We start from the raw sequence: 72,089 nt of genomic DNA, 5'->3' as shown, positions 1-72,089 counted from the left end.
TCATTGGGCCCACTGCTTAGCGGCTCTTGGCCCAACTCCAGGGAGTTGGTTGGTTTTGGGGGGATGCGCCACCCGAGCACCCATTGATCGGGAGGTCGGGCTGCTCCATCTAGGGAGCCAGCATAGCCCCCATGGCCATTGTGGGGCCTCCTTGCCAGCGAAGGGGGTGGCTTCTGGGTGTGTCCCATCCACTGATGCCTTATGCAGATAGTTCATGGCATTTGGGCTGTCGTGCCTACTAGAGGAGTTATGACACGCACACGTGCCCCCATGCCATCTTGTCTCATCTGGGAGACAGTACATCGGGGCTACATGGAGCAGATCTGGTGGAGGAGCCATGGCACTTGGTGTGCATGGATCTGAGCCAACGATGATAGCCGGTGGGCCCAAGGGGGCGGATCCGCCCAAGTCCCACGAGGAGGCATGTGCGGAGTGGGCGGCTCGCATGGGAGAAAGTGGAGTAAGGACTTGACTCATTGCCAGCAGTTCCCAGACTCTTCCTTTACTACATGGTCGTCATCACGCAACTGCTCAGGGCATGTTGCAGGGAATGAAGGGATGCCTAGTTGGTTCCCTAGGGTCCTTTGTAGCTGCTGATAGCTGATCAAAGGGCCCAGAGCCACTCATAGCGCATCGCCTTTGGATATAAAGGGACGCCCCCAAGGGACGTGGAGTCTTCAATCCCTTCCTCTAGCCCCCTCTCTTCTTCTTTCTTAGATCCATCTTCTTTGACGGTGATGGTGGTGGTGATTAAGTACGACGCTTCCCTCCGAGTGAGCTTGGTGTTGTCCACCGAGTGACTACTTCTTCAAGGGTGGAAGGCCATGGTGGTGCATAGAGGGGGCGAGGGTCGATGCCAAGGGATGTTGTCCTTTCCTCATTTGCTGCATCCCTCAACACTTCCCTATCCACGCATGTCACCGCGCCTCTTCCCTACCGTCTTCTTCTGAAGGGTCAAAGAACCCCAGCGATGTAGATTGCCAGGGCCCTCCTCTTATTAGCGAACGAGTAGCTTGTCTACCATGGGGTTTGCCACCCTATGTAGAGATGGGGGTCAAAGATGGAGAGGACAAGGCCATGGCCTAGCTCTCCTCTTCTAACCCTTTCTTCATCGTCGCTGCTACTATGGAGGTGTTCTTGACTTTTGGGTCGAGAGAGTGGTGCCTGGGCCTCCCTAAGCTTGTCTTCAAACTGCATGGCCCCGATTAAGACCTAAAAGGTTGGGGCAATGGTGCAGGTAGCTTTGGAGTAGTGGTTCTTACCACCATATATTGTAATCGGGTCATTCCCAATCAATGAAATGGAATTACTTTCATGTGTAATCCCATTTTGCTCTTGAGTCATGCTCAAATACTTGATCCCTCATAGGGCTAGGCTATTACAATGATGGCCTCATTGGCCAAGATCACTGTGCCCATGCTGCTAGCAGGTAAGTCTATGAGAACCCTAGGTTTACGGTCATTCCGTGCCTCAATCATGTCCCCCAAGGGGAGATCCTCGGCTTTCCAACCGAGCCACTCATATAGTTCTCGAGCCTATTTGTTGGTACTCAGGGGCTCGCTGCCTCCCTTGTTGGGTCACCATGAGTAGCTCAAGCCAGTACTCGAACATTATTCATCAAAACAGGTAGGGCGCTCCTGGGCGCCCCGGCTACAGCCATGTGGGCTCACCTCCCAAACGTCCCTCACACTTTCAGTTGCTTTGGGTGACCTTGAAGCCTGGTGGGCCAGCCTTGAACCCTTGGTGATGCCCCTTCTAGGGGCCCCCCTGGACCGACATGCGGTGGGGTGGAACGATCAGATGAAGGATTAGGAGATAGGTAGAAATCTGCAAAGAAAATAGAATGGACACAAGAGAGGGAAAAGAGGACATAGCTAGAAATGCGATGGCCGGGGCCGCTCTATTAGCACCTTGCCGATCTTTCGCTTGCTCCTCTTGCTCTATCCATCCCATCCTTGCCACGCTCAGGGGCCTTCTACAATGGTCCTCCTTTAGAAAAGGTGAGCAAGTGGTTATCTTAGTCGATCTTGTGATGCCACCGAGCCATCGTTGGGATTGCTCAGGTCAAGGAAGACAATAAATAGAGTAGACAGAGGTAAGCGAAGCAAGAGGGTCAACAAGTCAGGACTTATCTTGGTTTTTGTTATTGGAGATGTAGGCAAGTGAAGGAGGTTGGTAGCCGGGCAGTGGCTTAGGAGGCGTCACTTCTGGGCGGATGTCTCATCGATGGCCATCCCTCATGGGGAAAGGTCAGAACACACCTCAATCAGGTCAGCCCCTTCTAGGGAGTTGAGCACCTAAATGGAGGGGCTAGCCAAGCCACCGCTACCACCAGAGATCTTGACCGCTTTGCCGATGTTTGGTCGGTTGAGCACCGCCGTTGTCTTGGTTGCCTACTTCACCAACGCCCTCCTTGCATCGTGGCCAGGGCCATTGGGAGCATAGGGGGCAACAAGCATGGCCTCTTGGGCAACATAGTCTTGCTCATAGTACTAGGCTTGCTCGAAGCTACCCTCGAATGATGATGACCCCCTTCGGGATGGGCATCTTGAACTTGAGGTAGGTGTAGTTAGGGATGGCCATGAACTTGGCAAAGCACGATCGATCGAGGAGGGCGTGGTAGACACCAGGGAAGTCAATGCCCTCGAAGGTGAGTGGCTCCTTATGGAAATTGTCTAGCTGGCCAAAGGTGATGTTGAGCTAGATATGCCCAAGGGGTACAACTTCCTTCCTCAGCATAATCCCATAGAATGGTGCCTTGCTAGGGTGTAGCCTACTCCAAGGGATGCCCATCTTGTCGAGGGTGCTGGCATAGAGTATGTTGAGGCTGTTGCCTCATCCATCAACACCTTGGTGAGGCGTGTGGTGCCCACGATTAGGCCGACCATGACCGGGTAGCACCCTGGATGGGGGACGCGATCAGGATGGTCTTCTTGGTTGAAGGTGGTGGTCATTTAGGACCACCAGAGCTATGTCAAGGTGGCAAGGGTGTGGACGATGTTCACCTCCTACTCAATGATGCAGCACTACCAGCGAGATTCAGACGCCTAGGAGCCCCTAAAGATCATGAGGTAGCGCTTGGCCTCGGGGAACTCATTGTCTTCCTCCTATTCACCATCCGTTGAGTCGCCAGCCTTCAAGGTAGGCTTCTAGGCCTTGCCCTATTGGCCAAGGGTGCTATAGATGTAGCCCTTCATGATAGCATAGTCCTTGAGAAGATGCTTCGCCTGCCCCCATGGAACGGGTAGGGGACTCGAGCGATGTTGGCATTCCTTAGTGCAATCACCAAGTGTGGAGGTTTTAAGTCCTTCACCGGCAACAATGCCAGAAATGCCTGTTGGTATTTCTTAACACCATTACTTAATCTTAGCAATGTCGCCAAGAAACACCAACTATGATAGTTCTTAACGATTACAAAGAATATCCACAAGTGCATAGATCCATCGTTGTTGCATTTCACCCAGAAGTATTCAGTGTATTGTTATTTATATTTTCCCAAATGAGGGCAAGGTATGAAGAATCTAGCATGAGCATAAACATGATTACATACTTGCATAGTGGACCATAAAGCATGACAGGGGTAAAAAACGGTATTTCATGGATAGTGGACACACATCTAGGCCAACCTCAAGGATAAAATAAAAAACAAAGAATAAAAGAATGTTCCTACGTGGAGCCGACATGTTCTAATATAGCCGTGCAAAGAACAGTTAATGACCATACAAGTTATATGACTAGAGTTAGAACTAAGTGTGAAATGGATGGGGAGATCTCCGAGAACTGGTCTGCTAGCAAGTGCGAGAGACTTTAAAACTCCTACACAATACCCAGACATGGGGGACTACAAGGGATAGACAGGGCTATCATCGCCTGCTGTCTACCCCTCAACTGTGGGATACCGTCATATCCAAAGGTTCTTGTGTACCCGAGCACCACGCCCATGTACAAGGAAACTACCCATATCCCCCTAGGACTCTGACCCTACGGATCGACAAGCAAGAATATGGGCAAACCCAAAGGAACGATGAACTGTCACCCCAATCCTAGCTCTACTTCTACTCATACAAATCATATGAATGATTAAGCAAGAAGTTGAACATGTTAAGATCAGGACACACCAACTATATGCTAGTTCATATATCACGATTATAACAAGACAACTATACTCTAGTTCTATAGCACAACTATATAAATGATATGAGAGCATGACTATGGAAGAAATCCTCTTTGTATTCATACCAAGTGTTGCTTTTCTTCCAAGGAAACAAGCTCTCCAAGTAGCTCTTGCCTTGCTCACAATACTACTACTAAAACTAAAAGAGTACAAGAGATGAGTAGTGAGGTAGAGGCTCCAAATGTTGGTGTGTGTGTTTTGAGAATGAGCTCTAGACCTCTTCTTATACTAGTGGCTTGGTTGGTTCAGCACTAAAAAAATAGGAAACACCCGAGAACCACCGTAGCATGGCGGCATGCAACCACCGTAAAGGTGGGGGCAAGAGGAGGCGGCGGGGGTGCACCCACACCCTGGTGGGCCTTCCTCATGACTGCCTTTGTGTGGTTGATTCTTGGGTGGGCCTAGACCACTACCACGTCGGTGCTCGGCCCAAATTCTTTGTTGGTGTGGGCCTTTGCTTGGTACTTTGGTATAGAATTTGCAATACGCTTTCTCTTTTGCGCATTTTGATCATTTTCCACTTGTATTCAAATATTTGTCCTACAAAACATGTTTTCTCCAATACAAGTGGAACTATGTCAATAGTAAAGGCATATGTGTCAAAAGGTTGTTTATTTCTCCTGTTTTGGATAATATTTGACGGACAAATGTTGTCGTTAGTGACCGCCAACAAGCGCCTTCTCAAAGTGTTTCAGTCGTGCAGCACGCCCGTAGGGAAGAGGTCTGGCGGCATGGTCGACCATGGCGACCATCTCCTCCCCATGGCGCTTTTGGTCCTTGTTCTGTTGTTGTAGCATTGTTGGGATGAGGCAAGATCATTAGTGCTGTCACCACCACTGAGGTGGTCGGTGGCCTTGGCTTTCCTGCTAAAGTTAGCCTGGATGGCCTCCTCACTGGTGGCATACTAGGTGGCAACATCCAGGAGCTCCCTCGTCGTGCATGGGGTCTCATGGCCGAGCACGTGGACGAGCGCCTCATAGGTCATGCCACAGATGAAGGCGTTGATCACGTCGATGTCGATGATGTTCGAGAGCTCATTATGCTTCTTGGAGAAGCACTAAATGTACTCCCAGAGGGTCCATTGGTCCTCTGCTTGTAGTTGCAAAGATCCTAGGAGTTGCCCGAGTGGGTGTAGCCACCCTAGAAGTGGCCGATGAAAACCGCACAGAGATCGCCCTAGCAGCAGATGCTGCTGGGCTTGAGCTACTCGAGCAAAGCTCTAGTTGAGCTTGAAAGAAGCAGAGGAAGGAACTGGATGGTGAAGTCATCATCTGACCCCCCTAGCCTTCATGGCAAGGCGATAGTCCTCTAGCCAATGGTCCGGGTTGGTCTCTTCGTCATACTTAGAGTTGTGCGTCGGTGGCCAAAAACACCTAGGGTAGGGGCCACTCAGATGGTTGCCCCAAACACCAAGGGGCCAAAGTGATCTGTGATGGGGCCCTCGCCCCATCATTTAGGGGTACCGAACTACACCTGAGTGTGGCGTCTGGCCTCGATGGAGTCAAGGATATCATGGTCGTTATTGATCTGGTGCCATGTAGGGGGTCGAGGAGAAAGGTCATGCCTTCACTCCTGCCAAGGCTTGGCGCCCTAGGTCCACGGCTGGTCAAAGCTATTGCCAGAGGTGTTGCTACTACTTCCTGCCACCTACGGGGTGTGAGCATTGAAGCACCCCCCCCCCCATTGGCGGTGGCCTTCGTCTAGGATGGCCGAGAGAGTGTTGCATGACATCGAGAGGATGAACTATTGGCCAGGTGCTCGAGGGCGACGTGGAGGAGCCACTTCACCTCATTCAATAGCTTGTTGGAACTCGGGTCTGGCGTGTCAAAGATGTCTTCTAGGCGGTAAGCGACGGGCTGCCATGTTGTACGCCGCATGGGGAAAGCAAAGGCTGCTTGGAACCCACGTGCAGGCATCGTCGTCATCACTGAGAGGGTGCATGGTTTGCTATCATGTAAAGTCCTACCTTTGGCACTCAAGCTCTACCTTGGCGGCCTCCAAGTCCACCCATTGAGCGTGCAAGTGGTTTGCCTTCTCCTAAAGGTAGGCCATGTGGCTACGGGGACTCTAGTCTAGCGGTGTGAGCTCGAGCGCCTCCTCAACAAGATCGTCACCATCGATGTGGTAGCAGATGCGTGGTGGTGTGTCGTAGTCAATGTCATCAAAGTCATACTCCGGTCCATTCCCCGAGAGGGCGTCGAGGAAGGCATGGAGTGAGGGGACATCAGTCCCTACTGCACTGGAGAGGATGATGTTCCACGGCACGTCGCGACTAATGATGTGCTCTAGCTCTAGCTAGAGGGACACTGTCGTGTTCTGTATCCTAAAAGGTAGGTCCGGGAGGTAGTACTAGAAGTGATCAGGTGGTGGGAGCACCTCACCGGTGGCAATCTGGTGGTGGACGTTGGCCAGCATGTAGAACATCTAGCGGTGGTACAACACAGTGGGGTTTAGGCCCAGACCACGCTGGATTTGATGGGCTAGAACCTCAAGATCTACTCCTAAGAGTCTTGGCAGAGGGGGCGATGTCAGGGGCTCGTTGCCCACTGATGTAGCCCCGTGAAGTGGATGAAACTTGCCGTAGCAGTCGGTGATGTAGGCCTGGCTCCCAAAGTCGAGGACCTAGCCCAAAGCGAAGGCGCCGGCCATGACAGATAACTCACTGGGCAAGCAGACACCACTATCTAGGGCGGTGCCGCTTGCTCTAGCGGTGAGGCAGGTGGCCCCAGCCATTATAGAGCCAAAATTGCACTTGATGCTGCCCCCTACCTGGCGTGCTAGCTATCGTGGGGTCAAAACCTTGGCAAGCATGTTGTTCGAGTCAGTGTCAGAGTATGAGGTCTTTGGTGGCTTGGGTGGACTCAAGAATACAAGAATCACGCAGAGAAGACGCAACAATTTATCCTAGTATGGGCCAATTCGGTCCCTACATCAAGCAGCGATGATCTTTATACTCAAGAGCACCCAAAATCTATGGGGTTACAATAGAGAGTAAAGGAAGAAAGTTTGGTAGGGGGTAAGCTCGGTGCTAATCCTAAGGTTGCCTCACCACTGGTGGAGTCTCCCCCTTGTTAGAGAGGAAGGAGACGACAGGATGTGGTGGAGGAGAGGCTCTCAGTGCTCCTCTCTGAGTTACCTTGCTCTCGGTGTAGAGCCAAGGAAGTTGGAATAGAATGGAGTGTCTGGTGATCAAAATAGGATCCTACCCCCTCTAGGTCTAACCTTATCCCTTATATAATGAGATAGGTTGGGTACAAGGCAGTTTGAGGGTTCTAGTCTATAGTCTATGTGCACCAGAGTCCAGGAGGGGTTATAGTAGTGCGCCATGGAACATCAAGGTGTCTTGGAGCCAAAGAAGCCTGGGCATCGTCCGGCTGCTCTGTTCTGACACTCTGCATGTCAGAGGGTGTTGGCTTGGACTAGCCTCCCTAGGTGAGACCTTCTGGAGTCTTCATGGTGGCAGGAAGCTTTGTCTTCTTGTGTCACGCCCCAGGCATGACCCTATCGGAGGAGCAGTTGGTAGGGGCATGCCTAGGGAGCGGCACTAGGGAGCCCCCGAGGCTTCGGTAGCCTAGGGATTGTTTTCTTATGCCCGGGCCTTAGCTAGCATCATTAGCTAGGCAGGAGCCAAGGGCCATGCCTGAAGGTGCCATAGATTAGGAGCCCAAGGCTCGAGGAAGCCCCAAGCCCTAGGCAAAACCTACGGTCGAGTCAAGCTCGGCCAGGTCTCTTTGCTAGAGGGTGTGCACAAGCGTGCCCAATGGGCATAGCCCCCGAGCCCTCGGGCGATCCTGAAGGGGTCGGTCGGGGGGTCTTCTTCGTTCAGGAACCATTAGACCCGAGGCTTAACATACCTATATGTTAGGATCTTGTCAGTACCCCAATGTCAAATCGATCTTGGAGAAGAACTTGGCTCCATTGAGTTGGTCGAACAAAATATCAATCCTCAGGAGAAGGTAATTGTTCTTAATGGTTCTCACATTGAGTGGTCAGTAGTCTATCACCATTCTTAGGTTGTGGTCCTTCTTGGTTACAAACAAGGCTAGACATCCCAACAAACTTGTTAATTGTTTCTTCATCTCTTCGAACTCAGGGGGTGCCATTTTGTATGGAGGTTTAGACAGAGGCACGGTTCCTGGTTCTAATTGGATCAGGAACTCTACATCTCTCTTTAGGGGCATTCCCGTTAACTCTTCTAGAAACACATCGGGAAACTCACACACAATTGGTACTAGCTCAACACCTTTCGACGTATTGGGCTTGGTTCTCAAACTATTCAAAGCAACTTGCTAACTTTGAGAAGCGTAAAGGGTAACTAATTTTCTAGAAGGGTGGCGAATCTCTACAGATCTAGGTATACATCTAATGACACACTAATGCTTAACCATCCACTTCATTCCCAAGATAACATCCACATCATTCCCTAGCTTGAGGACAATTAAGTTAGCTAAGAACTCCAAACCTGCTATTTCAATCCAAACTTGGCTAACTATTTGGTTAGACTCATGCGCGATCCTAGGGGCACTAATCCGAAATCTCATCCCAAAATCCATAGTTGGAAAGTTATTATCCCAAGCAAAACCCTCATGAATGAATGAATGAATGAGATGCTCCAGAATCAAACAGCAGTCTAGTTGAAATGGAGTTGATGGGTAACATACCAATGATCACTCCATCATCCACTTGAGCTTCTTCTGCGGTCATGAAGTGTAGCTGCGCATTCTTCTTGGGCACATTCTCGGTGCGCTTGAGAGCTGTGACTTGAGGTGCGGCTTGCGGCTACTGCTTGGCTAGGCATTCACGAGCAAAGTGGCCAAAACCACCACACTCAAGACACGCTCCGGGTGCTACGGATGCTTGCTTGACTGACTGCTGCTACTGGCGCGGCTGAGGTGGATGCGACTGTATCCACACAGGATGAGGCGCTGAGTAGCCTTGAATTATTGGTGGGGCTTGGTCGGTCTTCTGCCTAGTGGACAAACCCTGTCCATAGCCGGTGTTGTACGGTCCTCTTTTGCGGCTATCATTGTCCACCGCTTTCTTCTTTGTCTCTGCCTTGATAGTAGCGTTCACCATCTCATTAAAAGTGGGGGTCGATACATTGCATAGCTTGTCCTGCATCATCGGGCTAAGACCATGCTCATACCATACTTTCTTAGCCTCGTCGGTAGCAACCTCATTTGGAGCATATTGGGCTAGCTCATTGAACTTATGAGTGTACTACACTACCGACATCCCTCCTTGAACCAGGTTGCGAAACTCAGCAGCCTTGATGAGCATGGCTCCCATGGGTATGAAGAACCCACGGAATGCAACCTTAAACTGCTGCCAAGTAAGCTATGCATTCGGCTACAAACGAGTTTAGTGAAGCACTCAAGTTAGGTTTTATTCCAAAACTTTTCTTGTTTAGTGAAGCAAGGTTTTAGTTGCTTACGATCCTTGACCTAAGGCAAAGTTGTAATGACTCTCGATCATCTCAAACTGTGCTCTGATACCCCGGCTGTGGGTGACCGCCGCATTAATTCACCTAAATCGAGTGTGGACCACTTGACCCCTCAATTTAAGCAAATCAACATCACGAGGTCCCTAGGAGTGCACATTCAGGATCAGTTTGAGAGAGAGAGAGAATACATCACAACAGTGCTTAGATCATAGTACAAGTTCAGAGCATTAAAGTTTACAAGTCTTGGTTCGCACACTTAGTTCATCACACGGTCACACATTATAGTCTACATCGAAGTCTAGTGGAAGTCTTTCAACATAACATAATTTATGATAACGGATACACGAGTGTGCCACATCCATGTATCTATGGGACATGGGATCCTTCACCACTCCTTATCCAACGAAGGTTCGGGAGCATAGAAGAATCCATGCACATAGGCTACGGTACCTGCAAAACTTAAGATCACACAGGTTGAGTACTCGAGTGTACTCCGCAGGTTACCCAATATAGTAAACAAGGATTATGCATTTGGGTAGTAGCAAGGAATGAGTATCTTTGCATAAAATCATTTATACAATAAAGTAAGAGTGATCTATGACGTAGCAAAATTAAGCATAGCATAGGTAATCAAGTTAAGCATTAGCAAACGGGAACTTGATCTTCCATGCGTTCTGATCTCCAATCCCAACACTAGTCTGTATCTAGAAGTAGAACTTATTGCTTTCAATCTTTTATATGTAGAGGGGTATAAGTTAACCCCACTCGAAAACAAGACATATCGCCTATAAGACAAATTCATTCCCCTCGTATTATCTTCAATGATTTGGAAATATGCATTTGGGACCCTAAATGAATTTAAATGGAAAAGTTTTCAACTGCAAAGTTGTAGATATCGTCGAAGTCTACAACTTTGGTTTTGATCGATTCTCCATCTGAGATTGTCTCAAAATTTTGAATTCCAAATGTGAGAAATTCAAAAGTAAATTTCCTTGGAGAGATGATTTCAAATGAATTGTCAACTACAAAGTTGTATAACTTTCGAGATTTACAACTTTGAATTTGATTGTTTATCCATCCATGATCATTTGAAAAAAAAATTGAATTTTACTATGCTACACCTATTTTTAGAGATGGCTCTAGATCCAGCCATCTCTACAGATCAATTTTTTAGGCGCCACTAGATCCAGTCGCCTCTAGAAATCTATTTGTAGAGAACAGCTAGATTTAGAGTTATCTCTAAAGATAGGGGCATTTCTAGAGCGAGGCAGCTCGCTTCAGGACTAATTTGTGGAGGTGATCGTAGATTGAGCCGTTTCAATTTAAAAAAGTATTGCTAAAAATCATATATGTAGTAGTATTTATTTTATTATATATTTGATATGGCAGATATTACTTTTTTATAAGGTTGGTTAAATTTATGATAATTTGACTTAAAGTGATTATAAAAATTGATTTATTTTGGGATAGACCCAGCGATGTCCACATAAGTGCAGCTAAGTGCCAAAGCCTATCATGAATAGTTGGTCCCCTAGCACAGTTGGTCTCATGGCCATGTCCACTGTTAGCGAAAAGGGCCTACCATAATGGTCCAAAGCAACTGGTGCCACTCTCTTCTTAGTTAGCTGTCTTCAAGCCATGAGGCGTGTGTTTCTATCCTGCGTGGACGAGAGGTCTAGAAACCTTCTTCCTATTGTCTTTCCATCCTGCGTCGACCGGAGGGGTGGTCTAAAAACCTTCTTCCAAGTGACGTATGACTAGGTAGAGACAAGAAGTTGCTCTATAAAGCTTTGTATCACGATGTATATATTACTTTTGAGGTTTTTACAAAAGCTTTCTTTATAAAAAAAGTAACATATGGGGTTCACTTATCGGTAGCAAGAAAATACCGAAGGTCACCAATAAATTGGTTTATCGGGTTTATAGAAAATTTTCTCGGTCAAAAAAAACCAAAAGAATACCTAATTTCACTAGAAAATTACATTAGTTGTCTCTAAAGCATTTAACATAAAAAACTAGCACATAATAGTATTGATATAATAGAGTATCACACTTTTCATGTAGATGAACTAGCCAAAATTGGAATTTTGGTGATAAATAAATTTTATCAGACCTTAGCGATAAACAGGGTTATCGGGTTTATCAAAATTTTATCGCTGATAAATAATGTGATTTGCTCCTCCTAAGGTCGCCAATTTATTTTTCCTTTGTTTCTCTCATGCTTCTACCATCTCTACTACAAAGGTAAATTTAGAGGTGGTCGTTTCTTAGTCATATAGGTGGACAGTCTAAACGTCTGTGTTAATAAGCTATTTATAGAGGAGTTTGCACAATGTCTTTGTAGTTGTTTTTCAAAAATAAAGAACCAAAAATATAGATACTTTTTAAAATAATGGGACAAACCCTACTAGGTAAATAGTGCATGAAGTTACAAGTCATGTGATTTTTTATGTAAATACACACTATCTCCAAACCTAACTCACACCCAGAACCTAAAAAGTGAAATCACCGTTGCTCAGATTTGAAATAGTGGCCAGAGATCTAATTCCGACGAATCTCTCAAGCGACAACGGGCGACTGCGACCACCATCTTGGCAAACTAACTTATAGCCAGAACCCACAAAACAGAATTTCTATATTGCCGGTTCTACTTCTTTGTATTCTTAGATTTAAAAATAGTGGCAGGAGATTCAATTCCAGCAAACCACAAGGCGGGGATAATGGAATGTTGAAGAAGAAAATCATTGCCCCAAGATAAGTAGTAGCGGTCCTCTATGTATTTTTACGCGTGGACGCCACCGTTTTTCTAAGCGCCGATAGATTGGGATATGTTGAACGAAGGTTTATTTTAACCTTAGGTTGAGAATAAGTTTACTAAACTGTTAGAGATGCTATTAGGTTCAACTCCTGCTTTTTAACTTTTCCCCAAGTCGAACTTATTATTCATATTATTTTTAGATAAAAGAAATAACATCCGGCTAGAGGAATCAAAACACTACAACCTAAAAAATGCTTGCATAGTCTAGTGCTTTGTCGTGTTGGTTCAGTATTAAAGTGATTACTTGGTGGCACCCTCTTTTGGTTTCTCCGTTTATAACTTATTATTCACATCATAAGTTCATGAGGGACGAATAAAAGAACCGTCGGAGAGGACGAAAAGTGTGGGCAAACGTTGCAGATACTAGAAGGACACCCCGCGCGTTGCTGCAGGATTTTCATAAAAGTAAAATTGTTTCATCTATGAATTAGATCTACTATTCTTGCGTTGGTTCTTATCAAAATAAGAAAATTCCATACAAGTTGCCACATGTCTACGATATAAAAATTAACTATCATTATATTGCTGTTTACATAAATACTTGTATACAACGATCGCATACATGGTTAGGATGTGTCAAAACTACATTTTGATTTCGATGCAAGGTTAGTAGTGTAGCCAATAAGCTGGAACTGGAAACTTGACATTTGATAATTCAATCGGGCTTTTAATAAAGCACAAAGAGTATCAGTGACGTTTTAACTGAAATAGTTAAAATTTATCAATGACAAATAGTATTACATCCAGGTGAACTTTGAAGGGCGGTGACTGGTACAACACGGAAGACATAGAAACTTAAAATTACCTGATGGGATGATCAGAGCGTCTTAGTGCATCCTTACAGTAAAAAGAATCAATGACATGTCTTAGTGCATCCTTACGCGTTCTATATCCATGGTTTTTTTTATGACATGTCATAAAAAAAATAGCTTAAGATGGTCTGAGAGACCTATCCCTACAACACTATGAAGATATGATAGGGATTGGGTTGGGTCATATAACAGATAACACTACTTTCTTTGTTTTGGCTAGTGTGGCTTGGGGCCTTTGGAAGACTAGGAATAACTGGGTTTTTAACAATGTCCTGATTAAATCCCCTAAGGTAATTGCCCATATGATCTTGAGATTTTTTTCTCAGTGGAAGAAACTCTTGAAGCCGATGGAGACGTTGAAGATGGAGGATATCATCAGGAAGCTCCAGGAGGGTCTGAAAGCCTGGTGAAGCAGGGGTGCTAATTCCCCAAGTATCAAGCTGAAGTATCTCATTTTGGGTTGCATGATGTAATATACCCTGGTTCTCGTTTAGAGGTGACTATGCAGTGGAGGTGCAGTGGATAGTAAGGCTCCAGACGCCTTGATCTCTGCCGGAAAAAGACCGTGCTTTCTGCATTTTTATTTTTCTTTTGTTGTCTTTTTCTTGCCGTTAGACTCTCTGGCTCTTTTGGAGGTGGTATTACGCTCTGGAGGTGTGGCAGGAGGCGCTGGGCAGAAGCCATGAAGTTTGCTTAGGAAAATCTTAGTTTTTTTCATGCTGTTAAGCTTCTGTCTGAATGTTTTTGTGCTATCGTTGTAAAGCTGGTATCCCCAGCAGATACCATGTTTGCTTTCAATATAAGCAGGGCCAAGGCCTTTGGTCTAAAAACATGTCATAAAAATAATTATTATTTGTCAAGTTCATATGAAAAGATTCATATATCTAATCTAAACTTTAAAAAGTGGGATATAATATAACAGCGCTTGGGATGAAAAGGAGACATTGAAAAATCATTCCATTAAAAGAAATTTTTTCAGCCAAATCAAAGGATAACCTTGGTTTCATTGTTGGTGACTGGTTTGGAGATTCAACACGTCCGCTTGGAAGGATATAGAACGTGTTCTGATGGCTGCTCTTGATTCTAACGACATGGAGTTGTTGATGCTTTTCTTCAATCTTGGAATATGGCCATAGTTCAAGTATGGGTCTCACCAATACCATCGTGTGGAGCTTCCCCACTGACCGGTTATATAAGATTCATGGGATCGGTTACTGCAACTGCAAGGGCCGTGTTCTTATCCTGCAAGGAGATATGGTGATGGAGTGGAAGGAAAAAACTGTGGTTGTTGGTTTGTTGTAGTATTGCTTGACTGAATGGAATTCTGGGTGTGCTTGTTCTGTGAAGTCACCACATACATCATGAGGTGATGCATCATGAGTTCATCCCATGAATTTTGGTGGAACCAACTCATTCCTCATGCATATACTAATTATTAGCTTATAAAGAATGAGGTGGTGATGGATCAACTCATTCCATTCCACAAATCAAATAAAAAAGTGAGAAATGAGAAGATGATGGACCACCCCATTCCTCAAACCAAATGCAAAGCGGCAGCACCTGTTGGGCTGCTGGAAAACTAAAGGGAGTGCGCATGTAGTGGAAACCGGGGTGGGCATCGATGCACTGACGCATGATGATGTGGATCAATAATTTTGTAGTGGGTTTTACTTATCGAGAATGCAATTTAGTATTTGTACTGAGTGACTAGAAGCATCTAGGCCTCTAGTTGGGTTTTGGTGATTATAACGTGTATTTTATAGAGGCAATTTAAGTTAGGTCACGGTAATGGCAATTGATTGGGCAATCATGGTTGTCATGCCCCTATCGATGGAAATCGTTTGGGTTTTCAAATGATGGACGATAAGTTTAAGGACGGACTAGTTCTAAGTGTCGTTTGGTGTTGGAAAGACACTTAGAGTAGTTTAGGACTTTGTTTTTCCATTGGTCGTACTATTAAGGGGTATGGACTAGTAGCTTGACCTAGATGAGTCTAGTGGGTTAGGTGTGGTACACACTTGTCAAACCTAGCACTAGGTAGCTCAGGAATAGCCCTAAGATCAATTGAAGTCAACTTCATTCACATAGGATTTCGAGTTAGAAGTAAATGGAGGGTCAAATAACTGACCGGATGCTGGAGTATGAGTCCAGTCAGTTCATTTGATCAAATGTAGTCGTCTAGTACTGACTGGACGCTGGAGGGTGAGTCCGCTTAGTTCATTCAATGAACTGCAGTCGTTTAGTACTGACCAGATGCTGAGTGGAGAAGCACCGAACGCTAGGGTGCCTGCGTCCGGTCAACTCCAGCGAGGTTCTAGAGAGGCCGTTTCTTGACCGGACGCGTCCGGTGTGTGCTGACTGGACGGTGGTCAAAGTTCGATCAATCAATTGCAGTCCTCTAGTACTGACCGAACGCTGAGCGGAGGTACTGACCGGACGCTGGGCTGTCTGCATCAGGTCAACTTTAGTAAGGTTCCAGAACGTGTTTTTCTTGACCGGACGCTGGTGTGAGTCCAGTCAGAAATTAACGGCTCTCTCTAACACAGTGGCGAGTACAACTGACCGGAGCGTCCGGTCAGACCACAAGATGATGACTCAGCCTCCAAACATTATGTTTTGAATGAGGGGGTATAAATACTTACTCCACTCGTCCAAGGGAGGTCTCTTGTCCATTTGTTTAGCTAAGAAACACCTTTGAAGTGCAAGGGAGAGGAAGAGCCTAGTGAGGTGATTGAGATTTAAGAATCCAAGATTAAGGTCATCATTAGTGAATAGAGAGTAGGAAGTGTGCATCCACCATTCTCATTAGGCTTGTCTTGGTCAAGTGAGAGTTTGTGCCTGTTACTCTTGGTGATCACCATCACATAGACGGCTTGGTGGTGATTGAGAGCTTGGTGATCATTCGGCGGAGCTTGTGGATGACCCAAGTCATGTTGTGAGCGGTTGTTGGTGATTTACCGTGATGGAGTGTCAAAAAATCAGCCCATAGAGAGCACTTGATCCTTGCACGGATCAAGAGGGAGCTACACACTTGCACGGGTGCTCCAACGAGGACTAGCAGGGAGTGGTGACTCTCCGATACCTCAGGAAAACATCACCATGTTCCTTTCTCTCTCTTTACTTTGAGCATTTATATTTGAGGAATTTATTTCATGTCTTTACATTCCTAGAATTGTAATGCTAGAGTAGGATTAGAACGTAGGGTGTAAAACTTTTGTGCGGTAAAACAATAGAAATACATTCTATGCATAAGGGGTGAAGTGGGCTAAGTGTAGAACTTAATTATTGCATAAAATTTAGAATTAGCCCAATTCACCCCCCTTGGGCATCTTGATCCTTTCAATTGGTATCAAAGCCTCATGCTTCCTAAATTAGGCTTAATGCCTAGAGCAAGATGTCCCACGGGGATGGACCCCTCCTATCTTTGAGGAAAATGATTTTCCTTATTAGAAAATTCACATGGAAGAATACCTAGAGGCTTTAGATGTTGGAGTTCTTAGAGCCATCTCACAAGGCTTCCCAAAACCTAAGGATCCCGTCAACCTTCTAGGCGATGAGGTTAATTACGAGAAGTGGAATGCAAAGGCTAGAAATACCCTCTTTAGAGGCCTTTGCAAGGATGTCTTTAACCGTGTGCGGAACCACAAAGATGCCCATACACTAGGGTCGGACATTTGTGTGCTCCATGAGGGAACTAAGAGTGAGCGTGTGGAACATTATCACCTTGTGATGAAAAAGCTTAATTCATTTGAAATGCTTCCTAGAGAAAGTGCTAATGAAATATATTCACGCTTGAATGCTCTTATAGAGAAAGTCAATGGGCTTGGACTCACACAAATGCAACTCTCCAATGTTGTAAGAAAGATCTTGAGTGTCCTCCCCATTGATAAATATGGGCATATTGTGATGGTGCTTCATCAAGGTGATCTGTCTGCCGCTACACCAACTCAAATTTTGGGGAAGATCAATGCACATGAGATGTACATGCATATCACTCCACAAGATGGCTCTTCTTCCACCAAGAAGAAAGATTTAGCATTCAAGGCTAGCCAAGAGAAGATCAATAAAGCAAGAGTTGGTCATGATATCTCAAGTGATCATGAGATTGATGATGTAAGTCTTGCTCTCATGTTGAGAAGAACTACCAAGATGCTCAAGAAGCTAAACAAGAACGGAGTCAAATTTGATGGCAAGAAGAAGAAATTCTTCACTAGTAATAGAAGGAAGCCCATCTTCAAAATAGATTGCTATAATTGTGGAGAACTTGGTCATCTAGCTCATCAATGCCCTAAACCTAAGAAAGACAAGCACAAGAAGTACAAGGGCAAGAAAGATGACTCAAGTGATGAAAATGATGATGAGAAGAAGAAGAACAAGTCATACAAGAAGGATGGCAAGAAGAAGGAATTCCACAAGAAGAAGAATGACAAGGCATACATTGTTGGTGATTGGCTCACGGATATTGAATCATCAAGTGACTCATACGATGATGAAAGTGAGAATGAGAATGAGAAGGTGGCCACTATTGTGATTGATTCTTCACTATCTTCACCGACACCGCCGCCGTCATCCTCTACACACCTATGCCTTATGGCCAAGGGTGAATGAAAGGTACAAAAAGGATGATGATAGTAGTGGTGATGATAATGCTAGCAATGATGAAAGTAGTAGTGATAGTAATGAAGAATTTGAATCACCTTCTTATGATGATCTTGTCAAGTTGCTAAACAAATACACTAAAATCATTAGAAAGACAAGAGCAAAAAATGAAAAGCTAGAACTTGAGAAGGACTCACTCTTAGCAAAATATGACATAGCCAAAAAAGCTAGTGTTGAGCTTAGAGAAGAAAATAAAATTGTGTCATCCAAACTCAAGGAGCTCAAATTCTCTAAATAGGAGCTTAGAGAAAAATATAATAAACTTGAGGGGATACATAATGAGCTCACCACTAGTTACAAGTTGCTAAAAGAAGAGTACACAAATCTCAAGATTAATCATGACAATCTTGTTATTTCTCATGAGTTATTATCCAATGAGCCACATGATGCTACTAATAATATTGTTAAGATTGATATAGCTACATCATGTGATGACTTGATTGTTGAGAGCATTGAGCAAGGTTCTAGTAGCAAAGGCAAGAAGTGGTTGAGTCCGACAACTATGATGAGTATGTCAAGCTCAAGAATGAGAATGAAAAGCTCAAGAAAGATCTTCAAAAGCTATCAACCACCAACACTATTGTGATAGAGAATCTTGACAAAGATTATGATATGGCTCTTGAGAATGAGATGCTTAAAGAAGAGAACAAGAGACTCAAGGTGGAGAAAAATCATGATGAACTTAGAGAACAAAACAAGAAGCTCAAGTTGGAGAAAGAGAATCTTAAGACCGGTTTGAGCAAGTTTACAAGAGGCAAATATCTCCAAAGTGAGCTACTCATGAACACCGTGATGAAGATGGATAGAAGTGGTATTGGGTATTTGGCAAATCAATAGAAGAAAGCTCAAGCTCAACATCAACAACAATACAAGTCAAAGCCTAAGCCTAAGAGATGCTTTGAGTGTGGACAAGAAGGTCACTTTGCTTATGAGTGTTAAACTCCACCACCACAACCCTTACCCAAGCATGCTAGACCCTTTGCCTTCAATGCTCACTACATGCTAAGAAAGGATTCTAGTGAAAAAATGAAAGTCATGTTCTTAGGTCCACCCAACAAGAATAGGCCTAAGCAAGTTTGGGTTGCAAAGTCACTAGTTGAGAAAGTCAAGGGCCCTCATCAAGTTTGGGTCCCTAAACAATAAGTTTGATCTTTTGTGTGTAGGTGAACTATAAGACCGGTGGAAGTCATTGGGATAGTGGTTACACTCAACATATGACCGGTGATCCTCGTATGTTCACCTCACTAGATGAAAAAGTATCTATCAAGAAAGAATTACATTAGGTGATAATTCAAAGGGCAAAGTTCAAGGATTGGTCAAAGTTGCAATATCAAATGATCATTCAATATCAAATGTGCTATATATTGCTTCATTGAGTTTCAACTTGCTATCCGTTGGTCAATTGTGTGATCTTGGCTTTCAATGTTTGTTCACTGAGAAGGAAGTGGTTGTATCAAAGAAATATGATGATCAAGTTATATTCAAGGGTTTTTGATACAACAACTTATATATAGTGGATTTCACCTCCAAAGATGCAAACTTGAAGACATGCTTATTAACCAAAACATCACTTGTGAGGCTATAGCATAGAAGACTTGCACATGTTGGGATGAGCTCAATCAAGAAGCTAATGAAGAATGAATTGGTGAGAGGTTTAAAGGATGTGAAGTTTCAGAAGGACAAGCTTTGTAGTGCATGTCAAGCCAGTAAACAAGTTGCAAACACTCATCCAACCAAAGCTTACATGTCAACAACAAGAGTACTAGAGCTTCTAAACATGGGTCTATTTGGACCAACAACTTACAAGAGTTTGGGAGGAAATCTCTATTGTCTTGTGATAGATGATGACTACTCTAGATATACTTAGGTTTTCTTCCTTCATGACAAGACCAAGGTGGCCGCATGTTTCAAGAAGTTTGCCAAGAGAGCACAAAATGAATTTGAAGTGAAGCCCAAGAAGATAAGAAGTGACAATGGAAAAGAATTTGACAACACAAACATTAAAGGATATTGTGATGAAGTAGGGATCAAGCATGAGTTCTTCGCAACATACATTCCTCAACAAATTGGTGTAGTAGAGAGAAAGAACTGAACACTTATTACACTTGCAAGAACAATGCTTGATGAGTACAATACACCCGAAACTCTATGGGCAAAAGCTATCAAAACCACATGTTATACATCCAACTGCCTATTTCTTTAAAAGTTTCTTGGCAAGACCCCTTATGAGTTGCTCAATGGGAAGAAGCCGGACTATCATTCTTCTGGGTGTTTGGTTGCAAATACTACATCTATAAGAAGCGGCAACACCTAGGGAAGTTCCAAAGACATGATATTGGTTTTCTTATTGGTTACTCATCAAAGTCCAAAGCATATCGAGTATTTAATCATGCCACCGGCTTGGTTGAAGAAACATATGATGTAGAATTTGATGAATCTAATGGCTCCCAAGGAGCACATGAGAATCTTGATGATGTAGGTGATGAACCATTGAGGGAGGTCATGAAGAACATTCCGATTGGAAACATCAAGCCCAAAGATGATATACAAGTGATTGATCCACCTTCTTCATCAAATGTGCCACAAGATGATGATAAAGATAGAAGAGTAGAAAATAAAGATACTTATATCTCCTATGATCAAATGGTGGCACAAGCTCAAGATGTTGATGCTCCACAACCTCCCCCTCAAGTGGTTGATAGAAGAAATTCACCCTTACTACAAGCACATCCACAAGATCTCATCATAGGGATCCTTTAAAGGGTGTAATGACTTGCTTTCAAAAACTTGCTTCATTTATTGAACATCACTTATTTGTTTCTTGCATTGAGCCTACAAATGTAGAAGAAGCTCTTCAATATCTAGATTGGATAAATACCATGCATGAAGAGTTGAATAACTTCACCCACAATGAAGTTTGGACACTTGAAGAGTGACCACAAGGTGCAAGAGTCATTGGAACAAAGTGGGTGTTCCACAACAAGCAAGATGATCAAGGCATTATTGTGAGGAACAAGTCAAGACTAGTTGCAAACGGGCTCTCTCAAGTTGAAGGGTTAGATTTTGGAGATACCTTTGCACCGGTTACAAGACTTGAAGCCATTCATATCCTCCTTGCATATGCATCACATCATGAAATGAAATTATATCAAATGGATGTTAAAAGTGCATTTTTAAATGGCTTCATAAATGAACTAGTCTATGTTAATTAATCTCCTGGGTTTGAAGACCCTAGATATCCTAATCATGTTTATAGGTTGTCCAAGGCGCTATATGGGCTCAAGCAAGCCCCAAGAGCTTGGTATGAATGCCTTTGGAATTTTCTTATAGAGAAGGGCTTCACCATTGGGAAGGTCGACACCATACTATTCACCAAGAAGCTTGATGGAGAGATCTTCATTTGTCAAGTATATGTTGATGATATCATATTTGGCTCATCAAATGAAGATTATTACAAAGAGTTTGGTGAATTGATATCAAAGGAGTTTGAGATGTCGATGATTGGAGAGTTTACATTCTTTCTTGGTTTCTAAGTCAAGCAAATGAGAGAAGGGATTTTCATCTCTCAAGAAAAGTATACCAAGGACCTTCTCAAGAGGTTCAAAATGGATGAATGTAAGCCAATCAAGACACCTATGCCATCAAATGGACATCTCAACCTAGATGAGGGAGGTAAAACGGTTGATCAAACTCTCTACCGCTCTATAATTGGTAGCTTGTTATATTTGTCCGCATCGAGGCCTGACATCATGTTTAGTGTGTGTATGTGTGCTAGAGTTCAAGCTAATCCTAAGGAAGCTCATTTGGTTGCCGTTAAAAGAATCCTTAGGTACCTTAAGCACACACCAAGCATTGGTCTTTGGTATCCCAAAGGAGCTAGATTCCAACTAGTTGGTCATTCCGATTCGGATTAAGCCGGTTGCAAAAATTAATAGAAAAAGCACATCTGGAGGGTGCCACTTGCTTGGTAGATCACTAGTGTCTTGGTCTTCCAAGAAGCAAAATAGTGTGGCTTTGTCCACCACCGAGGCAGAATATATTGCCGCGGGTGCTTGCTGTGCACAAATTCTTTACATAAAGCAAACTTTGCTAGACTATGGTGTAGTTCTAGAAAAGGTATCCCTCTTATATGACAATGAGAGTGCAGTAAAGCTTGCTAATAGTCTAGATCAACACTCTCGCACCAAGCACATTGATATCTATCATCATTTTCTTAGAAATCATGTTGCTAAAAATGATATATCACTAGAAGGTGTAAGGACCGAGGATCAATTGACGAATATCTTCACTAAACCGCTAGATGAGGCTACATTTTGTCGGTTGAGGAATGAGCTCAATGTGCTTGATTTTAGTTACTTCACTAAAAAATGAGCTTGTGTTGTCCCTTACATTGCATTGTAATATAAAACATGTTTAATTTTTAGTAATGCATTTAGAGCTTGTCTAACATGGTTAAGATAACCGCCGAAAAGCATCTGAAGAAGCTTAACCTTGGATCAAACTTGACAAGCAACTAGACTTACTTTCAAGTATTGCATGGCATGTGCATATGTGTTGCTTTGTCATTTCTTTTCGGTTATCTTTTGAGCACCCGCTGTGTTTATCCACAAATAGGGAGAGCATTTGAAGCTCCTACTGGTCATAAAACCCTCTTATGTGGTCACATGGTGCTCCTTGCCCCTTTTATTGTATATTTTCTTAAAAAGAATTATATCCTAATGCAAAATACTTTGAAAAAATTGAGGGCTTGAGAGAGGTCTCTCACATCAGTCCCAATTAGTGTTTATTTGTGTCTTATTAAAGTTGGGACTTGATTGGGAATAGGCAGTGCAAAGGAACTTCAAAGATTTGCTGAAAAATGGTGACCGAACGCTGCACCGGACTCTTCTTCCAGCGTTCGGTCAGTTCAAACGAGGTGAATAGATGCAGCATAGGAGTGACCGAATGTTGAACAGTGTTCCTTCAGCGTCTGATCAAATGAAGAAGAAGATATTAGGATCGATCGGACTCTGTTGAGTGTCCGATCATGAGGCACCAGACGCGTTCGGTTGTGACTTGAGAGGTTTTGGACCTCTCTGTTGTCGACCGAACTCTGGGTGGCAGCATCCGGTTGTTGCCATCGGTGCGTCCAATCAGTTGAATCTGAGTGGATCTCAAATTTCTTTTCTTCTCTATCATGCAGGGGCCACCATATATATCTTCATACGCTGCACTACTACTGCTGCCCTAATCCCACGCCACCGCATCCCCACCATCACGCAGCCATCGCGCCCGCATCGCCACATCCTAGCCACCATGCCTGTGCCGCTGAATCCTAGCCCCATGACCCCATGCGCACGCTAGCGCCTACCTCACCCATGCCGCGCCCGCGCCGCCACGCTGCTCAGCTCCACCGTTCCTACGTGCACCTGCGCCGCCTGCCGCGCCACCGCGCCACCGCACGTGCACTGCCATCACGCATCCTGAGGACCCAAGCCACCTGCGTCACACTGCCATCTACTATGCTACCACATCTCCTCGGACACTGCATCACTTCGTGTTGCCCAATCCTAACCCTAGGTGTAACATTGTCGATCCCATGTGGTACCCCGTGATCCTCTCCTTTGCATCTCGGTCGCCGGTTCGTTGGATTTCTTCATGTAGCAAGCTTTTGATTTCAATTTCTCATCTACTGCTTGCTTCTTAGGGTTTCTCACCTCTAGATGAATATAGTGATTACTTATATTTCCTATCTATTCCATCGTACAGCGAGTCGGTGCTCTTGTGGTTGATTTGAAAGTGACAGTTTTACTCGGGGCCAAGCCCACGAGTGTGGATTGAGGCCAAGCCTCACGAGTGTTAGTTGTCAGTTGTTTCTTATTAGTGGTAGTGTTTCTCATCAGCTTCTGAGATGGCATGCTGCAAGAATGTCAGAGGTGGTCCAGGTGATGAGGATCCAAGGCCTCCACCTCGCCTAACTGCTCAGCAAAAAGGAAAGGTGAAAACAATTACAAAGAAGAAGTAGAAGTTAGATGATGTTGAGGCAGATAGGGCAGCAGCAGTGGCAGCCACTGTAGAGCGTGCAGAGAGAGGTGGAGCTAGCAGTGGCGTTTGCATAGGCAACCAGTTGTCACACGCTTAGAGGGCTACCATCGAGAGGATTGAGGCCAGTCTTGGTAGTCCACCTAGGACTATCATGCTTGGAGGACGACGTGTCTCTTTAGAGGAGAGTTATACTAAGGGGGATGATTGAGTAGCAGACACAGTCAGTAGAGCGGACAAAGGATGCTCAGTAGGGAGAGGAGGTTGAGGAGGTAGAGTAGGCAGCATAGCCATAGCTTCGACGCTCCAGCCATACACGCACTCAGGTGTCACTGAGGCCTCAGACACAGAGGCGAGAATCTCGTCCACATCCTAGACCACAGGGTCTGCCTCCAGTGGTTCAACTTGACCTAAGGTCAGCCATAGCTCGACAGGTGCAGTAGCTATGGTTCGTTCAGTTTGAGGATTGGTTTCCACCAAGGCAGGATGAGCGTGCCTTAGAGCACTTCTACACCATACTGCAGGAGGATTTCTATAATGCATATCTCAACAGTGGTGTTGCCTTTAGATCTCAGAGGGTCTACTCCATAGAGTCTTTAGTTGCAGCTGTAGGCGAGTAGATCTGTCCTCATCTCTCTTATCTACCAGGGTTGATAGATCTTCTTGGATGGATTGGTCACTATGTTCTGTCATGGGTTCATGAGTTCTACTCCTCTCTATGGATTGACCTAAGGCATAGGTTTATTCACTTTGCTTTCAGAGGTTGTGACTATAGGCTCTAGAGCTCGAGGGTCAGAGAGATACTAAGGATTCTAGAGTCACCTATTCGGCTTCATGAGGTATACTATGGACAGACAGAGCCTCTGAGATGCCCTCACGGTAGACTTGTGCCACCTACAGATCTTGTCAGACCATGCTTCATAGAGCTGTTTGGTGAGGGGTCGAGCAGGACACCACGTGACCTTATTACTATAGCTCGGCTCCTTGATGTTGTTATGAGGAGGACTCTGCTTCCAAGGATGGGCTACCGCGAGGGCCTAACACATATTCAGCTATGGCTAGTGTATCACCTAGTGTCTCAGACTATCTTTCATATTTGGGATGTGATACTTTCAGAGATGGAGGATACGCTAGCAAAGGGCTTTAGAAGTCACCATTAGCTGCCTTATGCTCATTGGATCACTTTCCTAATATGAAAGGCAGTTACATAGAAGTCTCTTGAGACAATGGCAGAGTACGTAGGTGCTACTACTGAGTTTCTGCCATATGACATGACTTAGATGCTATGTCATAGTCATGTGAGGACACCTCGCCAGCCGAGCCATCGCCCAGAGGTACTAGAGATAGCAGCTCAGCAAGATGAGATCATTAGAGGCATTGTAGCTATAGAGGAGGAGGAACTTGATGCACAACAGGAGGATGTGGTTGAGAGCGACCCAAGTGATAGCTCTGATGATGACTATCAGGTGATTCCATAGATGGTCCTCAACCACATGATAGAGAGGCCAGTGGCTCCAGCTCCACTCCACCACAGCCACCACAAATAGACCCAGCTCTTCTAGCTATACTTTAGCGGATGAGGCAAGATCAGGCACGCTAGACATAGGAGACCATAGCTGCACTTGCTTAGGTTCAGGCTCGATAGGATGAGTTTCAAAGGCAGCAGTAGAAGCAGCTTAAGATTCAGCAGCAGTTACTTGGCTTCATGCTACATGTATTCACTGCTATTGGGGTTGCTCCTCAGCAGTCTACACCTCAGATAGGCTAGCCTGCCACCACCACTCCAGTGACTCTAGCTATACAACCTAGTGGGCTTCAGAGTTAGAGACAACTAGCTACTCAGTTTGCTTCACCTACAGAGCAGGTGTCCTAGTGGTTTGCTTCACCAGTGATAGCTCAAGGTCCACACTTTACTCCTATTATTTTGGGCTTCACTCTGACTCTAAGTTCTTCAGTGTTAGTGATGGACACTCCAATCTCTAGGAGTCTTGGTGCTACCTTTAGTGAGCTTATAGGGTAACCTACACCTCCAGAGTTGTGAGTCCCTATCCTTACCATAGTTGCTCTAGTTACCGGGACTATAGAGATGATTCCATCGTCTGTTGCATCATCCGAGCCACCTCAGACAGTCACTCCTACACTTGAGGTTTTAGCAACAGCGACAGCGACAAAGGCAAATGTGGCTCCACTTCCTATAGTGACACCTCCAGAGTCACAGGCTATGCTAGTTACTGAGCAGACCCTGATCGCTCCACCTTCACTTCTAGCTATAGAGGGTCAAACCACTCAGAGTTTAGGATCAGAGAATGATGCAGCTCAGTTCCAGATCTCTCACCGTACCTCAGCGCCTGACTCGACTGCTCCTGTCCCATCGTTTGACCCTTAGGTTTTGGTGCTTGACACCAATAGGGGAGAGGGAGCGAGTATGTTAGATCTAGGGGGAGCATGTGGGATGGTCTCAATTTGATTCTTTTGGTCTTTTGTGTGTGATACTTTATGCATTCATGTTTACTTTCATGCATTATATTATATACATGTGTTAGTGAGACTTATGTGACATGTGACTTATGTGACTTGGTTATGCTCATTTGCTTTGCTTCCGCATTTTACTCCGATTCAAATTAGCTTTACTTCATGTACTCATGCCTATTTCATATCTTTTGAGTACACCATGTTGGCTTAGATCATATAAGCATGCCTAACCCCTTTGTTCTTATTGTCAAAAGCTTATATGAACCAAGCATGTTGAAAACCTCACTCGTCTCTTTTACATACTCGAGGTTGTGTTGTCATCAATCACCAAAAAGGGGAGATTGAAAGCATCTAGGCCCCTAGTTGGGTTTCGGTGATTAATGACGATACAAGATTACTATGACTAATGTGTGTTTTGTAGAGGCAATTTAAGTTAGGTCATGGTAATGGCAATTGATTAGGCAATCTTGGTTGTCATGCCCCTATTGATGGAAATCGTTTCGATTTTCAAAGGATGGATGACAAGGTTAAGGACGGACTAGTTCTAAGTGTCGTTTGGTGTTGGAAAGACACTTAGAGTAGTTTAGGACTTTGTTTTTCCTTTGGCCATACTATTAAGGGGGTATGGACTAGTAGCTTGACCTAGGTGAGTCTAGTGGGTTAGGTGTGGTGCACAATTGTCAAACCTAGCACTAGGTAGCTCAGGAATGGCTCTAAGATCAATTGGAGTCAACTTCATTCACATAGAATTTTGAGTTGGAAGTGAATGAAGGGTCAAATGACTGACTGGACGTTGGTCTGGTTGTGACCGAACACTGGGCTGGTTGTGACCGGACGCTCGAGGGTGAGTCTAGTTAGTTCATTCGATGAACTGCAGTCATCTAGTACTGACCGAATGTTGAGTGGAGGAGCACCGGACGCAGGCGTGCCTACATCCGGTCAACTCCAAAGAGGTTCTAGATAGGCTTTTCCTTGACCAAACACGTCCGGTGTGTGCTGACCGGACATTGGTCAGAGTCCGGTCAATCAACTACAGTCATCTAGTACTGATCGGACGCTAAGTGGAGGTACTAACCAGACGCTACGGTGCGTGCGTCCGGTCGACTCTAGTAAGGTTCTAGAACATGTTTTTCTTGACCAGACATGTCCGGTTGATGCTGACCGGATGCTGGTCAGAGTCTAGTCAGAAATTAATGGCTCTCTCTAACACAGTGGGGAGTACAATTGATCGAAGCATCTGGTCACCCTGGCCAGAGCGTCCGGTCAGCCCGCAGAGTGATGACTCATCCTCCAAATGTTATGTTTTGAATCAGGGGGTATAAATACTTACTCTAATCATCCAAGGGAGGTCTCTTGCCCATTTGTTCAGCTGAGAAACACCTTTGGAGTGCAAGGGAGAGTAAGAGCCTAGTGAGGTGATTGAGATTTGAGAATCCAAGATTAAGGACCTCATTAGTGAATATAGAGTAGCAAGTGTGCATCCACCTTTCTCATTAGACTTGTCTTGGTCAAGTGAGAGTTTGTGCTTGTTACTCTTGGTGATCGCCATCACCTAGATGGCTTGGTGGTGATTGGGAGCTTGGTGATCATCCGGCGAAGCTTGTGGATGACCCAAGTCTTGTTGTGAGCGCTTGTGGGTGATTCACCATGATGGAGTGTCAAAGAATCAGCCCATAGAGAGCACTTGAGCCTTGCACGGATCAAGGGGGATTTACACCCTTGCACGGGTGCTCCAACGAGGACTAGTGGGGAGTGGCAACTCTCTGATACCTCGAGAAAACATCGCTGTGTTCCTTTTCCTCTCTTTACTTCGAGCATTTACATTTGAGGAATTCATTTCATGTCTTTATATTCCTAGAATTGCAATGCTAGAGTAGGATTGGAACCTAGGGTGCAAAACTTTTGTGCGATGGAACAATAGAAATGCATTCTAGGCACAAGGGATGAAGTGGGCTAAGTGTAGAACTTAATTATTGCATAAAATTTAGAATTAGCCCAATTCATCGCCCCTCTTGGTCATCTTAATCCTTTCAGTGACTTAGTGGGGCTTTGGTGATGATGTGAACTCACAAAATCATAGAGAAATAGATAGTGGGGTTTTGTTTTATAAGAGTATAAGATTTGGTGTTTCATATATAGTAAAAGAGATATATAAGAGCATCTCCACGAGTCTTTTTAAAATCTAGTCTCTAAATCATCATTTGGAGAGTCATTTGAGTAAAAAAACTTTTTCTATATCTTTATACTCTCTGATAGTTTTTTATATCTTGTGCGCAGTCTAGAGAGCCATCCTCACTCTTTGGCTAGCGAGAAATCCAGAATATAGGATATCTATATTTGGATATCTAATTGAAGAGGCAATTGGAGGGTGCTTCTTCATCAAAATCTCTATTCCTATAAATTAGGAAAGATATAAAGAGTTTCTTGGAGATGTTCTAAGTGGCTCTCATGACTACTTCGTTATAAAAAAAGAGACGTAGAATTGAGCGTCCAGGCTCTGATGTCGAATCGACAGGAGCTGTCAACCGGCTAGTGAATTTATTCATGTGTCGTGTTGTCTAGGAAGACGATGGTAGCATCCAAAGACACAAGGAATTATATTGGTTCAAGCCAAATCCCTATGTCTAGTGTCAGAGAAAGTTCGAGTGCGTGTTCCTCGGTTGAATGCTCTGAAGTTCATACAATGGGGTGTATAAGTTAAGGGAAAGAGGTAGGGGGAGTGAGGTGGACGGAGATCGAATGAAGTCTCAAGAGTCCAACCCCCTAGATGGGAGGCCTAGCTGCCCTTATATATAGTCTAGGGGCTAAGTTACACACAAAGAGAGAGGTTCTCCTGACCGAGGGGTCATGAGCCTAAGGGAGAGGAAAACTAATAAGCTTGGCTTGCAAGGAAGGCTATCTTATCCTAGCATCAGCGTACGTCCTATCAAGGATGTCATCATGGCCTTGTTCCCACATCGTGGCATGACATGATGTGGTGCTACAGTGTCGTCCATGACAGCACTATTGGCACGGTGGTGGTTCGTCATTTGTCCAATGTGACGTGAGCTTGTCGTGGCCTTCGTCATCATCTCCAGTTCTCTTGGTGGTGTCATGCTGTCAGTACGGGAGTAGGTGGCCGCTCCTAGGTCGTCGGTTGCCTTGCTAGTCATGGTGCCGGTGGCCTCGATCCCGAGTTGTGGGGTTGAGGTCCTCAGTGGCTTAGCTGGTCTTAAAAGTGAAAAGTCCTAATGGCTATAGGGGTGAATAGCCTATTAAAAATTTTACAACAACACTTAAACAAAGTGGTTAGACAATTATGAGGCAAAGCGAATGTTGCGCTAGCCTACTAAAAATGCAAGCCACCTAACCACAATTCTAGTTGCTATAGTCTCTAACTCACACTCAAGGCTAAGTCACTACCACTAAGTTAATGAGCTCTCAAAGACTAACTAAAGGGCCTCACTAACCACTAGACAAGACACAAGCTAGCTCTCAAAAGTAGTTACACCAAAGAGCTTAGCTACACTAGAAAGGTAAATACTAGAGTGGTAGTGATGTTTATACCTCTATGTAGAGGAGTGAGCCAATCACAAGATGAAGCCGATCAATCACAAAAGAATCCCAGTGACAAGAAATGACATAATGATTTTTCACTGAGGTTCACTTGCTTGCCGGCAAGCTAGTCCCCGTTGTGGCGATACACTCACTTGGAGGTTCACGCGCTAATTGTCATCACACGCCAAACCCACAATAGGGTGCTGTACAACCAACACAAGATGACGATTACACAAGCCACGAGCAATCCACTAGAGTACTTTTGGCTCTCCGCCGAGGAAAGGTCGAGAACCCTTCATAATCACCACGATCGAAGCTGGAGATAATCACCTTCCTCCGCTGGACGATCCTTGCTACACCAAGCCATCTAGGTGGCGGCAACCACCTAGAGAAACAAGCAAATCCTATAGCAAAACACAAACACCAAGTGCCTCTAGATGCAATCACTCAAGTAATGCACTTGGATTCACTCCCAATCTCAGAAAGATGATAAAACAATGATGGAGATGAGTGGGAGGGATTTGGCTAAGGTCACAATGTTGCTATGTCAATGCAAATGACCAAGAGAGTGAGCTTGAGATGGTCATGGGGCTTAAAATAGAGGCCCCCTTGAAATAGAGCCATTGGGCTCCCTCACTGTGCATAAATTAGGGCGACCGGACACGTTGTTTAGATCGACCGGACGCACGCTCACCAGCGTCCGATCACTTATCGTTGTCCATGTGTCCGCCGCATTCAATGTCGTCCATATGATCTCAGTGGTCAACTCAATTGCACACATAGTTAAGTGATGATTGGACGCACGTCAACAAGACCTAACACACCAGGGCCGACTTCGATCCTGCTCGCGTCCGCTCAGTCAAGCCAGCGACCTGACGTGCCACTCAATTGACCGGACGCTCCAAGCCTAGAGTTCGGTCGACTCTAGTAAGGTACTAGAGACGCCTTTTCTTGACTAGACGCATCCATTCATCCTTGACCAGACACCATGCCAAGTTCTATCCTAACTTCCTCTTCTCAGTGCTTGTGTCAGCGTACGTCATAGTCTGACCAGACGCAAACCCTATGCATCCCGTCACTATTACTATTTAGCGTCCGATCACTTCCTAGACCGAGCCCGAGGGTGCCAACTCCTCTATAATTGACTGGACTCACTAAGCTAGTGTCCGGTCACTTCATGGCCTGAGTCCAGTCACTGAAAACAGTGTCTCCTCAACTCCAAACTTTGCCAAACTTCACCACACCTTGAACAAATGTGCCAACCACCAAGTGTATCACCTTGTGCACGCGTGTTAGCATATTTTCATAAATATTTTCAAGGGTGTTAGCACTCCACTAGATCTAAATGCATATGCAATGAGTTAGAACATCTAGTGGCACTTTGATAACCGCATTTTGATATGAGTTTCACCCCTCTTAATAGTACGGCTATCGATCCTAAATGTGATCACACTCACTAAGTGTCTCAATCACCAAACCACAATGCTCCTATCAAAATTCACCTTTGCCTTGAGCTTTTTGTTTTTCTCTTTCTTCTTTTCCAAGCCCGAGCACTTGATCATCTCCATGACCATCACCATCATGATCACATCTATCTTGCTCCACCACTTAGAATGTGCATAACCTATCTCATATTCACTTAGATAAACTAGGTTAGCACCTAGGGTTTCATCAATTCATCAAAACTAAACTAGAGCTTTCAATCTCCCCCTTTTTGGTAATTGATGACAACCCTTTCACAAAGATATGAATTGAAATTCATTTAAATCCATGTTGCTTGCCCAAGCATATTTACCATGTGTAAAAGGATATGGACAAGTTTCATGAACCTGAATTGGTAGCATTAGCTTCCCCTACATATGTGCTAAGAGTTTGGATTGAAGCTTGCACATATGCTTAGATAGGAATATAGGAGTCAATGTCTACCAAATGATGCTAAGGTGTAAGAGATGGATCTTTGAAGCATGATACCAATCGGAGTTTACCAAATATACCATCCTTAGCACCATTGCTAGTTAGATATCACTTGTAAAGACAAGAACTAGATACCTCGTGCAATCAACATTATAAGCAAGGCTCTAGAACCACTTGTGAAAGCAAAGCAAGGCATATCTAACTACCACCTATGTATGCTAGTTTTTCATTTAATTATTCAAACCTACAACTAGCATACACCACACAAGCATGTATATCAAATTTAAACTTGACAAATTCAAACAAACATATGAAATGCACAATCAAATGCATCAATCAAGTTTATGAGCTTGCTCCCCCTACTTGTGTGCTCAAATTGTAATTGATCCCTTTTCCTTTGTCTTATTGCTCCCCCTGAGTGATTATTACTCCTTCTATCACTTATATCTTTGTTCTTCTCCCCCTTTGTCATCAATGACCACAAAGGCTCAATTTTAGATAGGTTAAGATTATCAATGTCAATCAATGAGGTGAGGATAATTTTCTAAATTGGGTTCAATCTAGAACACTTGATAGAGATATTTAACTCGGTTTGATCCAAGGACAAGCTTCTTCACACCTCATTTCAAGGGTTATCTTGACCATGTTGAGTTAAACACTTATAGCTCATTTTCTAGACCAAACACTAGGTTCACAAAGCTCACAAACATGTCATATGTTACCACTAAATCAAGTCAAGCATAGAAGCAATAGTGATACCATACAAGCATCAAATTCATTTGATTTTTATGAATGTGCCTATAAAACATGAGGAATGACTAGATGCACTAAACATGTCCTTAGCAAAGGATGTATGCATGCCAATCAACTTTTACCTTGGATTGCTCGAAGGAGAGGCATGTCATATAGGTGGGGGTGCATCAACATATATTTGAGAAATCCAATATGTTTAACTCATTCCTTAGCTTGCAAAACCTCTTCTCATTAAGTGGCTTGGTGAATATGTTAGAAAGTTGATCTTTGGTGCCCACACTCTCAATGCAAATGTTCCCTTTTTATTGATGATCTCTTATGAAATAGTGGCAGACATCAATGTGCTTTGTTCTTGCATGTTGAACTAGATTGTTGGTGAGCTTGATAGCACTCTCATTTTCGTATAGCAATGGCACTTTCTTAAACTTGATTCCAAAGTCATTCAATGTAGCCTTCATCCAAAGAATTTGTGCACAACAACTACCCGCAGATGTGTATTCGGCTTCGGTGATTGATAATGCGACACTATTTTACTTCTTTGATGACCATGAAATAAGTGATCTTCCCAACAATTGACAAGGGCCCTAGGTGCTCTTTGTTTCAACCTTGCATCCCGCATAGTCAGAGTTTGAATATCCAACAAGTTCAAACTTTGCTCCTTTAGGATACCATAAACCAATATTTTGTGTATACTTTAAGTACCTCAATATTCTCTTAGTAGCCTTCGAATGACTTTCTCTTGGTCAGGCTTGAAATCTTGCACACATGCACACACTAAATATGACATCTGGTCTTGATGCGGTCACATAGAGTAGGCTTTCAATCATAGACTGATACAACTTTTGATCCACCATGTTGCCACTTGCATCACTCTCCAAACTGCCATTTGTTCCCATTGGTGTGCTAATGGCCTTTGCTTCATTCATGCCAAACTTCTTGAGCATGTCTTTGATGTACTTGCCTTGACTTACAAATGTACCATTCTTAAATTACTTGATTTGAAGACCAAGGAAGTAAATCAACTCTTCAATCATGGATATCTCAAACTCATTAGCCATCATCTTCCCAAACTCTTCACAAAAGTCTTGATTAGTTGATCCAAATATGATGTCATCAACATAGATTTGCAACACAAACAAGTCCTTGCCAATTTTCTTGGTGAAAAGAGTGGTGTCAACCTTGCCCATCATGAACCCTTTAGAGAGTAGGAAGTCCCTCAACTTCTCATACCATGCCCTAGGTGCTTGCTTCAAGCCATACAATGCCTTCTTCAACTTGTACACATGGTTGGGCTTTTTGTCATCTTCAAAACCGAGTGGTTGCTCAACATATACTTCTTCATTGATGTAGCCATTGAGAAATGCACTCTTAACATCAATTTGATAGAGCTTGATGTTGTGGGCACAAGTATAGGCTAGCAAGATTCTAATTGCTTCCAATCCAGCAACTAGGGCATATGTTTCTCTAAAGTCAAGACCTTTAACTTGACTGTAACCTTGTGCTACCAATCTTACTTTGTTCCTTACTACTATCCCATCTTGACCTTGCTTGTTTCTAAAGACATATTTGGTTCCAATCACATTGTAGTTCTTTGGTCTCTCCACCAATTCCCATACTTGATTTCTTATGAAGTTGTTCAATTCTTTATGTATAGCATTCACCCAATCAACATCCTTCAATGCTTCTTCTATCTTCTTCGGTTCAATGGATGATACAAATAAGAAGTGCTCATAAAATGAAGCTAATCTCGATCTTGTTTGTACACCTCTAGAAATATCTCTAATTATAGTGTCCAAGGGATGATCTCTTACAATATTGGTTGGTTAGAGTATTGGAAGTTGATTGCTTGCACTTGCTTGCTCATTTGATTGAGATGATGTACTAGCCACTTGATCTTGCACATTATCATGAGAGCCACTAGTGCTTGCTTGATTTGTATCATCTTGCACATTTGAGTTAGAGAGCACTTGCACTTGATCATCTTCTTCATCAATCACTTGCCTAGGCCTCAATTCACCAACATCCATGTTCTTTATGGCATTTGAAAGTTGAATGCCTCTAGCATCTTCAAGGTTTTCATTCTCATCTTGGGAACCCTTGGTTTTATCAAATTTAACATCATGAACTTCCTCAAGAGTGCCACTTGCCAAATTCTAAACTCTATATGCTTTGCTTGTAGTGGAGTAACCGAGTAAGAATCCTTCATCACACTTCTTGTCAAACTTGCTTAATCTAGTGCCTTTCTTCAATATGTAGCATTTGCAACCAAAGACCCAAAAATATACAATATTGGGCTTTCTACCATTCAAGAGCTCATAAGTTGTCTTCTCTTTCAAAGGGTCACAATAGAGTCGGTTGCTATAATAGCAAGTCGTGTTGATAGTTTTGGCCCAAAAGGATTGACTCACATTGTACTCACTAAGCATAGACCTAGCCATTTGATTGTGGAGTGTACTTGGCCGAGAATTGATGTCTAATTCCAAAATCATCACACAACTCATCAATTCTTGTGTTCTTGAACTCACTATCATTGCCACTTCTAACTCTCTTGATGGTTATTTCAAACTCATTGTGAATGCCCTTGACAAATGATTTGAATGTTGCAAACACATCACTCTTGTCCACTAGAAACAATGCCCAAGTGTATCTAGTATAGTCATCCACTATGATAAAGCCATATTTATTTCCACCGATGCTAGTGTATTGAGTTGGCCCAAACAAGTCCATGTGCAACAACTCAAAAGCTTTTTTAGTGCTCATTATACTTTTCTTAGGATGGGTATTTTCAACTTATCTGCTGGCTTGACAAGAGCTACAAAGCTTATCCTTCTCAAACACAATATCTTTCAAGCCTCTAACCAAGTCATGCTTAACCAATCTATTCAATTGTTTCATTCCAACATGACCAAGCATTTTATGCCATAACCAACCCATACTAGACTTAGTGAATAAGCATGTTGACAATTGAGCTTCACTAGCATTGAAATTAACCAAGTATAGATTCTCATATCTAAAGCCTTTGAAGATCAAATTAGAGCCATCTACACTTATGATCTCTACATCATCTATCCCAAATATGCATTTGAATCCAAGATCACACAATTAAGCCACGGATAGCAAATTGAAGTTCAAGCTCTCAACTAGCAACACATTGGATATGCTCATGTCATTAGATATTGCAATCTTACCAAGCTCTTTGACCTTGCCTTTGCCATTGTCATCAAATGTGATACTATCATAACCTTCATTACCATTGATATTGATTGAGTTGAACATTCTAGCATCACCGGTCATGCGTTGAGTGCACTGACTATCAAGAACCTAATGACTTTCTCTGGCTTTGTAATTGTCCTACAAAAGAAGATCAATTCTTTTTAGGTACCCAAACTTGCTAGGTCCTTGAAGATTAGTTACTAAGATCTTTGGCACCCAAATGGCTTTCTTCTTTTTGATCCTACAATTGATGTACCAACAAACTTAGCCTTCACTCCATTCACACCCTTGGTAAGCAAATAACAAGAATCAAACTTAATTGAGGATACATTAGTGTTCTTGTTCTTGTTCTTGCAATATTGCTCTACATGCCTAACTTAGTTGCATCTATTGCAAAACCGACCATTGTTCTTCATAAAACTAGTCTTGTGAGGAGCAAAGGCTGCCTTGGCTTTCTTAGAGTTATAGCCCAATTCCTCTTTGTTGAGAAAAAAATCTTTTGGCTACTCAAGCACTTTAGCAAGCGGGCCTTGCCACCATAGGCATTGCCTAAGGCATGAGTGAGCTTATTGACCTCCTTCTTGAGTGTCTCATTCTCAACCATTAGTGAGGCATCACAAGTGAGACCATCACTACTAGATGAGCTAGAAGTGGAAGTGCTACAAGAAGGGTTAGTGGAACCAACAATGATAGGCTTATAGAATGATTCTTCAATTATATCATAAGTTAAGCCTTTGTCACATGTTACAACATGCTCCTTCTCATTTTACTCATGAAGTAGAGAGGAATGAGCCTTTTCAAGCTTCTTGTGAGCCTTGCCAAGCTCCTCATGGTCTTTCTTTAGACTTTCATGAGATGCATTGAGCTCATCAAAGGCTTGCTTAAAGGTTTTTAGTTCCTTTCACAAGTCTTTGTATTCCCTTCTCTTAATGTCAAAATGTTCTTTAGCATCTTTCAACATGTCAATTAGTTCATCTTTAGTTGGTTCATCATCATTATCACTTTCACTTTCATTATCATGTTCCTCATCACATCCATCATCATAAGTTTGTACCTTAGTGGCCTTAGCCATGAAGCAAGTCGATGGAGTGTCAAAGAGAGAAGGCTTCTCATTGATAGCAATGCTTGCAAGAGCCTTCTTCTTGGTGGTCTTGTCATCATCACTACAATCATCATCATTTGAGGAAGCATAACTATCCCAAGTGACCGTATATGAACCACCCTTCTTCTTCTTTTTTAAGGTCATCTTGTCCTTCTTCTCTTTCTTTTCCTTCTTGTCCTTCTTCTTGCTCTTCTTGTCATCATCATCATCAGTGTCGCTATTGTATGGGCATTGAGCAACAAGATGATCCTTGCTTCCACACTTGAAGCACCTTCTTAACTCTTCCCTGTTCTTGGATGAAGACTTCTTCTTTCTAGCATAGTAGCCCTTCTTCACCATGAACTTGCCAAATCTCCTCATAAAGAGAGCCATCTTCTCATCATCCATCTCATCAAAGCTCAAATCTTCATCTTCACTTGATGATTCTTGCTTTGCCTTGACCTTGGATGATGTGGCCTTGAATGCCACACTCTTCTTCTTCTCATCTTTCTTTTTTTCCTTCTCATCATCATCCCTATATGTGTCATCGGTCATCACATCTCCCAACACTTGGTTTGGTGTCATGGTGTTCAAACCACTCCTCACTAGAATAGAGACTAACATACCAAATCTTGATGGTAAGCATCTCATGAACTTATGGGAGAAGTCCTTGTCCTTCAGTTCTTTACCAAGTGATTTGAGATCATTGACAAGCACTTGAAGCCTATGAAACATCGTCGACACACTCTCATCTTTCTTTATTTTGAAGTTTGCAAACTTTTCCTTAAGAATGTATGCCTTGGCACACTTCACCGCTTGAGTGCCCTCAAATGACTCCTCCAACTTCTTCCATGCATCATAAGCTATCTCAATGTTCTTGATTTGCTCAAATGTTCTCTCATCCAAAGCATCATGAATGGCACTAAAAGCAATGTCATTATTTTAGAGCAACACCTCTTCGGCCACGGTGGGATTCCCTAGATCGGCTACCTCAAATTTGGTATCCACCACCTTCTACACATTTCTATTGATTGACTTGATATATATTGTCATCTTTGCCTTCCAATAAGGATAATTAGAGCCATCAAATTAGGGTGGCTTCTTGGTGTTGTTGATTTGAGCCATTTTTACACCACAAGTTGTTAAGCCTCAAATCACGGTGACCACAGCTCTGATATCACTTGAAAGGTTCTAATGGCTAGAGGGGGGACGAATAGCCGATTAAAAATTCTACAACAACACTTAAACAAAGCAGTTAGATAATTATGAGGTGAAGCGAATGTTGCGCTAGCCTACTAAAAATGCAAGCCACCTAACCATAATTCTAGTTGCTATAGTCTTTAATTCACACTCAAGGCTAAGTCACTACCACTAAGTTAGTGAGCTCTCAAAGACTAACTAAAGAGTCTCACTAACCACTAGACAAGACACAAGCTGCTCTCAAAACTAGTTACACTAAAGAGCTTAGCTACACTAGAAAGGTAAATACTAAAGTGGTACTGATGTTTATACCGCCGTGTAGAGGAGTGAGCCAATCACAAGATGAAGTCAATCAATCACAAAAGAATCCCGGTGATAAGAAATGACACAATGATTTTTCACTGAGGTTCACTTGCTTGCCGGCAAGCTAGTCCCCATTGTGGCGATACACTCACTTGGAGGTTCATGTGTTAATTGGCATCACATGCCAAACCCACAATAGGGTGCCGCACAACCAACACAAGATGAGGATCACACATGCCATGAGCAATCTATTAGAGTACCTTTTGGCTCTCCGCTGGGGAAATGTCAAGAACCCCTCACAATCACCAAAATTAGAGTCGGAGACAATCACCTTCCTCCGTTCGACGATCCTCGCTACACCAAGTGGTTTAGGTGGCGGCAACCACTAAGAGAAACAAGCAAATCCTGCAGCAAAACATAAACACCAAGTGCCTCTAAATTGCAATCACTCAAGCAATGCACTTGGATTCACTCCCAGTCTCACAAAGATGATGAAACAATAATGGAGATGAGTGGGAGGGATTTGGCTAAGCTCATTAGGTTGCTATGTCAATACAAATAGCCAAGAGAGTGAGCTTGAGTCGGCCATGGTGCCTAAAATAGAGGCCCCCCTCAAAATAGTGTCGTTGGGCTCCCTCACTGTGCAGAAATCGAGGTGATCAGACGTGCTGTTCAGATCGATCGGACGCACGCTCACAAGCGTCCGATTACTGATCGTCGTCCACGTGTCCCCCGCGCTCAACACGTCCATACGATCTCAAGGATCAACTCGATCGCCCGCACAATTAAGTGATGATTGGACGCACGACAACAAGACCTGACGCACCAGGGCCAAGTCTGATCGCGCGCGCGCCCACTCAGTCAAACCAACGACCTGACGCGCCACTCAACTGACTGGACGCTCCAAGCCTGGAGTTCGGTCGACTCTAGTAAGGTACCAGAGACGCTTTTTCTTGACTGGACGCGTCCGTTCATCCTCGACCGGATGCCACGCCGAGTCCGGTCCTAAGTTGCTCTTCTCATTGCTTGCATCAGCGTATGTCACAGCTTGACCAGACGCAGACTCTGCACATTCAGTCACTATTACTATTTAGCGTTCGATCACTTCCCAGACCGAGCCCGAGTGCGCCAACTCCTCTATAATTGATCGAACTCACTAAGCCAACGTCCGGTCACTTTGTGGCCTGAGTCCGATCACTGAAACCAGTGTCTCCTCAACTTCAAACTTCACCAAACTTCACTATCCTTGAACAAGTGTGTCAACCACCAAGTGTATCATCTTGTGCACATGTGTTAGCATATTTTCATAAACATTTTCAAGGGTATTAGCTCTCCACTAGATCTAAATGCATATGCAATGAGTTAGAACATCTAGTGGCACTTTGATAATCGCATTTTGATACGAGTTTCACTCCTCTTAATAGTACAGCTATCGATCATAAATGTGATTACACTCACTATGTGTCTTGATCAACAAATCAAAAAGCTCCTATCAAAATTCACCTTTGCCTTGAGCTTTTTGTTTTTCTCTTTCTTCTTTTCTAAACCCGAGCACTTGATCATCTCCATGACCATCACCATCATGATCATTTCCATCTTGCTCCACCACTTGGAATGTGCATAACCTATCTCATATTCACTTAGATAAATTAGGCTAACACTTAGGGTTTCATCAATTTACCAAAACCAAACTAGAGCTTTCAGAAAGTCAAGGCCAGTGTCATGCGCCCCATCCCGTAGCGGGTAGGGCCGTACGCTCGTCTCGCCGGGCCATATTTGGACGATGGGGTGCCATACTGGTCGTCATTGTCTGGTGGTGTTGTCTTGTCTGCGCAGCGTGGCGCCAGGATGACGCCTGTCCCCGAGGCTACTGTCCCCTCAGTCCTAGTGGCGTGAGTGGAGTGTGCCTGTCTCTGTCAAGGTTAGCGTACTTGATGTGGCTCGATCCCTCCTCATCCTTCCCAAGGGTCGAGACAGAGGAGGGGTCGTGCGGTACTGCACAGCGTGCAGTAGAAGAAAAAGAAAGAGGTCGTGATGAACCTTATGACTTGGTGTTTGGCCCGGGGCTTTTGTAGTTTAGGTGGGCTGCGATGGCTGGGCTTCTTTTAGTTGGGCCAGCGCGGGCCGCTCGAGTGGCTAACTAATCAGTGTCCTGAGATACCTGGGGTATCATAACCCCGACAAGCGTCTTTCCCGTCGGTGTTTCAGGAACGCTGGATTTTTTAAGGAACTCCAACACACTCTCTATATCCTTCCTAATTATTAGAAATAGAATTTTTTATGAAAAATTACCTTTTAACCGTCTCTTTAATTGGTTATTAAAATATAACCATCTTCTAATCTAGATTTCTCAAAAGCCAAAGATAAAAAAACGAGAATGGCTCTCTAAAGTGGAAACAAGATATAGAAAACTGCTGGAGAGTGAAAACATATAGAAAATAATTTTTATGCAAATGGCTCTAAATGATAATTTAGAGAGTGGGGTTTAGAAAGACTATCAGAGATACTCTTAGGGCGAGTACATTGGTATCGTCTCATAGATAGTCTCATGTAGTGCCCTATAACTGTGAGACGACTTAAGAGGTAAAACATACAATGAGTTGTCTTTTAAGTTGTTTCATAGGAATTCTAGGGTCCTTAATTTGTGCATACAACAAATGAATGTTTGTGAGTTGCGTGACAACAACTACTTATACAATAGAGAATCACTTCTTCATTTACACTATGAGCTGGGAGTTAAAAAAAAACCAGCTTCACCTTATTCCCTGTTATATTCTGGTGGGAAACAATAGAGAATTATTCTCATCAGCTCCCCACCCTGCTCCCTCCTAGAAATTTAATGAAATCACTTCGTCCAAGAATCAAGAGTAGAGCTAAAGAATTAGGAGCGGAGGTCTCCCAAACGGAGCCTCACAGGTCTAGGATGGCGGGGCTTTCTCCTCCACTGACGTGTATTAATGTCCTTGCTCTTAGCGTGCTCCTAACGGGACACGGGGGTGGGTAATGAGTGGAGAGAATTGGTTTGGGTAGTGACTGATGCTAAAAATTCTCACACCTTAAACTCCCCGCTTGCGTGGTCAAATTAAAAGCGCAAACACACAGGCACCTTTGTTTGCGCCTTTCCGGTGCCTACGAACAAGCTCCGCCTCTCACGTGTAACCGCGGAATGGCCGGTTTCGTCCTCTGCACCCTGACACAGCTCGCCATTTTTAAGCTGTCTGAGACCTGACGTCGTCTCAGATTGCTGTAGATCGCATCAGGTAGCATAGCGCGCCGGTCGGGAGAAACAAAGCTGACAACGACGATATGATGCCGCAGCTGCGTAGCCTCGTGGCGCTGCTCCTAGTGGCCACGGCCGTAGCCGCCGTCGTGGCCGTCGCCGCAGCCGGTGGTGGGTTTGTCGTCACCGGCCGCATCTATTGCGACAACTGCCGCGCCGGGTTCGAGACCAACATCTCCCACGCCATCCAAGGTGAGGCTGCATGCCTGTAGTCATGCACACTGATGATCTGGCGCCTGCATTTGTGCAGCTCATGCATGCATGCATGCCATTTGCTGTGTGCTATGTATCTGCGTGACAAAACTATGCGTCCATGCATGCAGGCGCGACGGTGGAGATGGAGTGCCGTCACTTCGAGTCGCAGCAAGTTCACGATAAGGCACAGGCGACGACGGACGCCGGCGGGTGGTACAAGATGGAGATCGGCGGCGACCACCAGGACGAGATCTGCGACGTGAGGCTGCTCAAGAGCCCCGAGGCGGACTGCGCCGAGATCGAGCTCGCCCGCGACCGCTGCCGCGTCCCACTCACCGGGAACGACGGCATCAAGCAGAGCGGCGTCCGATACGCCAACCCCATCGCCTTCTTCCGCAAGGAGCCGCTCCCCAACTGTGGCGAGCTCCTCCGCGCTTACGACCTCTATAACGAGACGTCTGAGAATTCCTAAATAAACATCATAAGTTTTTCTTCTTCTTCTTTTTTGGAGGGTGGTTTCCTCTTCCATAGCACATTTAATTTGTTCGTTTGATGCATGGATGATATATTAGCAGACAGCTTATTTCCTAAAAAATAAAAAATAAGTTTCATCTCGCATTGTTTTAGTAGCTGCCATTAATTTTTTTTAGTTGCATTGTATAAATACTGCCGTCATCTTTGTAGCCGGAAAAAAGAAAAGGAAAAACCTATGCTGTAAATTTATTTTTTGATCAACTTCTCCTTTACCGCCGGAGATCTAATAAATTATATGAATTTTGCACGTGGCGCTGCAGCCGTTGCCCGTTGTTCTGTTCTGTGATATTTGACTTTCTTTCCAGTAAAAGGAAGTTTTGTTCCAATCCCTGCAAAGTTATGCACTCAACTAATATTTATTACAAATCAAGTCTCTGCCTCATAAATGCAAGCTCTTAAAAAGCTCGCAAGATGTAAATCTAAGCAGTAGGGCTTATTCGAGGACAGTCATCATTCATGTTTAGTAATATCTCTATTGTTGTTGCCTCTAGGATAAAACTTGTCGTCTATTTTAATGTTACTGGGTCTTGTTTCTTTTGTAAGATGGGTACGAAACATGTCCAACGGGTATTCCTAAAAACAATCTGTAAATAACGGATAGTATCTTTTTTTGTGAAAGATCAAATTATTTCCGATCAACCAAATAGACCAAAGATTGTGCTTACTCATACACAAACTTGAGAGCGCAAGTTATGATCTGCTTGTTGAAGCTAAGGAACAAAAAAAAAATCAGTAAGGCTTATCGGTGGACGTAAACCAAAAGCAATAATTCCGAATACCATTCCAAACAAAGTGCACTACATGACAATCGAAAAAGATATTGAATAGTTTGTTTTGTATTCAAAAACAACAATTCTCATCATATTTCCAATTATGCTTTACAAGGTTATCTTTAGCTAAAATTGTGCCCTTCATATATAAAGAACCAAATGAAGATATTTAGTTTTTCCGTCCTTGTTGAGTTTTTGATGGTGCATTGGGATGCCTAAATATCTAAAGGGGAATTGACTTATACCACAACCAAAGATTTGCGAGTATTAGTCCATGAAGTTTTTGGCCTCCCCATAGCGAAATAATTTACTCTTGTGAAAATTGATTTTAAGTTTGAAAGTTGTTTAAAGGCACACAAGAGAATTTTCATATTTTTGCTTGTTCAATGTCATGTCTATAAAAAGAATTGTATCATTAGCATACTGCAGTATGAAAGGGGAAAAATAGAAGTCATGTGCGTCGTGAATCATCCCGGAGTGATTTGTGTTGAGAAATCGTTTCTTGTAATGCACACATAGAAGCACAGAGACACTATAGACCACACAGAGGAGACGAGAGCCCTTTATTATTTTCGCTTCTGGTGACCGAAATTACAGAGGAGATACGTTGATCTTCTATTTATAGAGCCGACCGGCAGGCAACGCTGCCTATTGGATTCCTCCATTAATCACCCTCCACGTGGGTCATTATGCATCTCATACGTTTTGTCCTTTTGAGCAAGTATAAGGTTGTAGGTGGTGTCAAGATCATCTCCCTTTTAAATGAGTACTTAATAGCATAATAGTCTTTCATTGACTACGAAGTTAGATAGCCCACTTAATTGGTCATCCCGGCACATCTCTCATAAGATGTACTATGTCCGACCTTCATCCAGGTTCACGCGAGGGAAAGGAATACATCACACATCACAGCTAGGCTCTAGCGGAGCAAGGAAGTTGATTTTTTTAATGCTAGGAGGGCAACAGTGTTGAATTTTCAAAATTTATTTGAATTTTAAAAAAATAGTAGAAATTTCACGTTCATGGGGGCCTGGGCCCCTGCGTGCCCCCCTTGTCTCCGCCCCTACAGTTAGGTCATATTACAATGCCAAGTACTTAGGTTTATAACATTGTTCTCAAACTTAGGTCATAACACGTAAAGTTCAGTCAAGCAACTAACAACATCAGAATACCTCGGCGGAAGTCTTTCATTAACATAGTTTTGGAAAGATAAACAATGCATGGAGGTGCCACGTTCACACATCTACGAGGCATTGGTCTCTTCACCACTCTTGGTCCTTAGAGGACTCGGGAGCGTAAAAGAAACCATAGGCTGATGCAACACTACCTGCAAAACTTTTTGAAAGGGTTTAATTCTTTTTTGAATGGGTCGCTACCTGCAAAACTCAAATAATCCTAGGGTGAGTACTCAATTGTACTCTGCAGGACTTATCTAATATAATACACAAAGGAGTATATAGTGTGAGAAAAATCAATATATACTTTTAGAGATTTTCTTATTGTAATAACATAGGATAATTAGGGTTGATTGACAGAGATTGGATATTCTTGTCATCACTTTTTCTGTGATAATAACACTGATGCCGTATTAGTTTATGGTAATACCATATTCAAGCGATATATTATTCTTGAGAGAGAAAATGTGAAACTGAAAACACTTTTATAATTCGTCCTAGAGTGATGCAAGTTTTAATTACTTTATGCTATTGGATCTACCCAAAAATGTACTCAAATAATTTAGATAGTATTTCATGTAATTTAAATGAGTGAAAAATAAACTAAAATGCTTGACTCTAATTAGTTAGCTGATCCAAAAATACCATCGGCTATCGGCTTGCATTGCATCCTTAGAGCAACTTTAGATGTTTTCTATAATTAACTTGATAAATCAATATGTTTATCAAGTTAAGAAAATAATTAGCAACCTTAATTTATTTCTCTTTTCAATAGTTTCTTAGATTTGCCTCCTAAAAGATTTTTCATTAGGAGTCATGAACTATTTCTAATCAACCAATTCTTCATTAATAGTTTCTTTGTTTCTTATCATTTTCTCATCTAGAACCCTTTATTTCTTAATTTAGACATTAGTGAGAAGCTTTTTATAGGAGGAGATCTTAATGGGCATGTAGGTACTACAAGCGCAGGTTTCGAGACAGTTCATGGAGATTTTGGGAATGGTAGTAGGAATCAGGAGGGGGAGGAAGTTCTGGATTTTACGGTAGCTTTTGACCTGATGATAGCCAACACTTTCTTTAGAAAAGAGAGATTCTCATCTAGTGACCTTCAGTAGCGGACAACACTCTAGCCAGATTGACTTTGTCCTCGCAAGAAGAAAGGACAAACGAGCATGCTTGGGTTGCAAGGTGATACCAGGAGAGTGTGTTGTTTCTCAACATAAGCTTTTGATGGCAGACTTTTGTTTTTAGGTGCGTGCCTGTAGGGATAAACAAGCTAAGATTGAAAGAACAAAGTGTTGGAAACTGAAAGGGGAGACGTCAGATGTATTCAGAGAAAGGGTTATCAAAGAGGGCTCTTGAAAGGAAGAAGGGGACATAAACAACATGTGGGAGAAGATGGCAACCAACATTCGGAAGGTGGCCTCAGAGGTGTGTGGAGTAACCAAAGGAAGTGGAGGCAAGGCTAAAGATACTTGGTGGTGGAACAAGGAAGTCCAAATGGCTATTAAGGAGAAGAAAGAATGCTATAGATGCTTGTACCATGACAACTGATGGACAACATAGAGAAGTACAAGGTGGCAAAGAAGACTACAAAATGAGCTGTAAGTGTGGCAAAGGGTAGAGCGTACGGGGATCTTTACCAATATTTGAGTACGAATGAAGTAGAGAAGGATATTTATAGGATGGCTAGGGTTCGTGAGAGAAAGACAAGGGACTTCAACCAAATTAAGTGCATTAAGGATGAAATAGAGCATCTCTTGGTGGAGGAGGATGCGATCCGACATCGATGGCAAGAGTATTTTGACAAATTATTCAATGGTGAGAATACGGACACAACCTTTCAGTTGGATAACTCTTTTGATGACATCAATAGGCGCTTTGTGCGGAGAATCTAAGAATCTGAGGTCAGAGAGACGTTGAAAAGGATGAAAGGAGGTAAGGCGATGGGACCGGATGGTATCCCAATCGAGGTGTGGAGATGCCTCGGGGACATAGCTATAGTATGGCTAACCAAGCTGTTCAACCATATTTTTTGATCGAACAAGATGCCTGACGAGTGGAGGAGAAGTATATTGGTATCGATCTACAAGAATAAAGGAAATATTCAAAGTTGTACTAATTACCGGGGAATTAAGTTGATGAGCCATACTATGAAGCTATGGGAGAGAGTTATCGAGCATCGCTTGAGAGCAATAATGTGGGTCTCTATGAACCAATTTAGTTTCATGCCCGGAAGGTCAACCATGAAAGCCATTTTCTTAATAAGACAAGTTATGGAGCGGTATAGGGAGAAGAAGAAGGACCTACACATGGTTTTTATTGACTTGAAGAAGGCTTATGATAAAATATCAAGAAATTTTATGTGGTGGACTTTGGACAAACATAAAGTCCCAACAAAGTACGTCGGGCTCATTAAGGACATGTACAACAATGTTGTGACTATTGTTCGAACAAGTGATGGAGACACAGATGACTTTTCGATTAGGATAGGACTCCATCAAGGATCAGCTTTGAGCCCTTATCTATTTGCCTTAGTGATGGATGAGGTCACAAGGGACATCCCTTGGTGTATGCTTTTCGCGGACAATGTAATGCTAGTTGATGAAAGCTGGACTGGAGTGAATCAGAAACTGGAGTTATGATGGGAGACTTTGGAGTCCAAAGATTTTAGACTCAGTAGAACTAAAACTGAGTATATGAGATGTGACTTTGGCACTACTACTCGGGAGGAGGAAGATATTAGTTTGAAAGGTCAAGTAGTGCCTAGGAAGAATACATTTCGATATTTATGATCAATACTATAGAGAGACGGAGATATTGATAAAGGTCTTAGCCACAGAATCAAAGCAGGGTGGATGAAGTGGCGCCAAACATCTGGTGTCCTGTGTGACAAAAAGGTATCATAGAAGCTAAAAGACAAGTTTTATAGGACGACGATTAGACCTGCTATGTTGTATGGTGCAAAATGTTGGCCTACGAAAAGACGACATGTTCAATAGATAAGTGTCGCGAAAATGCGTATGTTGCATTGGATTTGCGGTCATACAAGAAGGGATCGAGTTCGGGACGATGATATACGTGATAGATTACGGGTAGCACCAATTGAAGAAAAGCTTGTCCAACACCGGTTAAGATGGTTTGGACATGTCCAACGAAGACCTCTAAAGGCACCGGTGCGTAGTGGAATCCTAAGCCAGGATAGTAACATGAAGAGAGCCAGAGGAAGACCGAAGTTGACTTGGGTAGAGATAATAAAAGGAAACTTAAAAGGATGGAATATACTCAAAGACTTAGCCTTAAATATGAGTGCTTGGAAAACAGCTATTCACGTGCTTAAACCTTGATTGTTTCTGCTGGATTTCAACTCTAGCCTACCTTCAATTTGTTTGGGACTTAAAGACTTTGTTGTTGTCCAATTTATTCTGATCTTTTGAGAAAAATGTCGCATGAGGAGCAGATATCGGAGTTCCTCTCAACTCCGGCTCTTTTACAACACTATTGGAGGAGATTTTTTTTTTGGCTAAAAAATGAAAATCGGGAGTTGTTTTGCATAACTCTTGGAGATGCACTTAGGCCCCGTTAGGCTGGCAGAATTTTAGATGAAACTGGCTGAAAATTACTGTTCTGCTTGAATTGTTGTGAAAGAAAAACAATGTTCTGACTGAAAAAAGAAGCCGAACAAGCTGAATATGGGGTAAGCCGAATGGGGCCTTAGAGCATGTCTAGGATTTTTGTAAAACAACTCCCTATTTTGATATTTTTTAGAAAAAGAAAAAAATATCCTCCAACAGTTTGGTAAACAAGTTCTTTAAAACTAAAAATTTGTCAAATATCTTCTCAAACAGTTTCAACAGTCGAAAGGAACTTTGTATCCACTCCCCGACCAATGTTTTTTTTCGAGAGATTAGAATAAATTAGACGCATACGTAAATTAAGAAATAAAGGAATCCAGATGAGAAAGCGATAACCATTAACAATGTTTTGTTAGCTAGAAATAGTTCATGGTTATCAATACAAAATTGTTTAGAAAGTTGTCATAGGAGAATATTGGAGAAAGGCGACTTAAAATTGATATTCGTTATATTAACTTGCTAGATCTATAAATTTAGCAAATCACTGTATCAAACTGCTAGAGACGCTGCTAGGCATACACTACTCTCTTGCCAATCTTCAATCTACATCTGCTTCTCTCCACCTCCGGCCGTCCAGGAGGTTAGCCCAAATCAGCAGCGCCTCCAGCCCCCAACCCAATCTCTGCCTAGTCTCCTGCTCTCCGCTTCCATTAATCCGCGCTTCTGCCTTACCTCAGTTGCCAGCAGCCATCGCCCTCATCTATGTCCCCCAGCACGCCGCGGCACCCCCCTGGCCCCTGTTCGTTTACCGCTTCAATGCCACTGACAGCGACAGCGACAGCGACAGCGACTTGTCTTCCTCGGCTTCTATCTCTGCTCCACTTTCCTTAAAGATACATTGCATCTTTACTTCTTCATTCTGTTAGATCTCTTCCCTCTATTATTTCTGTTTTATTGTTAAATTCTGATATGTTTTACTATTTAATTTGTAATTGTGAAGCAGTGCTTATGCTCCTATACTGCATTCAGAACTGTTGGTGCATAGGAGTTGTTAACTGAGAATTGTTGCAACTTGTCCATGCTACCTAGTACCTACTTTATTTTAGTTTCAGGATATCTGCCTTCAGTAAATCTATTTATGGCTAGTGACTATTGCATTTTAAAATTTGCTAGCCTGTGATAGTTTTATTCCTGTTAGGCAGAGGTACCATTCCCAGATTTTTTACTTTTGGAGAATGAAAAGACTGTCTATTACTTATAAGCACAGTGAAGAGATGGGGCTAACATTCCCCAGCTTCTATCTCTGCTCTTGTTCCTACACTGGGCTACTGCTTCTCAATTTGTTTAATCTGTTGTCTTCCAATCCCTCTTCTAATTAGTAATTACTCCAGTATTTCTCTTTTGCTGTTTATGTAGATATCTGTTATTTGTGGCTGTGAATCTTTGCTTATTCTGTACTAGATGATTTCTGAATTCTTGATTGTTCATCCCTCAGTTGGTGAACAGGATTCTAATTTGTAACCAGTAGTTACTGCAACATGTCAACCGAGTGGTGCATTTTATTTGTCGTTTTTGTTAATAACTGTTCTTGTTTAGTCACAGTTATCGTTTGTATTTATTTATTTCCTGTTTAGCTAGTAACAAGATTATAGTTGCTTGAAAGTGTCAATCATACGTGATCAAAGTGCAATTTTAGTTTTTTGTTCCCTCGACTGGTGAGTCATGTCTTCGGTAGGCATTGGTCTAATTGAAATATGGGACAGATAAAGTGTCCCTTTATGGCAAAAAGATATGTTATCCTTCATAAAGCATCCTTATATTTGACGGTCCAACTTAGTGGTGGCTTATTTCAATAATAAGCACCTTAGAAGCAGCATATCCCTAAAGCAAGAAATAAGTACTAAGTATTGGCATATGTCTACTTCTTCCTTCAAATTAAGAATATATGTCCTATCCCAATTGAAGGGCAGGCCTGGTGCAAGCGGTAGAGTCTTACCGCCTGTGACCGGAAGGTCCCGGATTCAAGTCGCAGTCTCCTCGCATTGCACAGGCGAGGGTAAGGCTTGCCACTGACACCCTGCCCCAGACCCCGCACAGAGCGGGAGCTCTCTGCACTGGGTACGCCCTTTATGTCCTATCCCAATCATAAACAAAGCATAAACACCTGTCTAGTTCTGCCAAATTTTGCTACTCCTGTTGAAAAGGTTTGTCGAGTACAATGCTTGATTACCATAAACGGCCACTAAATCATGCAAAATGAGAGAAGGGGACAACAAGCGTCCATGCAAATTTAGAAATTTCAGGTTTGCCTTCCTCTATTACTTCTGCTCCAAATTGAGCATTAAAATTGTCTGAAACAAATATTAGTAGCCTTAACTACAAAGTATTATGAATTATCACATTGAAGATGCATTAGAGCTTTCTGTGATAGCTCCAGTGCCTTGTGTGATTGCTGCAAGCAACCTTGGCATCGGGGGCATATCAATCTCCTGCTGACCCTCAAGAACACGGAGCACTTCACCCATTGTCGGCCGATGAAGCTCATTATCCTGGATGCACCAACATGCAACTTTGCAAACCCTCTCAACCTCTTCCAAATTGAAGTCATCATGTAGCTGTGGATCCACCAAACTCCTCACATCTCCCTCGTGAAGCTTGCTGACAGCTCGCACAGGGAAATATTCAATATGATAATTGTTGCTACTATATGCCTCAGGTGAATTTCTCCTACCTGATATGATTTCCAGCAGCACCAAACCGAAGCTATAAACATCAACTTTTGATGTAATAGCAACTCCGCCAAGCCACTCTGGGGCAAGATACCCTGCAGTTCCTCTGAATGTAGTCAAAACTCTGCTAAAATCCCTTCCGACAAATGCTGCCATCCCAAAGTCTGCGATTTTAGGAACAAATGACGCGTCGAGAAGTATATTTTCTGGCTTAATATCACAGTGTATGATGCATTCTTGGCAACTCTGATGCAAGTAGGACAATCCTCTAGCAACTCCTATGGCTATTTGATACCTGGTGTTCCAGTTAAGGGTAGCAGCATTGCTCTGAAATAGATGAGAATCAAGAGACCCATTTGACATGTGTTCATACACAAGTAGCCTCTTATCACCTTCGCAACAGAAACCAATCAATCTGACTAGGTTGATATGTTGGATCAATCCAAGTGAGCTCACCTCAGCCCTGAATTGCTTCTCTCCCTGACGAGCACCATCAAGCCTTTTCACTGCTATAGTTGTTGAGCCACTCAGCACTCCCTTAAATACGCAACCGAAACCACCTGCTCCAAGCTTTTCAGAGAAATTTTTAGTAGCATGGCTTAAATCAGTGTATCTAAAGGCTATAACTCCACCACCTTGGGTGTCATACAATGGTGTACCACACCATTTGAATTTTTTTCGCCACATCATTAACAGCAACATGAGCATCAGTAACCCAGTACCAATAATGGTTGCTGCGGTAACAACTCCGACACTTGGTTTTCTTTTGCTTCTTGTCAAACTTGGCAGATCAGCAGCAGCAAGGCGAAGATAAAGAACATCTTCAGAATTATTATCAATGCCGTCATTCTGATTCACACTGAACAATTCCCCATGCCGTACAGAGCACCTGCTACTGTTATAGGAATAAGCAGTGCAGGAGCAGGAACTGAGACAAGCTTCCTCACAATTGCTCTGAGAGTTGACACCGTCTATGCTTTGGGAGTTATAGGGCAATGTAACATGAGGAATGGGGCAGAAAATGTCTGTTGAACTTGTCATATTTTTCTCACTGGTGCAGTGTAACGGAGTATTTCTGATGCAGCCTCCTGTTCGATCATCAAGCTCCCAGTCCTGGGGTGACTTCTGAGAGAAGCTCGGCATGCAGTCGCAGAAGGAAAGGGAGGAAGTGCCGTTGCAAGTGGTGAAGGGGCCACAGGTAGCATACGGTGTGCAGGGATCAGCCGGCTGGGCATATATGGCTTGCCAAGACTGCTGAGCGTGTGACCAAACATTCATCTTGATCTGGCCAGAGATGTCCAGCGAGACGAACGTCAAAGATGAGTCATTCAGTGAAGTGTACATGTAGTACTCCTCCTGACTGTTATCAACATATGTGGGGTCAATCAAGCCTTTGGTCCGTGGATCCAGTTCTAGTATGGACTTGAGTATGGGGATGAGCTTCAGTGTTGATGTGGATGAGGATGACCAATGCCAGTACACTACTGACGGACTGCGGTGCTTGAGGACCACCCTGGTGGTGTCGATCTCGACGGAGTATGAGCCGAGGCCTGGATCAATGAGGCTCTTCCATGTGATGGCCCGACGACTGAAACCGGTGACCTTGTTCCGGCCAAACTTGGCGCCCGGAAGCACGATGTCGGTTGGGTAGTCGAAGCTCTGCCACAAGGTTACATTGGATGATGATGGGCTTTCTAATTCTAGGAGTGCAAGGTTACCAGTGTCCAAGAGAACGGCAGTAGTGGTAGTGTTTGAGCTGGCTCCTGACCGATTGGCACTGGGAGTGGACCAGACTGTGGTTTCAGTTTCAGGACTGGCTTGGGTTACAATAATAAGGTTGTTACCATCGCTTGAGATTTTGAGGTGTGTTTGCTTGCGCTTGGAATCAGCGATTGGAGCCTCTCTGTTGGCGACCCAAACTGTAGTGAAAACTGGGATCTTGTTGAACCATATTCCAAGGTACCAGTTGGGGGAGGTGATGTTGCGGGACTTACTGATGACGGCTGTTGGCTGGAAGAAGCCGAGCGCGAACTTGCCGTTCCTCGAGACGAGCTTGTCGCCGAAGGCAAGTGCTTGGCCTGCTGTTAGAGTATCAGTCGCTGCGGCGGCGGAAGCGGACCATGGTGAAGTGTCAATGGAAGTGAAGAGAAGAAGGGTGAGCAATATATGCAGCAGGGGATTCATGGATAAACAAGATTAGAACTTGGAAGTATGAGTGACAGTGTATAGATGGATGGACGCATGCACGTCTGCTCCGCTGTTCGGAGAAGGGAGAAGGAGATTCTATATAGGAATGGGGTTGAAGAGAGGACGCTGTCGGGGGCAGGCCTAGAACTCCATTTCTGGACTGCAACGGACGAAGAAGACACGGCAAGTCTGCAACCAGGCACGCGGCGAGTCAAACTCAGTCCGTTGTGTGAACGTGTGATCTGTAACGATTTTGGACAACAAGTGCAGGGGCCTGTTTAGTTCTCCTCCAAAACGTCAAATTTTTCAAGATTTTCCGTCACATCGAATCTTTGGACACATGCATGAAGCATTAAATATAAATAAAAAATAAAACTAATTACACAGTTTAGACGAAATCCACGAGACGAATCTTTTAAGCCTAATTAGACTATGATTGAACACTAATTGCTAAATAACAACGAAAACACTACAGTAGTGTTTTGCCAAATTTTTCGCGAACCAAACTGGCCCCAGGTAGCAACTTGGCCCCCCACTTGTGTGTGGGTACACTGCACAACGACGTGCTCTCTCTATAAAATACTGCAAGGCTGTATTATTGCCATAAAAACCATGTGCTAGACGAAGCCGACTGCTGCCGCGGGCTACGAGCTCCGGCGGAAAGGCACCGCACTTTCCCAGGACGCTTCGGCTGCCGATAAAGCTTCCATCGGCGTTCACATTATTGAGCCAACCATGGTCAAGTAAACGAATCACGACGCGTCCACCAAGACCAGGCGGCTGGTGCCGCCGCCGTCACAGTGACGAGTGTTGTCACGGTGCGTCCACCGATCATGGCCATGTTCGTTTTGCTGAACAGCTAAGCTGAACCAAAATATATCGGCCCCGTTCGCTTCGCTGAAAAGTCGAAACACTATTCCGGATGATTTGTTGTGAGAGAAAAATACTGTTCCGGCTGAAAAAGACGGATTATAAGAGAAGCGAACATGGTCAATATTATCATTTAACCAAAATTAATTATTAACCAAAATATTTACAACCCCTATCCTCAGTCTGCTGATTATTCCTAAAAGAACATATAAAAAAATAAAGTGAAATATCTTGATATATCATCACAATTATTTCAATTTAGACCCTCATTAGATAAACTCAAAGCCGTAGTCTAAAGAACAGTAACTTTGGCAATATGACTAATATATATATCATTACTAATCCTACAGGGAAACAGATGATATGATAATAACCTTATATTGATATTGCCTCAGTAAAAACTTCATATGAGAAATCTTGAAAGGAAAACGTTATACAAAGGAATAAGTACAATATGATATTTGAACAAGTTATCAATCAAATAGACTTCTCCCTGATCTCTAAGTCACGTATTATACCAATCCCTTCAACATATTTATGAAATGTGGAATATGGTAGATATTGTGAATTCTCAGCAAGATTATCACAACTTGGTTTGCAATTGTTCATTTCCTCATAGGAACAGAAAAGTTTTAATGCAAAATTATCAAATATTTTACCTAATTAACTTGTCTCCACTTACATCACACAAGTTATATTACCTTCATAGATAATAATCATTTATTCCATGAGTTTTGATGGTTCTGTGTTTTTGCAGGCTATGCTCGAAATATACATGAAAAAGCATTAAGGGAGTATATGCAAAGATTGGCTTGAGATGTCATCCAAATGGTCATCACTACAAAAAAAATCTCAAGTGCTAAATTGGACTCAACTAAGTCGAAGAGTTCGTCGAGATGAACGAAATAGAATCCGAACGAAAAAGTTACGCCTTCTAAAGAATTACGAGGGTAAAATGAGAGAGACAAAGAGGTCGACCCACCCAAACCTGAACCCAATGCCTCCCAAACATGGTCCAGAGGCTCCTTAGTCATCACAAGACCCAAGGGAACTTAGGGACATGCAAATGGAGCAAAGGGGAGGTCGGTCGACCATGCCCAAGGTCAACTGACTTGTCATTTGTCCCAAATGGGCTACACTTTCGTACACATGCAGGGACACGCTATGGATTGTTCCTACACGTTGAGTTGCGGTCGGTTCAAAGAATGGATGGCACATGGATCCATAGACCCATTCGACATAGGTAAAAGTTGACTTTGTACCCACCAACCTAGAGGAGAACATCTTGGACGTCTACTTTACGATGGCGGTGGATTGAACTGGTATGTGACGGTGCCAGGTCGGCCGATCTAAATTTTTTTTGCCAAAAAGGCTGAGCTACCTACTAACCTAAGGAAGCCATTTTGGTTCAAGGGTTCAGATGAGTTTCACTTAGATTGGATGGCCCGCCAAAAGGAAATATTATCTAGATCTAGAATCAAGAGGAGAACCTCCACTCTCTCAAGGCACCTCCAAACTATGAATAGAACTACTCACATTGGCAAAGGTGGGTTATTTAGTACAGCTTTAGAGGTTATTTCAAATTATCTTTATACTGGTTGAGGTGGGTAATTCAGATTCAAAGTGTGCTACTTTATATATTTTTCATAATGTGAGGTGAGTTATTTTATGGAAAAATAAAATAGATGATGATGATGATTAGAGTCTAAAGATGAGATTTTTGTAATATTATGAGAATTTTTAGAATTGATCTTTTTTCTAGCATGTTCGTGAGGACTAACATGAAGTCTGCACTAGAATCTTCTAACTAGTGATATTAAGGTGAACAATGAACCATTTGGTAAATTTTTATCTAATGTCCCCTAGCATTTGAATTTAAATTCAATTTGGATCCTCATCTGTTCAATTAGTTTAGAGCTATGCATAAACGGTACAACGCACACGAACCACAATAGCTTGTATTATGCGTATGTTTCACAGGAATCCGCGTGATCCAACGTCAAAACATGATTTTCTTTTTTTGCGACTATGCGAGTCTACAATTCAGGCACTGTTAGTATATTACTCTTATTTGAGACGCCAAGATGGCAAGATAAAAGTTTTCGAAGGGAGATAACACACAGACCAATAGTTCCATTTGCCAGATCAGAACGGACAAAAGACACCAATCATTATGAGCCTTGGCCCTTGGGCCATGCCAGAATGGACAGCCCATCAAAATAGCAACAGACGAAGTGGTGCCTCTACCTCATGTCATGTCCCTCGTTCCGTTTCGAACACAGTAACATTACACGATCAAACACAGGAAGTAAGAAATAGTAGCACTACTTCACAGTATTTTTCCAGCGAAGAAACAATATTTCCCTATTACAACAAATCAACATAAGCACATATGGTTCCAGGACAGGAAGACATGATGCATGCTAGCCAGAATGCCAGATAAGCAACGGCAGGTGCAGCCTAGACCAACAAGGGAAATCTTGCATTCTTGCCCGAGATTTGGTCCAGGGTCACGCGTCGAACGCCACCGGCAAAAGCATGGAAAGGAACGCTAGAGACAAGCAGGCGCCCATTCCTCATCGCGTGAGCTGTCGCATGTGCCGTGCTTCCAAAGACCCGCAACTCAGCATGCCACACCTCTGCCGTCCGCCGCGACGCAACTCGCCTAACAACGCAACAAACTGGTTCCAGCGAATCACAGAAACTTAAACTTGCAGTAAAAGAATTACAGATTTACACCCATTGTCCCGTGACAGTATACATGATACATGTACTGGAATGAAGTAGCCGGAAAGAAAATCTAGCAAGGTTCTTCAGATGACATGACATATCGAGAAAGAAGAATTGAGCGAGTCATGGACAGTATATCAACAATCAATTAGCTCTCTTTGAATTGCACAGCAAACATTGGTCAACAATTTTCATGAAAGAATAAACGATTGCAGCTACATAAAACTATACTCGGTCAAACTTTGATACATCACGCGCAAGTCAGCAACTTTGGTCATATAATTCGGCCAGACTTTACAAATGCAGCAATGCAAACATCAAAAGAAAAAGAACAAAAGGAGAAAGGGAATTCCCTCACGAGGCTCCGCTGTATCCTGAGCTGTAGCCGCTGTAGCCACCTTTCTTCATGGCACCCGACTCCATCTCCTGCGTCTGGTGGCCCTCGCTGCTTGACGCAGACGGTATCTGGCCGTATTCGCTGGTTGGCGCGCTGTATTGGCTGCTGGTGTAGTTGTTGTTAAATGCCATCTTCCTAAACTTCTGCATGTCCTCGTTGTACTGGCCAGAATCGTAATCAGAGCTGCTGTATGACCCAAAGAAGCGCCTATGACCAGGCCGAACACCTTCATTAAGGTCCTCCAAAGACACATCGCCTTCCAAAGCCCGAACGACCTGAACAATCAGGTGCGAAGCTATTAATCCAAGTGAATACATGAAAATCTGAGCGCGTTGTGTAATGCAGTTTTATGGATCCCAATGTGGCATGTTTACAGCATTGAAACTAAAGTGACCAAAGTTTCAACTCAGAAGTCAGAAGGTTACCATTTCGTCAGCTCAATACTTCTTGTGGTATAGAAATCATGTGATGTATACAACAGATTCAGAAAAATAGCACTTAATAGTGCCCTAAGGGATGTTAGTGCAGTTTAGGCATGTTTGCTAGGCACTGCAAAAGCTGCTTATTAAATTACCTGACTCATACGCGGCCGACGACGTGCAGAATGGCGTACACATGCAGCCGCACAGGCTATCATTCTTGCCATCTCATTAGGATTGAAGTCCTTTCCCAGCCGAGGATCCACCAAAGTATCATATTCACCATCCTCAAGTGCTCTCATCAGTAATGGCCTTGCCTGCAGATGATACAGTGATGTTACTCACAGGAAGGTTACAACAGTATGAAAAACAACAAAGGATAAGACTTTCCAGGTTAAGCACGTTCATATGGCGGGTAGAGACAGATACTTTCTCAAGGTAATATAAGAATATAAGTCCATAACATTTATTAACAAGAATACAAGTGGCCAGAAATATGCTTATTAACTAAAAAAGGGTAGAAAAAAATAACGACAATTTTGCAATTAGTATTGGTATTATAGATCATGCAAATGGAAGTACATATGTGCTTATAGCAGTAGTACCTAAATTTCATATCGATAAATCATTGGCAAAGATCAATGCTAAAGATGAACAGTTAGGAAGCATTATGAAAATATCAAAGCAAGAAAAGATGTTCAAATGATTACCCAGTCAACCAAGCTGTCATCCATATATGTTTGGGTTGTGTCAACTGGTCGCCGCCCAGTAATAAGCTCAAGAAGCATGACTCCGAAAGAAAATACATCAGATTTTTCTGTGAGCTTGCCAGAAGATGCATACTCAGGTGCCAAATACCTAAAGCCAGGAAGATGTGTATTAGCAAGCCATAATTATTACTAGCATAGCAAGTTGAATGTTGGAATAACTCTCTTCATAGCTGAGAATATGATGCAAATGCCAAGATTACAAAAATCTATAGGGTATTGTATCATTAAGAAAACTAACCATATTCCGATCTAGTCTGAATTGCATCAGTATTAGGTAATGGCATCCACATGCTTAAAATTTCAGCCAAATAGGTATGTAGCATGTCTATAATGTCTAACATCGTACTTGAATTATAAGGTAGCATTTATACATACCCGAAGGTGCCCATTACTCTTGTCGAAACATGGGTGTTGTTATCAGTAGTGAGCTTTGCAAGTCCAAAGTCAGCAACCTGTAGAGAGACACTTGTTAGTTAAAGTAAAGTTCAAAAAATTAAAGAGTGGTCTGTACATTTAAGCAGGAAGGCTGTATAATTTCTCATTGATGTGAATGTGATTATAGACAAAATTCCACTAATGTGACCAAATTCCAAGCAAGCAAAACTTTACGGCTACCAAAATAGATTAGATAGCAGAGACCACATTACAACAGCATTCAAACCAGATATAATTTGTGGACTGCCAAAATGTCCTAACATGTCCTAACATAATATAACTTCATCAAGGTGGTAAATGTAAAATAAGCACTGCGTAAGAAATACATTTTCAGTTTTAACAGAAACAGTCAGCTGTAAACTCTAGAATAGAAAAGGAAAACTCAGAGCATACCTTAGCTTCAAATTTGAAGTCAAGAAGAATGTTAGATGCCTTTATGTCACGGTGGATGATCTTTGGATGGCCTGCTCATAAGAAAGACGTTATATAAGGTCCTTCTATATTTCAACTATGAGATATGGTTGTAATAAAATATTGATCGTCGTTATGTATGTAAACTCACAGTCTTCATGAAGATAAGCTAAACCCTTGGCAGCACCCAGAGCGATCTTTAATCTAGTGGGCCACTCCATTGTTGGTCGATCTTTCGCTGCAGAAGGTGCAAATATGTCATAACAATGCACAAGAGAACATGAAACAAATGGAATTATCAATCGACTGATATCATGAACGCCTCAATCAAATTTCAGGACAAGCAATAAATCCATGGGTTGCCCTACAGTAGAAGGGACTTTTGTTTGTGCAAGCAAGGCACTTGGTTGTGGATTGCCAGTTGAAACGAGAAAAGAGCAAAGAAAATTTTGCCAAAGGGACCAGCGGTCAAGTACCATTTCTTTTTTCAGACAATAAGACCAGCAAGTGGCTAAGGAGTAAGGACTCAACTCTAAGGAATGGCTAACAAGCCATTTTTTTCATGCTGAAGAGAAGGCAGGGGTTGCCTTCTATCTAGCTCAAGTTTCACATGCTACCAAATTTCCTCCAACCGAACAATCCTACTCATTAAGAGGCCAAGTTTACTTAATTATTCTCATATGCAAATTTGTTATTGCAATCTTGAATAGCACACATAGATAGCATATTACTTGAATGGGAAAAATGGAAGAATCAGAAAGTTCAGTTGAACAGCTAAGCTATTCAGGTTCTAGTGGATAGTGAACAGCTATAGCCTCCAATTTTAATGCATTCTAGATGTGCTAATCAAACATGGCGACATGATCTCAAAGGGAAACTAAGTAGAAAAATCAAACATGTGGATTGCAGAATCACAGATAATGAAGAGAAAAAATTTGGGGGGGGGGGGGGGGGCGACATACCGTGTAAGTGGAATTCCAATGTGTTGTTGGGGACAAACTCATAGACAAGCAACCTCTTGCCTCCAGAAATGCAATAGCCAACCAAAGACACAAGATGTTTGTGATGTACTCGGCTGATAATCTCAACCTCAGCCTGGAACTCACGCTCTCCCTGGCCACTTCCAAGTTTCAATTGTTTTACAGCAATCTCTTTTCCATTAGGCAGCAATCCTCTGTGAACATACCCAAAACCACCTTGTCCAAGGAGATTAGCATCAGAGAATCCATCAGTCGCCCTCAACAATTCTTCGTATGTGAATGTGCTCTTCGAGGAGAAGCCGAGAGCAGCACCAGGGGATGGTGGAGGTAGGATCTCGCCACCAGAGTAGTTAGAACCAGATCCGCCACTACTATTTAGCATCGCTGGTGGTGGCGGCTGTGGAGGACGATTGGCATATGCTGGCGGAGGCGAAGGGTGCATCTTGACCACATGTTCAGGGGGTGGAGGAGGAGGCGCATTTTGCTGCCAACTCTGGTATGTTCCACCATATGGATCCTCTGCGGTAAAGATAGAACATCATGTGAGGAGAGGTTTGTCTTTGTTTTGTAACTGCTTACAGAAAGCAACATAAGTATGCTTGAAAGAAACAGAATTTATATGAAAAGATATACAAGTTAGTTTGTCTTCCAAACAAAACAGACAGACAATAGCTAAAACCATATATAATACAGCATTTGATTTAGACAGCAGGCATGACACCTATCAAGAGTACCAGGTAATGTATTTTTGAACTTAAGAGAAGTACACCTTATCAAAAGTAAAGACCAAACCATCACGATTGTTAAGGATTAATTAATCAGTACAAAACTTGCAGGTCCAAATTCCTTGAAATTGAAAATAGCATCTAGTATAATTTACTCAAATTAACACTTTTTAACCACTATGCACATGTCAACAAGACCTACGCCGAAGAATCAGGAACTCACACCTAGCACCCATGTTAATAGCGCGACCTAAGATCCACCGCCAGCCGAATTGGCAGGAAGACAAGAATTGAAACCGAAAGCAACGTGACTAGTACCTAGTAGGCTAGATCTGGATCTAGACAGCGACAGACAGGCAGGCACGGGAGTTGTAAGAGAGATCTAACTCACCCTTGTACGGGGGCGGAGGCGGCGGGTATCCGTAGTGCTGAGGCGGCGGCTGAGCTCGGCGGCGCTTCTTACGGAGGCAGCAAAGGCAGATGAAGCTAGCGAGCAGCAGCAGCACGAGGCCGCCGACGGCCACGCCCACGACGAGCGACGTGGACGGCACGGAGCTGCCGCCGCTGCCGCCGCCCCCCGGCGAGTGCGACTTGGGCGGCGAGTGGGAGGACGGCGGGGATCGGTCACTCCCTCCGCCGGACGACGGCGTGGACGGCGGGGACCTGCCCCCTCCACCGGACGACGGCGGCGACGGGGTGTCCGATGGCGGCGACGGTGTGGCGGGCGTCGTCCCCGGGGAGGAAGGGGAGGGCGTGGAGGGAGTAGCCGGGGTGGAGGACGGCGCGGGCGGGGACGCGACGGGGGTCGCGGGCGCCGGGACGGAGGGGGTCGACGACGGCGGCGGCGTCGCGGCGGGGGCCGGCGGGGACGGCGTGGGAGGCGTGGGCGTGGGAGGGGTAGGCGCCGCCTGGGGCGGCGTCGCGGCGGGGGCCGGCGGGGACGGCGTGGGCGTGGGAGGGGTAGGCGCCGCCGGGGGCGGCGGGGTTGTCGCGTTGGCCCGCGGGGCCGACGGCGTGGTCGGCGCCGGCGCGGCCGTCGGCGACGACATCGCGCCCCCCTTAACTCACCCCCCGCTCCGCGGCTCCGGCTTTTGGAGCTGGGAGCTAGGGGAGATCGTCGCTGGTTGGGATGCTTAGCGCGTAAGAATGGCTCGTGGAGCTAGGCCGGAGGAGACGGCGAGGCGAGATGATGCTTCGCGGTGCTAGCGCCTGGTAGTAGTAGTATAGCAATCAATCAAAGCTGTAGCAGCAAGCCTCGCAGGCGGAAGGGGAGGAGAGCAGGAGGAGTCCACAGCCACAGTAGGCAGAACGGGAAGCTTTGGCGACACGGTCACCGACAGGTGGACGAGGTCTGCCGCGGCGGGAGCGCTGGGGCCTACCTTTCTAGCGAGCGCCTCGCCAACGTGACGATAACCGCAGCGCAGGAGACGGGTGAGAACGGGAGTATAATAACTGGATAAAGTGCGCTTCTGCTGCTGCCCTGCCGCTGGATTACGCAGAGCATCCCACGTCGGGTTACCGTGGTTTTGCTCCGCGTGGACCCCGCAGGTCAGCGTCGACCTGCGAATCTCACCACTCCCATCGTCCGTCGCACTCACTCACACCGCCCCATGTTGTGGCAACAGACGGAGCGGAGGGTGGTGGGTCCGGGAGGTCAGACCGTGACGTTCAGTTCGGTAATCGGTTGATTACTACTGGTCCTTCTTTGTACTGTCCCTCGATGACTTTCCAGGCCGCGAGCAACGTGGGTGGGGCCGCGCAGCGTCCCCCCAGAAAGGCAGCGTGATTGGCGCGGTCCAGGGGCGGGAGGGACAGTGGGACACACACAAATGTTACGGAGCGATGGGTTCGCGCACTCCGGCCGTTCATATGCTCACGTGCGCGCTCGTTTTGCTGTAGCAATGTTCTCGTCGTTGCCTGCAAATTGCCTTGGCGAGGAGGATACGTGTGTTTCCGATCTATCTTCTCTTTACTTTGTGTCAGTGCAAGTCGATTCTGTTTTTCGAATTTATACCCGCCCAAGACAAAAGTATGGCGTGTGAAATAGACGTCCTAGTTGGCAATTGGCATCTCTTCACTTCGTTTTGCTACGAGTAATTTTGTAGAGTAAAAATGATGGATATATTATTTCTCTTGGATGAACAATGATAGAAACAGAAACTGTCAATGTCGTCCTTCAAAAAATGATTTCAAGTTTAACTAAAACTATATAAAAATACTAATATTTATGATACAAAATAAATATCATTAGATTAATTATAGAATATATTTTCATAATAAACTAGTTTAGAGACATACTCCTTCCGTCTCATAAAAAATGCCATTTTTAACTTTAACCAGTTATACGTAAGAAAATAATAATATTTATGGTACATAATTAGTATCGTTATATTCATATTTTTTCTTAAAACATGTTTCCCTACATAATTAATTGAGAATTTTTATGGTTCCAACAAAACCACTACATAATTAAGCCTTGTCTAAGGTTGCCATACCAGTTATATGCTATGTTGCGAGCTACTATGAAAAATGAATTGGCGAGGGTCGCCTCGTCTCCCCGATCGCTGTGACCGTGGCTTTTGTAGCTCGTGAGAAATTGACGGGACCAGAGTTGCCATTGTATCTCGGTAGGTTTTGGGGTTGTACCCTGTGGTGGTGGGGGGCACCTTCACCTTTGGAGGTTTTTCGGATAGTGGTCATCTTGGGTCATATGGCATTGGGTGGTTTAGGTTTTGTTGCAATTAGAGGCGTATGTATCAATAGTTTGAATGGGGGTAGTGGTGCCTGATTTCTCAATAGCTAGAGCAAGTTTGTTAGCAACAGGTCTTGGTTGTCCAGCGAGTGCTGGCCATTTGGGTTACATTCGTGAGTCGCTATGAACTCGTCTAATCTTCTTAATGTGTTGTGTATTTGGACCTTCTTCCTTCTATTGTCTTTCGACTTTGCTGTGTCTTTGGATCTCATCAATTATGCACGTCTTCTCGCTGAGCTAACGAGCTCGGTGTAGAGTTCATTCAACTCTGCTAGGCCTCCTTTCTCGTTGAAGATTTCTTCATCACCTTGCTCTTGATATAGTTGAATGCTGAGTTGCCCTCGCTGGTTCACTGCGAGGGTTGTACGAGGGATTGTGACTTGAGGGTGGGCTCTCCTAGCTAGCGGTGGAGTTTGGTTGATGGATACATTCAGGTTAGGTAGGAGAACCATGGTTGCAGTAGGCTCAAGAGGTGGAGCTTTGAGGGTCTCCTTGAGACCGTCTCGGTGCTGCCTTTCTTGTCATCGTGCTCTTATGGGGTTCCCATGGACGGTGCCAACAGTTGGGATACCAACTATCGCGGTGACCCTTGTGTGGAGGCATTGCGGGTCCCTTAGTAGTAGACCTCAAGCAATGAATAGAATGTAAAGACAACACAACAAAAACGAGGAACAATAAGTGGCACTCAATCTGTCCACCACTATTACATATTATCATATTTATAGGGGATACAAACATCATTCGGCTAATTACATAATTCCCACTATAAACATGGCATATTCCTAGCATAGGGCATATTGGTCCTCATCCCCTGTGGACTCAACCACTCCTCTCCACGTCGGTCTCGTGTTGGACTAACCACCTTAGGCAATGATTGTAAGATTGGTGGTTGACCTCTACTCGGACATGGTGACGGTGACTCGGCAAGCACCTTCGCAGCGGTAGAAACGAAAACCACGGGAACCGGTGAAAATGGTTGAATTTTCGGTTAAAAATTTCAAATTTTCATGAAGTTTTAGCTAAAATTTGAAAAAATTTGAACGAAATGGAATTAAAATTACTGGTATGTATATTTACCGGAGGTCATCCACATAAACGAAAATCACCAATTTTCGGTGAAAACCTGCCCAAAATTCTGAACCCCTCGCCGGGCGACCTTCGATCCGGAACCTTGCAAAAGGAGACCCAAGTGTGATACAAGGAGAACTTGTGATGCTTGAGGCGGTGGTACAGGGTGCCGCGGCGAGGAGAGAGTTGACGTCCCGGAGCCGGAGGTGCCCTCTCCAACAAAGGCCATGTTTGTTCCTGCAGTGCCTCCTAAAATTTCTGTCACATCGAATGTTTGGACACATGTATGTAGTATTAAATATAGACTAATTATGAAACTAATTACACAACTTGCGACTAATTTACGAGATGAATCTTTTAAGCTTAATTAGTCCATGATTTGACAACGTTGTGCTACAGTAAAGATATGCTAATAACAGATTAATTAGGCTTAAAAAAACCGTCTTGCAAATTAGCCTCCATCTATATAATTAATTTTATAATTAATCTATATTTAATGCTTTTTATTAGTATCTAAACATTAAGAACCAAACACCCCTTCCCCAAACGCAGCGACGCGTTCTCTCATACTACACGCTAGTCTGACTGTGACGGTATCGAGCCATCCGTTCCACTCCACCTGGGAGCAGGAGCAGCAGGAGCAGAGCAGAGCATTACCAGGAAGCCGTTCGTTGTAGCGCGTAGGAGCAGGAGGGGGACAGCTCACGAGCAGCTAGGCTAATCGTAATCCTAGCTCATCCTTCAATCACATGGGTGATGGGTTGGCTCGGGTCAGTCCAACTTTAATTATGTCATGTTTATTTGGCTAATAAGTTATTACTGAAAGTACTATTAACTAATTTATAGTAAGAGAAAAATAATATTCATTAACTGAAAAAATACGGCTTATAAGCCCAAACGAACAGGGTGTTAGTTTTAGGCGAAAGCCAAGTGGAGCGCCCTCCTTCGACCGCCGGCCCAGCCTAACCGCAGGACACCGCAATCTGCACGCGCTCGAGCTCTCCTATTTCGCGGCACAAGTGACTGTATGTAATGTAACGTACTCTTGCTACTTTACCCTCCTAAGACTAGAGTAGAGTAGATATGTTGGTTGAAAGAAATATTTACAATTCACTTCACGAAAAATCTTACTATAGCCTGTTTCACTGTTTGTGGCCATAGTGTTTGATTTGGTTCTGTCATCATGTGTGAGCAACATTATTGCTTTAATCTGGGCCATTCAATTCTCAGACTCATATAACCTGAGTCGGTATCCATGAGTTGACAAACCGCTGATATTCCTGACAATGTCTACTAACCACAGGGACGTTCGAATGAATAAGCTAACAAGTAAATTCTAAATCCCGACATAAATTACGTTTAGAGGCCAATTGGCCGGCAAAGAGTAGTGAAGAATAAAGAAAACCAGGTCATGCCTCCATGGTGATTGAATAAATCCGTGCCGCACATGCTGCGTACGCGAGTCCTGCTGTCTGCATTGACGACCTAATCATTCGATTCGAGTGAAGACGAAGGATATAGTATAGCAGTATAGCACTCGCATCTTATACTAGTATTAACCAACAAATGATCTACAGCAGTTGAAGGTTTAGTTTTTGGATGTGTCTCTATCAGCAGATACATGCATTTGCATGGAATGGGTATTAGGATACTTGCAACTATCAGGGTGAAGCGGAGACATGCATGCATCTTCAGTCAAACCGAACGGTGTTTCCTTTTCTGGCTTAGGAGTACCTAAGATTGTTATTGAAGAAATCTGATTTTTTTTTTCCTTTATAGCTTTAGGTCCTACATGAAATTCACCTGATTATTGTGCTAATATAAGTGGAACTCATACGGACTTGACAAGGCAAAATTGGTTGTGGATGGGTTCTCTCATCCCTGAATGACGGGTCACTACTTGGTCTTCGGTGGGCGTCGACGCGTCGGACGTCGGTTCTCTGTTCTCTCCGCGTTAGCAGAGGAGTCATTAGCGGCATCTACTGGTTTTTTGGATGATGAGCGGCTATGTCGAAGCTGTCACCACTCTTCTCTTTAAGAACAAGAAGTTCGAGTTAGTATTCACTATCACTCCTTCGATTGCGTAATAATGTTTCACATCAAATATATAGTACATATACATAACTTGCTCAAGCCCTGACCACAATTAATTAATTTCCGAAATGGAAAATCTCGGATCATACTAAAAGACAACATGATTGCTCAGTGCTGTCCATATCCGAATGATCGCCTTAATCAGGAGCGTAGCAGTAGAAGCTAAGAGTACTTCTTGGCATTGATTGTTACGCCGAGATACTTCAGTTCATGTCTTCAATCAACCAGGGCGCTATGCATAATGTTGGTATTTATATTTATATTCCTACCAAAACTCTAGTGCTGCTAAACTTAATTGGACTGCATAAGGACATCAGTAGAGACTTCAATGGAAGATACTACTGGATACTCCTGTATTTGCATGCCTGCTTGAAGGATGTGTCGTCGCTTCTTGGTGTGCGAACGAACAACGAAGCCAAGGCATCTCAACTCAACCGCAGTTGGGCACGCCATGTGCCTGCAATCATGCGCGTACAAAGATGCTCCGTCGGCAATTCCGTCCCCGCCATCCACTCAAATTAATTCTATGTTTCTGCATATGTATATATGCTACTGCGTGCCTGTACGCTTTATGATCATAATCATAACCACAGAGTCTTACAAAAATAACATAACATTTTTTTGCTTTGGATGTTGTTTCCCAAACAAACATATATATGGGCCATGTTTGCTTGCCTGCAATGTGCAGTCCATACACAGAAGAAAGCAAGACAATGCAAATACGCTTGGTTGTTGGGTGGTTATATTAAGATGATGGTTAGAAGCGTCGTATATACAGTGGCGGATGCACGATGCGGGATAAGGGGGGCTAAAACAATGTAGATGTTGATTTGCATGAAGATTTAATGGTGAAATTAAGCTTTTGCTACAGTGATTAGTGGTGAAATCAAGCCATTAGGGGGAGCCCCCAGCCCCCCTTTGGATCCGCCGCTGCGTATATATACATACCCAGACACATGTGCTGTATGGATTCCAGAAATGTTTTGGTTTCTCTTGTAATGCAGAAAAGTTTGTCAGCAAGTTAAGTTTAAGTCTTCAGAATAATTGACATGTTTGAGAGGGGATGCCCACATTTTCTTTTGAGAAAGAAGGAATAATAATGTCCACCTTTGCATTTCGGGGGGATAAAAACAGTGGTGTTCTTTCGACGTCCCTTTCTTTCGACTGAACACGATAAGGACAGCGGCCTTAATTCGCCACACCGTATGTACGTGCATTTCCTGCTGCTGTTGTTGTTGCCAACAGCCCAAGAAGATACAGTTGGAGCTTGGACGGTGATGCCAAATAGCTGCAATCACGGTGCCGCGGATTGGACAAATTGCATATAAATTGTTATCAAAATCACCGGCCGCGTACGGCGCAAGAGTCAACCCTGCAACTGCAAGCATGGCCGGGTAAGGGGTAGCAGCTGCACAAGAACACAGAGGTTCCATCAACTGATCTGTATTCCATTTCTAATTTCCATTCCCAGCTTGCTCACCCTTCAGCAGTCAGCAGGTACGCTGTTTCCACACATGATTTTGATACGGCAGCTCACTATTGGTGAAGTTTACTACTTGTATAGATGTAGAAGAATGGCATGACAGCGAAACAGGCTAGCTAGTACCCTGCAGCTATTTTTTTTTTTTTGGAAAAAAAAAACAGTTTTCAGTTTGGAAATGCCTTTGACACTGAGTTACGAGGAGGTTACACTCGTGGGAGCCAGGCACATCAATCATCGTTATTATGACCGATTAAGAATTTGGGAAAGCGACAGAGAAGTGAGAGAAGTGACGCTGCCCATGAACAACCTTTTCCTCCCAATCTCAACCTAAAGAAAAAAGAAAGCAAAAATGCATAAGCTTTTTGTGCTCTGTTGATGAGAGATGCCCTTTTCTTAGTGCTGCTGCAGCAAAGCAAGCCCATCAAAGTTTGACAGAATGCAAGCAAAGAAAATGCAAGCCCAGAAACTCTTGGCTGGGGGTACGATTGTTCTCTCGTCCTGGTTGGGCTATGATGCCAAGTGGCCGAGAAGGCTATCATTGTTCTATCATTGCAGCCCAACCCATTTGTGCCATTGCCTTTTTCCCATTTTTGGAGTGTACAGGCCGATTGAAGGGCAGTTATTTATTTATTTATTTATTTATTCTCTTATATTCACATACATTCATGTAGTACAATTTAATCCTCTAATGTAATAAAATTTGTCTCTTTTTATTTATTTCATATGCATTCAATTCATAAGACATGATTTAACCGTCTTGAAACCTACTCCAACTAATATGAGCACCTAATTCAACATTACTAAAAATTATGTGCACGTGGGACCTATTTCAAGATCTGAGATGGCATCTTGAATATTTTGTATTCCAATTGTGTTATCATATTTGTCAAACCAGTACATTTGAATTTCATTTTTTTTGAAGATTTCAAAATATATTTCTAATGGTGTCTCGTTGCATTAAACTTTAAACAATAGTTCAGGTAGAAACCCCCTCATAGTGACGCTATATTTATACGTGAGACACATATTACCCAGAGAATGAATGCCATAAATATGAATTTTAATATGGATCAAGTGTTTTTAAGCTAAGGTTGACCGGATTTAAGGACAAACCAAAACTTTGACTTTTGATCCGTTGCTCAGATGGATTTATGGAGACCACCATCGCGTAGAGCTCGTCGAATGCTTTCTATTTGATTACTCATACATGTTATTTTGAATTTGGACCATAAAGTTACGTTTATTAAAGATTTAGAAAAAAGAAAAAACATATCCTAGCTCGCTTCTAAGAGCATCTTCAAGAGTCTTTCTAAAATTTATTCTCTAAATCATCATTTGGAGAGTCATTTAAGTAAAAATTGCTTTCTATATCTTGTCCGCTCTGTAGAGAGCTATCATCGCTTTCCATCTTTAGCTAGCAAGAAATCCGAAATAGAGAATATCTATATTTAGATATCCAATTGAAGAGACTGTTGGAGGGCATTTTTTCCATCAAAATCTCTATTTCTATAAATTTGGAAGAATATAAAGAGTCTATTGGAGATGCTTTAGAGCATCTTCAAGAGCATTTCTAAATCTCACTCTCTAAATCATCATTTGAAGAGCCATTTGCATAAAAATCGTTTTCTATATCTTTTCACTCTCCATCAGTTTTTCTATATCTCATGCGTGTTCTAGAGAGTCATTTTTGTCTTCTATTTTTGGCTAGCGAAAAACTCGGAATAGAAGATGGCTATATTTGGATCATCATTTAAAAAAGCTGTTGGAGGGTATTTTTTCACCAAAATCTCTATTCCTAGCATTTAGAAAGGATATGGAGAGTCTCTTGGAGATACTCTTAAAGTAGTACCGTATGAACTCCTTTGTTCCTTTTCCCTGGCCGAACTCCCTCCCTCAGCAACGTTCCTTCGTTTTCTGCCGCATGGAAAAAAAGAGGGAGAAGGGAGAGGAAGAGAGGTTTAGGGCTACAACCGTTGCCGTATGCCACTATCGTCGTCCGTGGTGCCATTCTTCCTTTGATTTTTGGTTAGGCATCATTTTCTCTCCTTGTTTTTGTCATCAACTTCTCTATCCCTCGGTGTCCATGTTGGATATATGGTATATCATATACCACGTTTGTCGTACATTGGAACGACGATCCGGTCATAATGGCATAGATCGTTGTGAGGTAGAGAAGAGAAAGGAAGGAAGGAGTGGATCGCCGAGAGGTTGGTCATGGCGCTCGCTGCGGTTGCCCTAGGTGACATGCTGAATCCTAATAATTTTTTTGGATCAGTTATGTGGATCGAATCATCTAATTAGGAGTTTAGTGGGAGTAATTTCCGAAATTAATCTCATCCATGATGTGAAATCCCATCAAACTGTGCAGTTCCTGTTCATCACCATTTTAGGGTATCTTAATGGCCTTAATAAATTTTACCGCTGCGGTCAAAGTTGTAGAGGACTTCAATGTTTTTTTTGACACCAAGATCACTCTCATAGCCTCTGTAGTTTTCGAGATACGATTATCTTAAGAAGGCTGTTTTGCAGGATGAGAATCTGGACAGTTTTAGATCCATTTAGTTTTTGGCCCTCATAATGGACGAATTTGTTCTTTTGATCTAAATAAAAGTTTTAGGGTTTTTCCTTGAGTTTTCCAGATTGTTATAGAACATGATTTTTGGATGAGTGTATCTCCAGTTATGAATTTTATAATACTAGATGTATTCCCCCACACGTTGCTACGAGAATTAGATGTTAAAATATAGATGGTTGTTAGATGAAAGTAGAAACCTTGCTCAAACAATTGTGGAATTAAAATATGTCCAATGTTCAGATGCTGGTCATCTATTAAAAAATATGAAAAGTCAATTACACTAAATATTCACGCATGGTATTTTCATACGAAAGAAAAATGGTGCAACATGGCACAGCGAAATGAAAATATATTCTTCTCTGAATGGTTCCCAATTATTCACCGAATAATTTCTGGTGAAGACTAAAGTACTTTTTTTTTATAATTTTGAATTTGGATCCTTTTGTGTGGGGTCTTCACAAAGATGGCATTGTCATAGTCAGATCTATGTTAATTGTTATCTTGTCAATAACAGAGTTAAGGTTACACATGAAATTTGGCATTTGAAATTTCCTCTCAAATAAAAATATTCATGTGGTATTTTAATAGAGGGGCCATTCGTAACAATGATAATTAGCTATAAGAAATTGTAATGGTAATGACTGTGCTGCTTTCTTCGAGTGTCAATATGCCAAAGCCTTGTGGCATGTTGTGCACTTTGTATTAGGCATCAAACCTCCATGGAATATAAATCATCTATTTAATTCTTAGTCTAAGCAAGTGGGTCAAAATCTTAGATCTTTGTTATTAACATGAGCTGCAGCAGTTTGCTAGGCAATTTGGTCTAGTAGGAATGATTTTATGTTTGATAATGGCCAGACAAAAACATTTCTATGGGCACTTTTCAGGGGACAGGCTAGCTTCATTTCTAGACTGTATTGCAGCACGCCGATGATCATAAGGATTGGTTAAATTTGGTGTGCCAACTTCTAGAAATCAGAGCATTGGAGTTTTTTTTGCCTCTCAGGATGGCCTTTAAGATTTCGTATTGGTCAATAATGTTGAACATTTTTTTTGTTTCCTCTTTAAGTTGTATGTTGTTGGACTTATGCCTCTTCTTTGAAGAGGTTTGAAGCCAGAACTCTTCCATTATCTAAAAAAAGATGTCCAAATATTCAATATAAGTTCTCCGACTTGTTAAACAATCTCAGATGGAGACAAAATAAACATCAATAAAGTTGTACTCAATGAGATCTATAACTTTGTAGTTTATTTTTGTTTTGAAGATTTGTAAGGAAAATGGCATCTAGTTAGGGCCATTAAGTGATTTTCATGGTTGAGTGACAACATGACTAGTGGCACTAATGTGTTGGATAGTATATAAGGTTTTAGTCTTATGGATGCAAGGATGGACATGAGCTAGGCTACGGTAGTGATCATGTGATCAACACCCCAAGCAATGGGTAAAAAGTTGCTATGAAGACCCTAGAAGACAAGCAAGAAGTCCTAGACATCAAGTGGAAGAAACTCATACGAGAAGACACTAATAAGAGAAG

The 72,089-nt window shown here is 43.2% G+C and overlaps 3 protein-coding genes across 3 annotated transcripts; 1 reads left to right on the top strand and 2 right to left on the bottom strand.

Annotated features, from left to right (window-relative positions):
- The first annotated feature begins 41,631 nt into the window (after window positions 1-41,631).
- LOC136518523 (major pollen allergen Lol p 11-like) lies at window positions 41,632-42,662 on the top strand. Its single transcript, XM_066512187.1, has 2 exons — window positions 41,632-41,872; window positions 42,004-42,662. The coding sequence occupies exons 1-2, from the start codon at window positions 41,707-41,709 to the stop codon at window positions 42,345-42,347; spliced, it is 510 nt and encodes a 169-aa protein (XP_066368284.1). The 5' UTR covers window positions 41,632-41,706; the 3' UTR covers window positions 42,348-42,662.
- A 7,197-nt stretch (window positions 42,663-49,859) lies between these two features.
- LOC136517164 (G-type lectin S-receptor-like serine/threonine-protein kinase At2g19130) lies at window positions 49,860-52,847 on the bottom strand. The gene has a single exon (XM_066510687.1). The coding sequence runs from the start codon at window positions 52,840-52,842 to the stop codon at window positions 50,326-50,328; it is 2,517 nt and encodes an 838-aa protein (XP_066366784.1). The 5' UTR covers window positions 52,843-52,847; the 3' UTR covers window positions 49,860-50,325.
- Window positions 52,848-56,578: 3,731 nt separating this feature from the next.
- On the bottom strand, window positions 56,579-61,949 carry LOC136516228 (proline-rich receptor-like protein kinase PERK1). Its single transcript, XM_066509587.1, has 8 exons — window positions 60,974-61,949; window positions 59,840-60,376; window positions 59,029-59,115; window positions 58,860-58,930; window positions 58,407-58,483; window positions 57,972-58,119; window positions 57,417-57,578; window positions 56,579-57,117 (listed from the first exon to the last, which is right to left on the bottom strand). The coding sequence occupies exons 1-8, from the start codon at window positions 61,629-61,631 to the stop codon at window positions 56,800-56,802; spliced, it is 2,058 nt and encodes a 685-aa protein (XP_066365684.1). The 5' UTR covers window positions 61,632-61,949; the 3' UTR covers window positions 56,579-56,799.
- Window positions 61,950-72,089: the final 10,140 nt, after the last annotated feature.

Source organism: Miscanthus floridulus, chromosome 17 (genome assembly GCF_019320115.1).
Source record: "Miscanthus floridulus cultivar M001 chromosome 17, ASM1932011v1, whole genome shotgun sequence".
Taxonomy (NCBI): Eukaryota; Viridiplantae; Streptophyta; class Magnoliopsida; order Poales; family Poaceae; genus Miscanthus; species Miscanthus floridulus.
The sequence above is the reverse complement of the archived record's forward strand: the minus strand, read 5'-3'. Positions and strand labels throughout refer to the sequence as shown.

Coding starts and splice junctions, on each gene's coding strand:
- LOC136516228 (XM_066509587.1), bottom strand. CDS start 61,631: ATGTCGTCGCCGACGGCCGCGCCGGCGCCGACCACGCCGTCGGCCCCG. Junction 58,931..59,028: donor AGCTTATCTTCATGAAGACT/GTGAGTTTACAT, acceptor TCTTATGAGCAG/GCCATCCAAAGATCATCCAC. Junction 58,120..58,406: donor AGAGTAATGGGCACCTTCGG/GTATGTATAAAT, acceptor TCCTGGCTTTAG/GTATTTGGCACCTGAGTATG.
- LOC136518523 (XM_066512187.1), top strand. CDS start 41,707: ATGATGCCGCAGCTGCGTAGCCTCGTGGCGCTGCTCCTAGTGGCCACG. Junction 41,873..42,003: donor CATCTCCCACGCCATCCAAG/GTGAGGCTGCAT, acceptor CCATGCATGCAG/GCGCGACGGTGGAGATGGAG.
- LOC136517164 (XM_066510687.1), bottom strand. CDS start 52,842: ATGAATCCCCTGCTGCATATATTGCTCACCCTTCTTCTCTTCACTTCC.